Here is a 72089-nt window from a genome sequence, read left to right on the forward strand (position 1 = left end):
CTCTGTTGAAAATGGGTTACTTTTGTGCCCAGTCGGACTTTCCCAGTTAAGAAATGGAAATAAATAAATAAATTCTAAAGGTATGGTCTATTTAGGCTTATGTGACTCATGTACCTGCTTTTATGTTGGTACAACTATAAGGAAGCTGGCACACAGACGTTTTCAACATTCATTAGCAATTAGAAAAGGGGACACTGGTAATACCTTGGCAAGACATTCTCTACAGTGTAGTAACTTTAAGAAATTTTAATTTTTTTTGTTCTGGACTCTATTGAAATGAATGACTTCTGTGGCAACTACAAAGTACTGTTAGAGTGCAGAGAGTCTGTATGGTAGATCAGGCTTAATGCTGATAAATTTCCTGGTCTGAACAAGAGTGTGAATATAAAATTTTTTTGCAAGCACAGAGTTTATAAAACATTAAACAAACAGCTCTTGATGTATATAGTAATATATATAGTTATGTATATGTATCCGCGGTGGTGCAGTGGTAGCGTTGTTGCCTCACAGCAAGAGGTTCTCCCGTTCGATTCTCGGCTGGAGTGCGGGGAGTGCCTTCTGTGTGGAGTCTGCATGTCCTCTTCGCGTTTGAGTGGGCATTCGAAAGACATGCGTAATAGGGCGTGCCTTCATTGAAGGTTGAACGTCGAGCTTGCACCTTGGCATTCGTCAAAATCTACTGCCAATCATTAGCAGACCGGAGTTCCGCTGTGGTGACCCCTAACCGGCAAAAGCCGAAAAACAACAACAACATATAGTTATGTATATATTAACTTAAATTATTATGGTTGCAGTTTTTACTTGTGTTGTTTCTTTAAATTTCTTTGAACATTGACTAACTGAATGTGGCCTGAGACTGCTTGTATTGAACATGTGATTTGTTTAGCAGTGTTTTTAAATGTGGGAACTTGATTCAGTAGTCAAACATGAAGAAGTTCTTGGTGTAAAATAAAAGAATGAAACCTCTCATTTGCAACACCGTTGACTCCTTAGATGCTGCTTTATAGAACATTTTCCTGTTCCTTGGTTTGCTGGTTCTAATCCTTTTTTTTTTGCTTTGGTTTACATTAAATGTACTGTCTCTGATCTCAACACCATTTAGTAATCATTTTCTAAATTAATTTATGAAGCATATCTTATCCTTGTTAATTACTCCAAGTAACATTGTCCCTAAATTGTGACGAACTCCTACCAGCATTGCCTTTGTATTCCATTTACCAGTCAGAGCCCACGATCAACAGTATTATTGTTTATACCACCTTTCTGCTTTAAATCTATATCTAGTGAAGTGTCCTGAGGCCCCCCTCAAGACTAACGTTAAAGAACTTTACTAAAATGGTGCGTATTGTACACCTCCTATTGCTTTCATTTCAGAACATAAACCCGCGTGTATCACATATCTATTACTTTCACAAAATACACAGATGCTGCATTTAAAAATTCCTTTGCAGAAGTAAACTTGTTACAAGCATATGCAGGTTTAGCAACTCTTTGACATGCTTTCTGATAAACAATAATTCATAAAGGTAAATGTAGGTCAAGTGTTCTCTATGACCAGAGGACTTATGGTATTATCTTCCTTCAAATGGGACCTGGATAATTGGATGAGTATTCATAAATTCACCCTTGTCTTGACTGACCTAATCCTCTTTCAGGGGTGAGGTAGAGTCTAGGATGGGAACAAGCAAGGCATAATGACCACAAGGCTCAGTTCCCTTGCACTTACAATGATTCATATGAAAAGAATTTAAATAGTTCACCAAAGTTCAACTTACAAATCACAAATAAGTTACAAATCAGTCTCACTTACATTGATAATGCAGGATTTCCTTGGCCTTGTCACTGACTTTGCTGCAGGTTATATTCCTTCAGATCCCCTGTCTTCACTGGTATTAAACAGGCCCTTGCCTAAATATCAGGCTCCTATCTGTGTAAATCCCTTGAACAGGTCCTTGCCTGGACATCAGATTCCTACCTGGATAATTTTCTAGGACAGGCAGTTCCTGGGTATCACGCTTCTGCATATATAGCTCCTGTGGACCAAGCTCCTGTCTGCCACCCTCTTTAACCCCTTCCTCTGCAATGACAGGTAAACATTTCTGCTGCTTCCAGCTTCAAGTCCTTTTTTACAAGAGCTGTATTATTTTGGCTTCACCGCTAATGCATTTCATAACATGACAAATTTTCTATCTCAGTCTGGTTGAATATATGGATCATATTATTGAATAACAGGTCTTCCAACCTTCAAACTCATCTATATCATAGCAGCAAAAACGAAAAAAAGTGCATCCACTAATGGAGAAAATAGATACAGACTCCTGTCTCAAAAAAAAAAAATTCTCTCTTAATTTCTAATTGGCCATTCCCATCATTTTCAACCCCCTTAAATATAGTCTGAAATAATCCAACAAAACTAAGGCCATTACAAAACTGCAGATATTTTTCACAAAATTGTAGAAATATTTTTCTAAAACTGAGGAAAATTGATTGCTTTATTATTCAATTGTACTATCCTCTAATGGATTGCTAGGTGCTACAGCTTGTATTCATTTTCCATCTTGAAATGTGACTACTTTAGAAATGCCTGGCTAATTACTAGTCACCTCATTCTGATACAAAGCAAATGCAAGTGTCTCACTCTTTCTCTTTATGCCTGTATAGTTGACTGTTTAGTTGATGTTGGTGATTATCTAGTTGTTGGCTACACTATGAACCATACCTCTCAACTGTACAGATCTTCAAAGAATGTCTAGATTTTCACCTAATATTTTTGGTCTGTTTTTCCTAAGATTGTGGTTTTCTTTTCTGGCAAATTAGTGGCAAATCATTAAAGACTGAAGTTTAAAAATAATGACAGATATTTAGGTTTCAGACTTCATACTCTTCAGAAATTTCATGGTAATGCAAAACCTGTTATTCTATCAACTGTCTAACTTTGTAAGAGCAATATTTAAAAATTGTCCCTTTTTGGGCCTTAGTCCCACTTTTATTGATATAGTTTTCCAGATTTCTTGCTCTAAGAGGTTGAGAGGTATACTATGAACTGTTTTACTAGCCATTATACTTTTACTTTATGTTTGAACTTTTGGTGGGTTATATACCTATGTGTACATTTATTTGTTATCGGGAATAGCAAGTCTGTTCCATTTATTTAAAATATACTTACTTAAAGGAGATAAACATGGGATTCATTAAAAGGCATAACACATATGGCAAATGCTAAAAACACCTTGCTCCTGCAACTTGCAAATGTACAATTCAGAGACCTGTTAACAAAGATAAGATAAGACTGACTTGCATGTCTCTGAACCACACTTATTCCCATGACATACAACTGCAAATAACTGCTGATCATCACATAAAGTTAATAACCTAGTGCAAATGTAGCCAGTGACAGTCCCTCCCAGTTGCTCTACCACACACATAAGAACACAAACATGAACAAATAGACCATCACACACACACACACACATACACACACACACACACACACACACACACACACACACACACACACACACACACACACACACACGCACACACGCACACACACACACACACCCACACACACACACCCACACACTAGTCCCCGTACCTGTGCCTGACCTGTCTATCCTCCCATGTCTCCCCCTACCCATGTAATAGTTGAAGTGACATTGTGGCATGAATCTAGTATGCCCTGTTGGCCAGTGTGATTGCTGTAATTCTATAAGGCGATTTTATGACACTGTCTTGGTGGCTAGTAAATCCCCCACCCCCTGATCCCTGTAGTGCTTTTGTGCCATTAAGGCACCTAAGTATATGGTAGCCCTGTTGTCTAGTGTTTTCCCCCACCCCTGACCCCCATACTGATATTGATACCATTAGGGCACTTCAGTAAATGGTATCCCTGGGGTCTAGTGGTTCCCCTCACCTTCCAAGTCTCACAACATAGCTATGGCTGGTTTCTGTTTTCAACACGATGATGTTATGGCAATGGCACAATGCGTGGGAAAGGCCTTGATGATCTACACAGCAAAGCATTTTCTTGAATCACGCAGCAGGTAAATGCCTTCTTGGTGGTTGTCCTAGGGTGGGGGGTTGAGCATATGGCTAATTAGCATATGCCTCTATCCTGGATTGTCTCAATAGCATTCAGTATGGCCACAGGATCAACTATATGCAGTGCTACACATCTACATCTTCATGCCAGAGCACCATACAGTACTGTCTTAGGGTGGTTGCTGACCTGGAAATAGGTACCACAATGTGTTCAGAGAGGTGTACATACCTCTGTACCTTGTTAAATCCTGGCTAAAGTTTAGTTGGGGAAACTTTAAACATAATTTGGACATATTCACTGAACTGGCCTTATGCTTTGATAGGCCAGTATTTGCCCTGTGAATTATTATTTGTTGATTCATTGTGACTGAACACCTATGACTGTACCATGATTGCAACTTTGCTGTTAATGATGTTATTTAACTTATTGGTCTGTGCTATGCTTAATAAGGGTCCTTGGACCAACATGTTATCTCAATAAGCAAAATTAAAAAATAATATACACACACACATGCACACACATATATGTATCTATATATATATATATATATATATATATATATATATATATATATATATATATATACATATACACACATATATGAGCTTAGTACTACCTGTATATACAGCCTACCTTTATTCCTAGCCTTTAGTTTGATATTGGTCTATCTGTTCATTACTATGTTTCATATTTTATGTATAGCTAATGTTTGCTGCAGTATGTATTATTTGCTATTGTATGTATATTCAGTTGTTCTTCGTGTACTCTGCTGCTCATTTATTGTTCTGTGGAGCTTTTCTCTCTGGGCCTCCACTGAAAAAGGTCCTCAGTCCAGCTGGAATTTCCTAGTAAATAAATAAATAAATAATATTCTTTTTAAAAATTTGGAAATTTTGCTGGAATAGCATCTTCTGCAATACCATGCATTTTCTGAAGCATATGATGTTTGAAACTCAAATATCTGTCATTGATTAATGACTTCAGTCATGAATGACTTGCCAGAAAAGCACAGATTTAGGAAGAACAGACTAAAATCTGAGGTAACAATCTAAACATTCTGCAAAATTCTCGACAGTTGAGAGGTATGATCTCTGATCAGTGGGAGCACCATCATCTCATACCTGCAGGAGCTAGTCGGTTTCAGTACCCATTGTCTCTTACTTGCTAAAGCTAACTGGTTTCCAGTTATCACAAGAACAACTCACATGTTGACTAAATGCAATGAAACTACTTTGCGTAGGTTACTGTGTTATATTGTTGGTAAATAATCATAACATTTTTCTTATATTCTCTTCAGTCTCAGACTCAGGAATCATCTTCACTTATACAGTTATCTTTAGTCTAGCTATAATAGAAGGAACATTTTCTAACATCTCCCAGCTGGAGACCACAGCAGCATTGTACATGATTGCCCATTATTTAGGAAGAATGTTACAAAGAACATAAAAGATGAATATGGCTTAAATGCTATAGAGACTATGGTTATTATACCCATAATAACATAGTTCCTCCCCCCATTCAGAAATATGACAACCTCTTAGAAACACATTGTAGAATATACTTTTACCAAAACAGTACAAGGATAAATGTATAACAAATAATTTATCTGCCTTACCATTTCTCTTATATTAATTTGAGATCAATTTTGTTGTGTCTACATTACATGTTTTCCAATCATGTACATTTTGTGTGTCAATAACGCAGTGTTTCATACTGACTTTATTTATAGGTGTTGATGTATAATTATTGTATTATTTATATGTCCATGTTTATATCTAGTGCCATGACTAAAAAGGATCTCTGAATAACCAAGTTAGGCAGATTACAAAGAAGCATAGAAACAAAATAATAAATAAATAAATCCTTCGGTCAGTGCTCCATTCTTTCATGCAGTGCAGCAGACTAACGTGTACATTGTTTATTGCTTTATCTTGCTTTATCTTGTCAGGCTAGGTCACTTACTCATATGATCATAGACAGCAGATGCCTACAGGCCAGAAATGCAGCTCACATGACTGCACTTAATTTAGTGTAGCACACGAGGATTTTGGATATATCAGTGAAATGCAGACTTCTGGATTGTTAATGAATGAGTTGCATATTTCACATATACACTGTTGTGGGGCATAGCCAGTAGTATTTGGCATCATTTCTTATGCCCAGTGTGAAAAACAAATCTTAACATCCAGCATATTCAGCAATGGCATTTGCCTATATGGTCCAAAAGTGGTCATGTTCTTATTACACCAACATTCTGTCCTGTGCCATCTAATTCATCATGCGATTCCCTATGTGGCCTAAAATGATTGTGTCCATAGCCAGTACCAAACTGGCATTTGACACACAGTATGAAGAGAATGCTTTTGTCTATAGTACACATTGACATATTAAACTTCATGGGTACATTTGCCAGTCAATATACTGAGGCTTCATTTGAACTGAGTCTCATCAGAAATTTCAATTTAAGAAAACTGAAATACATACATAATTCTCTAAACAGTACCAGATAGTAACATGTGTCATTCAGTTTGTATATCCATCTGCTACTAATATCTCTCAGTTGCACCATGCTGGTATTTTATAGCAATATGTGAAATTTCTCCACCCTTCCTCTGTGTCACCATCTGCCTGAGGACTTATTCGTGTTGAACACTAGCGTCTGCAAGGTGAGAGTTCTGTTTTCCTCAGACTCACCCTGTTGCTATATCTCTTTATAATAATAGGGCTATTGTGCCTCTAAGTGCAACTGCCTCAGCTTATGGTGGAAATGTCTTTGACAATGTTATGTAACTGTCCAAAATGTTTAATATACAATAGTGAACCTCTGTGGTGACAGCAGTTATCAACTTTGTGACGTATCAGTAATACAGTAAGATAGGCTGTAAATAAAAAAGTACTGTTGAAGGAAGAGAAATGGAAGAACTTAAAAAAACATGAAGGTGCTACATAAAATGTAACTAATGTCATGTAGCTAGCAAAGGAGAAGACAAAGGCATGAAGAAAGTGCAAAACATATTTTTCAATATGTTGTAGAGCAATGGACAGATGGGCAAGAAGTCGCTTAATTTGAAAAGGAGAGAGGAAACAAAAAAGTACAGCAGATCAGACAGACTGTCGAATTCAGAAAACTTTGCTGCATCCCACTAAATGAATCTGCATAATGAGTGGCCATGCGCAGGGTGTTGCAATTCAGAAAACCCATCTACATGACATGGCTCAGCCAAATAATGTGGAAAGCCATGCTGTATGCTAATGACTGTATAATGAGGTGCTGTGCATCATAATGAAACAAAACAACATGACAGAGTGACTCAAAAACATTTAAATGCCCCACAACAGACCTGCTCCTGCTTTATATTTGAACTCAGACCTATGCCCATGTTCAGACACAGTAGAATGCAAAATAATGTTAGGGGTTTTCACAGCCACAGCAAATGTGCATCCACAAGATGCTCTCATTGCAGCTGTAAGGACCACTGATGCACGACATCACCTCTTGACACATAAAATATATGTATAAAATATACATACAAAAATAGCATGTATCTGTCTATCTAGATAGACAGCTAGATGGTATAGATATGCAGAAATAGTGCCTATGTATGGAAAACCAAAACCAGACTGCATATACCCACAAACAAAGAAAATAAAAATGTAGACAGTTATTATCATTTTCACAGGTGAGGAAAGTAATTGGCTGAACCAGGAAGAGCTCTGTCCAGAAGTCTGTGCTCTAAAGCTTCTTCCTTAGCACAATGCAGATCTCTGCCTGTTGTAGTGTAGATTCACCCTTCTGGGCATGATGAGTATTTTAATTAGTGCTCATTCCATTACTGTTGCTGAATCACTCAATTTGCATGATGAGCACACTTAGAAACATTACGAAGATTTCTACATGATGCCGTGCACATGTCCAAGCACCGGTGGGCACCCCAGTGCATGAGCCTTCAGCCTATTATTTTAGGGATGAGGTCATTCTTATACCATATTTAACGATCTGCAGATGGAGTTACTGTAGAGCATGTAATCTCACCAGCATACACAGATATGGAGGGCTGACATGTTTTATGCCATAGAGTACCACTGGAAGCCTAAAATACAGTGCCTTTATTTTCAGAGTTTGCTATCAGTCATGCAAATGAGCTGAGTGCTGTTGCATGGAAGTTGTTAAATATGAAATAGAGCAAAGCTTATACATTTAGCTGAACTGCTTACATGACTCAACTTGCTCATGAAAAGATGTGCTGAGTGTCAGTGCTCAAAGCAGAGTGTTCAAATTTCACCAGGGTTATAAATGTTTACAAATCACCTGTTATCTGTTACCCTGACAGCTGCACTCTGACTACTTCTGTGGTGCACCCTGTTATTTAAATGATATGTAGAGAGCCGAGGATTCAATATCCCTCCAGGTTCAATGCTTTTTTGTGACTTTTCTGCTTCTATTCTGTACATGTACAGCACTCACATGCAGTGTGCTTCTCTGGGTCCTTCAGCGGCTCACCTTGTAAATGCAGTGCTTATTAGAATATTACTGAAGAAGACAATGCATGAAAACACTTGAGGCCTGTTGTTTGTTTTCTGCTTTCCACCTGTAAATGTGTAATATCCCCTGATATGTCTTTCCCTGATAAATTCAGTGTGATCCCTGCTAATCTTTCCACCTGTAAATGTGTAATATCCCCTGGTATGTCTTTCCCTGACACATTCAGTGTGATCCCTGCTAATCTTTCCACCTGTAAATGTGCAATATCCCTGATATGTCTTTCCCTGACACATTCAGTGTGATCCCTGCTAATCTTTCCACCTGTAAATGTGTAATATCCCCTGGTATGTCTTTCCTTGACACATTCAGTGTGACCTCTGCTAATCTTTCCACCTGTAAATGTGTAATTTCCCCTGATATGTCTTTCCCTGACACATTCAGTGTGATCCCTGCTAATCTTTCCACCTGTAAATGTGTAATATCCCCTGATATGTCTTTCCTTGACACATTCAGTGTGATCCCTGCTAATCTTTCCACCTGTAAATGTGTATGATATGTCTTTCCATGACACATTCAGGGTGATCCCTGCTAATCTTTCCACCTGTAAATGTGTAATATCCCCTGATGTGTCTTTCCTTGACACATTCAGTGTGATCCCTGCTAATCTTTCCACCTGTAAATGTGTATGATATGTCTTTCCATGACACATTCAGGGTGATCCCTGCTAATCTTTCCACCTGTAAATGTGTAATATCCCCTGATATGTCTTTCCCTGACACATTCAGTGTGATCCCTGCTAATATTCAATTTGTTGATGGAGTGTTTGGCAGAATATTACTGAAGAGAGTAATATTTTTATCCCCTCAGGTTGAATGTACCTTAATGAAATTTGTATTGTAGTGCAGGTGCATTGATTAAACTTTGATGAGGTCAGGAGTGCTATAGTTCATTATAGGTTCATAGATATTTACTAGGCTAACAACCACAGAGGCCTTATTAAGCCTAGCCATGCATCCCAAATCTCTGACAAGTTCTGGTACCCCGACAAGTGTAAGCAGGGGCTTGGGAGATGAGACATTTACAAGCAGGGGCCTGAGAGATGAAACATTTACAGGCTGCCTGTGCCCATAGAGACATTGGTACAAAACCAGGAATTAATTTCTTGTTCCCCATCTAATTGTCTAAGTTACACTTTAATTAGGTAAGGGAAGAACTCTGCTTCAGATGGATGAGGAGTCTGTTCCAGAGATGGGGTTGACTCTGGGATACATACCTGTCTCTCCAGTAGGTCCTATTTACATCATAGGAAAGGTTTAAGTGTTTAGAATGGGTAATTCTGGTGATGTTTGTTTTGCAGATATGCAGGAGGTCTATCAGAGTGGGGTCTGACGATGCTTTGCATGCCAGGTGTATATCTCCTCTCAGCAGTCTGTAGAAGACAGAATACAGGGATATAACCTTGAGGCGGTCTGCATAGGACATGTTACTTACACCCTGCATTATTTTAGTGAGGACCATCTGTGGACACTCCAGTTGTTGGATATGCCTGGTGAGATACATACCAAAGGAGACACTGTACTCAATTATAGGTCTGATGAATGCTGAATACAGTGGAATAAAGACCTCCTTGGACCTAGTTGTCATACCTTTGTTTATAAGTTGCATAACATAGAACGATTTCCTCACTACTGTGGACACGTGATGATCAAAGGCTAGATTGCTATCTACATGTGTCCCCAAGTCTCTGACTACTGGGTCATCTCTTAGGGGTGTGTTGTCAATATGAGAGTTACCAGGGAGGATGACTTTGTGAAAGGATACCATTATGCATTTTTTGGCATTTAGTTTTAGTCCATGGCTCTGACATGAGTTGTTTGTGTTGGCTTTAGAAGATCATCACAAATGTAAACAGGCAGCCTCACATTTATGTTAATAGGATTGGATAAACTAGCAACCAGTCCCCCTCATCAAGAATTATAATTTTAAAGCTGGCACTATGCCACTTCCTCTTTCTGCCCATTGTTGTCATTTGGTCTCGCCAACAATTGAGTGTGCCTTTTTCCTGTACTTATCTAAAGTTCATTTTTATTAGTTATTAATTGTTCTTTATATGTTAAGTCTGTAATTTAAATATAAACTAGTAAGCCTATAAAATAATTTCTGGTAGACATTCTATCAATGTTTTTGGTCTATAACTCTATATTCATTGTGCATGTCTGCTGTATTCTCTATTATTACTCTAGTTGTCATTTTGCTCTTCAGTAATGGTTATAGTAAAAAATACACTATAAATAAGTAGGTCTTGTAAGTGTATTATGTCTTTGCCAAGTGAGACTCTCCCAGTTAACAAATGAAAATAAATAAATAAAAGAATAAGAAAGACTATAATGATTATAATCAGATAGGAAGGCTATAAAATAACTACACTGCTACACTGCAAACGTAATATGGCATGGTAATTCCTTTTGCATCTTTTGGAATAGCATTTTGCATATTACACATTTCGTACTATTCTTGTTTTCCTATTATTTTTTTTTTTTTACTGAACTAATTTTTCCATACTTTGTTGTAACACCTAGGCTGTGGATGAAATGGGTCCACAGTGGAGCAGTTCACAAGTCTAGTTAACAGGGAAAAAAATTACTATGTGGCACATATACTCTTAAGATCAACAGAAAAACACAGTTGATTATATAAATATGGAATTATGAATAGACATGAACATATATAATCAGTTGTTCAATAATTAGCTAGTGTTGACAGTAAGAAACCCCCCCCCCCATTTTTGACAGAATGTTAGGATTACACAATAAAGGAGTATAGACATTATTTATAGACATTATTATTGACTATATCAGCCATTTTGTCCATAGCATTGACAAGTATATACACAGTAGCTAAATGTTCATATAGTCAGGTTCTAAATGGAATATTTTGACATCTTTGACATGCTAGAAAAGCTGTTTCTATATAGTTGGAGCTAATTTATGAACAGATTTTTTTTCCTCTTATTATCAGGCTTAAACTTGAATATTATCTAACATAAGTATGCTAAGACATTTGTTTCAGCAACAATTTTTCAATATCTTTTCTTAAGAATCATGGAGAAAGCAAAATATTATGAGACCTCAGATCATGGATAATCTTTATAAATTGATCTACTTCACTTTGAAAGTTAATACAAAAACAGGTTTTGTATCACAATGCAATTTCTGAAGAATAACAACTATGAAACTCTAGTGTTTGGCATAACGCACTGAGTGTAATCCTTGGTGATTTACCAGAAAATGAAAAAAAAAATTATAACAAACTCTACACCCGAAGAAAGAAACTGTTGCAAAAAAGAGTAAAATCCCATGACTGGAAGAACTCCCTGGTCAGCCTCAGTAAGAAGCTGAGATCCCTCATAAAATCCTCCAAAGCTAGCTATGTAAACAAAATCGCCACTGATTCTAAAGACAACCACAAAGCATTCTATAGCTATGTCAAGAATCTCAATGGCAACACTCAGATCTGCTCTGAGTTACAGCACAATGGCACTAAATATATAGAACCAACTGATATTGCCAACATCGTGGCAGATAGTTTCAGTGCTAACTTTACCCCCCCTCACCCCCTAAGAAGCCCATCTCTATACCCGAAGAATGCAAAGTTCCTGTAATCACAGCTGCATGGGTAAATACCACACTCTCCAAAGCCAAGAACACAGCATCCATGGGACCTGACAACATCCCAGGCTGTGTTCTACATGAACTACAGAATGAACTGGCACCCCACCTAAGCACCTTGTTCAGTCATAGCCTCACCTCAGGCTTTGTGCCCACTGAATGGTGCACAGTGATGATTATCCTAATCCACAAAGGGGGAGCCACCATGGACCCAGAACTTCCGCCCCATTAGCCTGACGAGCCTGGTCTGCAAGGCCATGGAAAGTATCATCATGGAACTTATAAACAAAGACATTGGTAATCTCCAAACTCTGGACTCCACCCAGTTTGGGTTTGTAAAAGGCAGCTCATGTCTCCTAAACCTGATTGACTTCTTTGAAGCAGTCACCAAAGCAGATAGACGAGAGTAAGGTAGTTCACACAGCCTACCTAGATCTCGCCAAGGGTTTTGACACCGTCCCCCACTCTGGATTTATAGATAAACTCACTAAACTAGGTATAAATCTGTATGTCACAAGATGGGTTGCCAACTGGCTCACTGACAGAACCTACACTGTGAAAGTAGCAGACTCCAAATCCGACTTCAGACCAGTGACAATTGGAGTACTACAGGGTTCATTTCTGGGTCCTCTCCTGTGTGGTATCTACTTTTCTAAAGTACAGGCTAACACAGAAGGTCTTTGGCTAACGAAGTTCGCAGATGACTGCAAACTAGGAGCCATAATTGAAACTCCTAATGATGTGGATATCCTACAAAAGGGCCACACTGAGACAGATGCCTGGTGTCACAGCCATGGCCTCAAGCTCAATGCCAAAAAGTGCATTGTAATCCCCTTTGGTAAAAACTCTGTACCCATGAGCTACCACATCTGTGGTGGTCTACTTAACACCGAAAGTGTGATAAGAGACCTTGGGACACAGGTAAACAGTAGTCTCTCCCTTGATAATCACATCACCACAGTAGTCAGGAAATCCTTCTACGTGGCACACCTTATCACAAAAGGTTTCTCATCCAGGAAAAAAGAGGTCATTGTTCCCCTCTACTCATCATTTATTAGACCCATTATAGAGTACAACGCCCCTTTTGGTATGTACCTCACGAGACATCTACAACAACTGGAAAGGCCACAGAAATACCTCACAAAGAGGATTACTGGCCTCAAACAGATGCCCTACACAGACCGTCTCAAAAAACTACAGCTTTACTCCATCACATATCACTTACTCAGAGGCGATCTCTGCCTAACATACAAAGCTATGTCAAACCCAGAGCTGTTGGACATGTTCCACTTAAAGAAATCCCAATCCCTCCGAGCTACACGCTCTAGGGACCTAAACTGTGTCACCACAATAAACAGAACATGCTGGAGGGATAGATTCCTGTCCCAGAGACTCCCCATACTCTGGAACAAACTACCTATCTATATCAAACAAAGCTACTCATTAGCACTCTTCAAGAAAAATCTTGATGATTGGATGGGAAATAGGAAATTCTCCCCAAGGATCACCTCTGTGGCTCTGCTCGACAGGGGCACAGGAAGATCATTTTCTTGGGTGGCGAAAGCCAGGGAACCTTTTTTGCTAGGCTTGTACAGGCCCTAGGGCTGATAGCCTAGTAACTACCTATGAACCTATGAACCTATAAAGATTGACAAAAATAGGAGGAAAAGTCAGGGGAGTTCTTCAAAAGCTGGGACAGCTAAGATCTATAGCAACAGGTAATCATTTGAAATGCCAGTTACTGCTAGGGAGAGGATTCCAAATCCTGGAGACTGAATGGCTGAAAAATGGAGTTACATATATGAAGAATGAGATGGTCATTTTTCAGAATATTCACTTTTCACTGAGGTATGGCAATCTTGAAATTGGTGTACATCAGTTTGTGGGATATCACATTGGGGTGAAAGGTGGATTTCCCCCTGCAAAAAATAAGTTTAAAGGAGAAATGTCGTCTTCAAGATTTGCTCTTCTGCATTTCCGATCTTTTTTTTTTCAACATGTCAGCACTCTGCATTTCAAGTTCCAACATTTCACTAGGGAGCCAAATGTATTTGTTACTTTAGACGAAATATCCATACTAAACAGAAGTATGAAATCAACTTAAAGTAACTAGCCAGTAAGTATTCAGTATTTTGAGTTAATATAATAGTTTTTGTTAAAGAAATGTATTTCATTGTTCCCTTGTAATAAATTAACAAACAATAAAATTTAAATTATTAAATTGTTGGCTTTAAAGGAGAGAGTGAAACAGAATGCAAACAGGAGGAATTCAAATAATCATTTAAACTGCATTCTTCCTGGGCTAGAGAACTCTTGCTCCTAGTAAGCAGTGTTCAAAACATCTGTGCAAGCCCTTCCATGAAGAGTGCATTAGTTTCTTTCACATGCAAAAATGGAATTCAATACCCAGCCAAGGGCCATCCATGTCAATTTACAAATAAAAAGGATAGGGGACTGTTCCTCTCTCTCTCTCTCTCTCTCTCTCTTATGCATGTCAGAAAACAGTTCATTTTATGGGGCAGACTTGCATCTATTTGCCTTTGAAGAATTCAGTTCTGTTTTCAGGGGAGCAGAAAAAAGGAGATACTTGGTTCTGTATCACTGAACAAGTGTTTCCTGATAGGCATGAAATCTTAAAAAAATTTTCATGTAGTCTGGCTGTAATTTGTAAACAGATGTTTTTGTCACATGTTTCTGATCTTTACCTTGTGCAGAATAAAAAAAAAATATTTTGATATACAAAGGAAGCTTTTTTTTAATTTTATATATTTATCATTTGTTGACTGGGAAGGTCCCACTAGGAGAGAACCTATTTTCAGCAGAGGCCCAGGGAGAAATACCCCAAATGCATGTCTTTAGAATGTGGGAGGAAACCCACACAAATTTAAACTCTGCACAGAAGGCACCCCAGTCAAGAATCAAACCAGAGAACCTCTTGCTGTGAGGCAACAATGTTAACCGCTGCACCACTGCACCACCCACAATTTTCTAAAATATGTTACTAGAAAATGTATTAAAAATCTATGAAAACAATTTTAGTAATTCCCTTTGTCAAATAGTTGCCTCAACAATCTTTAAATCTGTGCACACCTACAAAGACTCAGTCTTATTTTTCTCTTTCATGTCATCATTAGAAATTATTAGTAAGTATGTTAAACTACTGCATGGTGTATGAATTCAGTTTGCCTATAGTGGATGAAGATTGAATCCCTCAGCATCATTTGCTGTAAATTCAACCTGCCGAGGATTGGAGTTTTGCTTTTGGAAATCACTGTCTTTATCATCTTTGCCATATATTCTGCAAATGCGTTGAGTCAGATAAGATAAACAAACAGAAGCCCCTGGAAGGGCATTAATTACACATTAACATACATCCTGGAGAGCATTATTGTGCTTAAGAGAATGGGCTCACTGCAAAATTGTTGTTTTACTTGCCTTTTTTTTAAGTACTATATATATTTTTTTTATGTAAAATAGCTCCTCCACCTAATGTTTTAAACTTGCTGTAATATATGCTAATGGCGCTGGAGGAAGCATTTTACATCAAAAATGCATAAAATTAATAATATGGTGCTTAAAAAATAAATAAATAAATAAGTAAAACACAACAATTTTACATAGAGCCCGTTCTCTCTCTCTCTCTCTCTCATACACACATATACAGCCACTTCTGCTTTCACACACACACACACACACATACATATGCACACACATAGTCTCCTCTGCGTTTATACACACATTCAGTCACACAACATCAGTCTCACTCTTTCTCAATCTCTCACACGTACAGTCTCCTCTGCTTATATACAGGCATTCAGTCACACAACATTGCTCTCACTCTCAATCTCTTACACACACAGTCTCCTCTGCTTTCATACTCGCATTCACACACACACGATTGCTTTTACTCTCTCAGTCTGCCACACACAGTCTCCCCGCATTCATACACTCATTCAGTGACACCAGATTGCTATCACTTTCTCTCTAACTCTCTCAATCTCTAACACACACACACACACACACACACACACACACACACACACGCGCGCACACACACACACACACACACACACACACACACACACACACACACACACGCTCTCTTTTTCTTTTACATTTTACACTCGCTAAACAGCAGAACCACTGCCTAACGATTGTAAAGTAATGGCAGCCATAATTCTTCCCCAGTCCAAGCTCCATGGCAGCTTGATATGCTCTTGTGATGTGGCAGACTCATTTTTAACCAGGCATTACTTGTACATTAATACCCTTCTGGAGAACGTTAATTCTCCAATCAGTGTATTGATGTACAGGTTGCCCATTTTCTAACTTCCATTATTTCTCTATATGCAAGCAGTAATGCCTGACAGGGAGAGAATTACAGGACAATGACAGACTGTTTAGGGGTGTCGTGAATGGCATAGGGCCTCACCAAAACTGTAACACCTACGCTGGATGCATCATTGCATGTTGAAAATGTGCTATCTGTAAAGTTATGCTAGATTTTTATTTATTTATTTATTTAGCTATAATACATATATATTTTTACATTGAAGTGTATTGATGTGCTTATACCTTGTCTAATATACAATTATTTTAAATTAGGTAAGAGAAAAAGTAAGAGTGCGTAAAAAATAACTCATAGTATTTGTTAATGCTCATTCCTTCTCCGCCCCTCATCAGCTGTCTAAATCAACTGTGGGCACTGTCCTTTAAATCCTTGGTTTGTTGTACTACCCCAGCTCCATTTTTTTGTAAAAATTGTCATTTACTGTGGACTATGTGCAGACAATAAAAAAGGAGTTTCTACAGATTTCTGTCCTTTTCTAAATGCTATTCTTTCACACTCTACGTATGTTGCAGCATACTGAACTGTGAAATCTGCCTGCCTAATTCTTTTGTACTGTAATCTACGCTAATTTAAAAGACATGATTAGAAATAAATGGGTACAACGATTTGTAAACCTGCATAAGTAACTTCAGTACATAACTGCACTGCATTTCCCTATTGAAGTGGACTAACTTTTGGTATTAAACCCTAATTTCATTCTTATGTGCTGAGTATAAGTGAGGCAAGTTTAGGACTAGTAAAACCACTAAGAAAACAAAAAATATAAAATAAAAATAACCACTGAAAGGCTGCTGAGCCAAGAAAGACGAATTAGACAACACCTCGGCTTAACACAAGCCTTCCAAGAGTAAAAACACACATTTTTTTCATCCCTTATATACAAAAATTAACAATTAAACAATCAAACTATTACATCATTATTAAATCACGTACTTCAAATTACATTCCTTGTTGAGCCCAAAAGGGTCCAAAGTACCCTACTTTAAAATTAAGAAAGTTTCCTTTCTTAAAAGTTTTTCCTTTAAACTCATACATTCCCCTAAACATACTTCTATTTTTTCCAAAATACAGGCTTGTAAATCTTCAGTGTTAGAACCATTCGTCTTTCTTGGATCAGCAGCATTCTGGTGGTTAGGTTTAGGACTAGTGTTTACATTAAGGCAGTTCCAGGCCAGTCAGCTCAGAACTAAGGGTCTAATAGTTTTTACTTCCCACTCACCCTGTTGTAGTTTGCCCCATGCCCTTTATTCTAATCGGACAACATAATTCCCTCCCTTTTCTTATTTATTGGCTATTGGCAATAAGCACATAGGTATCATTTTGCAAAGTATGTCCCATTAAAATATTCAACAAGCTAAAAGACTTTCAATAACATTATATAATATTGAGTGTACTGGTAGTGCTTGCACTGATTTTAATGTTAAATTAGTGAATTTTACTATAATTGGTTTGCTAGTTACTTCAGGTGGAGAAGAAGGTTTCCAGTCTCTTATTTTCTACTTTATCTACTCAGTAGCAAATCCAGCTAAATTTCATCGTAAACAAAATGATTTCCAAGCAGTAATTGTTAACCCTGCCTCTGGAGTCATTCCTGCCAAAAGCATGAAACAACACTTTCCCACAACTTCTTTAGCCAGCCTGATTTAGCTGGGTAACTTGAGACAGTGTAAGAATTATCTCAAGCTGTCTTGCAATAATCTGTTACTCAAACAGCATAACATAGTGTGTGAGAGATGTACATAAACAATGTCCTTGTAGGTAAAAATCTCACGCACAGACAACTCAAACATCAGGATCATCAGCATACACTACCTCACAAAGGCCATCACAACACACATAATCCATCATATGCAAAGGTTTTAAAATTTAACTTTCCTAAACCTCAAAGACCTCCAAAATGCAACACAGGTACAAAGCACGCTCAGCAAGTTAAACCTACCTCCTCACATAGCACAAGGAGCCCCAAAGCCATGGCTGCTGAGCCTTTAAGGTAGGCATCGAACTGACCAGATAGTCTTGTTATAGATGACTCCATTGTATGACATACAGATGAACCTCTTACCTCTCTAAACAAGGTAACAGCGAAGGTTAGTTGCTTGCCTGATGCCAGGATCCATCACATTACATGTGCACTCAATCCTTTGAGCAACAAGTACCAGTGTGACTCTGTCATAGGTCATGTTAATTTCAATGACTTGAGGTGTACTTCTCTAGATTAAATTAAGCTAGAGAGTGACGCATGCTGGAGCTCTCAGACTATGTAACAGAGGCAGGAATGAGCCTAGCACTGAGCAGCATTCTACCTTCTCTAAGGATGGTGCCACAATATGGGCAAATAATAACTGACTTCAACAATTGGATTAGTTGTTGGTGTCATTCGAAGGGGGTCCAATATTTGTCAGCCTGGGAGGATATGATCAATAGACCATGCTGCATCATCAGAGATGGCCTGTAGTTGTTTTCTCTACGGTTTTGATAATTGGCAAAGACATTCCTCACCCCCATGTTGCCTTTTTTTAGGCAATGCCAACCTGATAAACCTATCAATATAGTGAAACAGGCAAAAGAAAATATGAAGGTGTTACTGATCAATACTAGGATCCTAAACAAGAAACTCAACTCACTACAAGCTTCTCTCCCTGGAGGATGTTAACATCTGTGTAATGAATGGGACATGGTTTAAAACAGCAGAGAACACTCCGACAATGCAGGGCTATAACACCTTGCTTACATTTAGACCAGATACTGTGCAGGAAGTGGAAAAGGTGGAAGTGTTTCAATATTCACCCAGAAGAGACTCACATGAAGGCTAGTAAAGCAGCAGGATGCACTAGAGCTTTCTCATGTCCAGGTAACCAGTGACATATGTCTGTCAAGCAAGATATCCGCCAAACCAATACTCACGGATTTACTGCATGTCAGCAAGTCAAATGGCATCAGAAATATGCAGTCTATGGATCTAAACCTCTTCTGCAATAGCAACAGAAAGGTTTTGAGGGGACAGGTATATCTTGCAGAAGATACTGCTGCTCTGGAATAGACTTCCCATCCAAATAAAAGAAAGATCATCCCTGCCCACATTTAAGTGAAACTTTGATGTATGAATAGGAAACAGACAATTTACCCCATGACTGCCCATGACAAAGGCAGCTCCTAAATGCTTTACCCCATGCATATGTCTTCTCAAATTATCTATGGCATGATCCCAGTTACTCTCACTAGGGGTAATATATAATCATTCATGGAATGGGTAAGGTCAATCTAATACTGTATGGGATAGATTATTTTGAGCACATAAAGGGAAATTAGCTAGACTTAAAATGACCCACAAGGGCATTTAGCCAGCTACTTACTTACAAACCTATGAGTATTTCCTTAGTATCTCCTACTTCATCAGAGATGTTTTAAGCCAGGTGTTTAACTCAAGCTGAATAGGATTTAACAGCAGGTTGCACAACATATGCCAAAGCCCTAACAGGATGGTTTATCAAAAAATCAGTTAAATTTGGTAGAAGTGCTAGTAATACTGATGCACATGTTTCTAAAAGAAACACTTACGAGAGTTCCTTAATCAGGAAGGCTGCATCCCAAAGAATTAGTCACTTCTAAAGTAGTGTCCATGGTTTCAACAAGATTACTTCTACTACCAGAACATTTTTAGTGAAAATGAAACAAATCAGTGTCATGCTGGACATTCTTTGAAAAGAGTAATTACATAGAGGGTCCAATAAATATCACCATATGTCCCTGTAAAGAAGGGTACAAAGGTCAAGGTTTCTCTTAAACGTATCCCTCTGGGTTCAGCAAGCTCTGCACAGAGTGCAGGAATAGTGCAAGAGCTGATGCATGCAATATGGCTGACAAGCGATCCAGGAAGGAGCTTCCGGGACGAGCACGAGCGCTCCTACACTATTCCTGCACAGACACCACTGCTATATGCTAATTACCTCATTTGCTGATGACAAAACATGCAAATGAGGTGAATTAGTGATCCACGAAGCAGGCAGGCATCTCTGCAGGAATAGTGTAACCTGCAGAAATGTATTTGGTTACTAACCGAATACATTTCTGCAAATTACAAAACGGAGACATGACAGCTCCAAAGAAAGCATGTATTTAATGTAGTAGGCATCCCAATGACCAAATATGTGGCCATTGGCATGAGAAATAGTTGCAAAATTATAAAAATATAACTTTTATTTTTTTTGGACCGATTTCGGCCATTTAAGCATAGGGCAGCAATGCGCAAATGGGATCGGCCTGAAAATAAGTAAAAAAGTTGGAAATAAGCTTTTAAACCCAAATCAGCATTTTGCCATAATAGTCAATGGCATCCATGTATTTCTGGGTCTACTTCACCCTGACAAAGGCCAACAATATTGAAGCTGATATTGTCGGCACCAAAATGTCGAAAGCGGAAGTCATCGCCCATGTAAACGGAAATCTCCTTAAGGGGAGATTTCCGTTTACTGCAATGTAGCGCAATCTCAGAGTTGGTATATTTAAGTAACGGGAGGTGTGGGGGGTGCGGGGGCTTTGCCCCCCTGCATAGAGCAATTTGTGTTGTGTTTGGGTGTTTTTTTTTTTTTGTGTGTGTGTTTAATGTTCTGGGATTTCGACATTTTTATGTAGATTATTACGCTGTTGACAGTTTGAGTTTTTGACAGCTTAATATAGACATGTACCTTTGTACTGTTGTCAGCAGAGTATATTGGGGAAAAGATGCTAAGGATGAAGCTGCCAGGTAACAGGAAAAGAGGAAAGCCTAAGATAAGGTTTATGGATATGATGAGGGAGGACATGCAGGTGACTGGTGTGACAGAGCAAGATGCAGAGGACAGGAAGAAATAAAAACAGATGATTCACTGTGGCGACCCCTAACAGGAGCAGCCAAATGAAGAAGAAGAAGTCAATGGCATCCATAAGACAACAATACCAGGGAATAGTGGTTGCTAAGGGGGAAGGCTGTGTGTGAGCGTGGTAACTATAAATTAGCATTCTGTTTTATGCAAATAAGATTATTAATACTGAATCACAGATTTCCTCTCAGTGTTAGCTTGCACCCAATCATGTAGGTGCAGCAACACCATTGTATAAGTGGTATATGACCTCATAAGTGGGAGTGTCATGCATGCTGTAAGCTTATTGGAGCTCTATGGCCTATGTTTGCCCTTAACTAAGCACAGCTAAGGAAGGGGGTATGTCTGAGGCTGCCTAGCAGTGTTTACATTTCCTAAACGGGTGTCCGCACCATGCACCATGTTTTAAACAAAAATAAAAAAAACAGAAAATAGCAGTTCTGTTCACATCTGAGCACAGGGTATACACGTTGCACCTCGGGGCTTAAATGGGAAGGCAATGGGAAGGGAAAGCAGCAGTAGGAAGGCAATCAAGGAGAACTAGAATAGCTGCCAGGTGAAATCTATCAGAATCAACCAATTACACATGGAACAGCCTAGCACACTACTATAAACTATGCAAGCACCTTTCAGTCCCACAAACGCTACACCACCGGTGTACACAGACTGTGAAATTTTACCTGACAAAACTAACAAAATGTTAGGGGCTGCTGTTGCTCAAATAAATCAATATGTGCAAGACGGTGAGGATGAGAATGCTGGTGACCAACCCACAGTGAGGAGAAGGAGAAGAGTGTACAGACCCAGGGTAACCTACCTGGGGCTACATGAACTGGAGATAGTGGAGCACTATAGGGTGGACAAGGACATTCTACAGCAAATTGTTGAGCTGTGCCAGCCACACCTCACACACAGAACCAATCGAGGGGAACCCATCCCAGTGGATACCAAGGTATGTGTAGGCTTAAGAATACAAGTCACAGATACCTTTCAAATGCCAACTGAGGATATCATGGGGATCTCACAGGCATCAGCATCCAGGGAACTCCACCAGTTCCTGGATGCCATGTCAGCACATGCCGATGAGCACATATATTTCCTCAACACCCATGTGGCGTTGACCAGCAATATTTGTCTCTTCCACCAAATAGCAGAATACCCTGAGGTAGTGGGTGTTATAGACTGCATGCACATATACATCAAAGCACCACCCAGTGAGCAGGGCAGGGTCTACATAAACCATAAGGGCTTCCCCTCCAACAACTGCCAGGTCATGTGCGATGCCCAGGGCATTATGTTGAATGTGTGTGCTGGCAGCCCTGGAAGTTATCATGACTCTCACATCTGGCATATGACACAGCTATACCAGTCATTTGCCAGTGGGGCCATCTCATATGGCCACCTAGTGGGGGAATGATGGCTACGCACTGGAGCAGTGACTGATGACACCCATCAGAAATGCACACACACCTGAACAAGAACTCCATAATGAGCCACACGCACAAACCAGAATCACAATAGTGTATGCGTTTAGCATGCTCAATTCACGGTTCCACTTCTTGGACATATCCGGTGGAGCCTTGCAGTACTCTCCAGCTACATGTACACAAATGTTCATAGTATGTGCCATGCATAGACAATATGATCCTGCAGAAACAGCTGCAGCAGGAACAGCACGGGGCAAGGCCACATAGTCCCCCACCATTGCCTAGGCCATCACAGGCACAGAGGGACTCGGAGGAGGAACAACCTGAGCCTGCCCCTGTAGGCAGAAGGAGGTGTGCCCAGTATACCCAGGCTTTGGCAAGGAGGCAATGCATAGCACATACACTGGCATGATAGGGACCCAGGGAATGACAACGCTCTCTGACTCACACATACAATAAAAGGGATGCCAAACATGACACTACCTGTGCTTTTCCATGTATAGGGAGCATACTATGTGCATCTGACATAGTCAACCCTCCAGCACTGTCCTCAATACTGGCACAGCCACAAGGTAAGTCACTCTTCCTATCAATTGCTGAATGGCGTAGTATGTTCTGATAGCTGTATCTATGGTATGGATGTGAGCATGCAAGGGAATTGATAGTGAACATGTATATGGGCAGCATGAAATCCCTAACAAATACTGGTGTCAACAAAGTAGGCAGCACTAGACAAGGTTGTTCCTCAAAGAGATGCCCTATGCAGTCCGTCTCAAAAAACTGCAGCTTTACTCCATTGCATATCACCTACTCAGAGGCGATCTCTGCCTAACACACAAAGCTATGTCAAACCCAGAGCTTTTAGACATGCTCCACTTAAAGAAATCCCAATCCCTACGAGCTACACGCCCTAGGGACCTAAACCTCATCACCACAATAAACAGAATATGATGGAGGGATAGATTCCAGTCCCAGAGACTTCCCATACTCTGGAACAAACTACCTATCTATATCAAACAAAGCTCCTCATTAGCACTCTTCAAGAAAAATCTTGATGATTGGATGGGAGATAGGAAATTCACCCCGGGGATCACTTCTGTGGCTCTGCTTGACAGTGGCACAGGAAAATAATTTTCTTGGGTGGCGAAAGCCAGGGTACCTTTGGCTAGGCTTATATAGGCCCTAGGGCCAATAGGCTAGTACCTACCTACCTAAGGTGACAAATCACACTGCAGTATATGTGGTGGCCCAAATATGTGTCCATAGGACACACACATGTATGTCAGTGAGGCACACATATCCACCACTAACCTCAGCCAGCAGGACAGGTGTAGGTGACCATAAAGAAAGGCTGAGCTAAGGCTTCCAATTGATGGCAGTGGTTAACAGCCCCCGAGACCTACACAGACAGACTACAAATGGTCTGGCAGTTGTACGTTAGTTCTGAAGGGTACGAAGTCTAAAACTGAAATGTACGCCAATAAAACCTAAGATCAGTGCTCTACTGATATGCCTCCAGTCTGCATGATAGGTCAGAATTCAAAATGAAATAGAAGCCAACAGAGTACCTGAAATACCAGTACAGTCAGAGCGAATGTTTAAAGTCATCAGGTGTGACCCCACCCCACAATCCTATCTAGAAATGCATCAACATGTACATGTGGGTTTAATAACAGTGGAGCACAGATTACCTGAGCTGGCCCAATCTACAGGATAGATTATTGCATGTGATAGGGTGTGGTGTGTTCAATATTGTCTGGAAGTGGTCATCATGTAGGCATGGAGGGTTGTGTCTCGGTGGCTTATGGCCTATGGCCAGTACTGTTGATGACAGGGCCATGTTACGACAACTGCAGTGCCAACCACAATGCTTCTCAGTAATACCCATGTCAGCAGTCATCCATACTCACTGTCTAGATGTCGATATCTGTCCCAGGAAATAACTGTGAGCAAATAAGCATATCTGGCAGTAGTTGACATAATACATCACAGTGTAAAACAGTACATATGTGTGAATATCTCTGCTAACACCAACCATGTAACACAAGCAGCACAGACACAATAGTTACAGTATCCCACTATCTGTCGCTCATTGTGACTCTATACTGTCAACCTATCTACAGATATCCTGCAGAAACAGGTTGCTAGCTGTAGGTGTAGAACACCAAGCACTGGACTGGAGCACAACCTACCTGGAATGGATTCACATACGCAATGCAGAAGGTCATACTGGGCATGCTCCTACTCTTAGAGAAATGAAGCCCATATCTGACAACACAGTGGACTATACATATCAATCAGTTGCAGATGTCATGTGCACACACACACACACACACACACACACACACACCACATTGTACACCATTCAAGCTTTGCACACACACACACACACACACACACACACACACACACACACACACACACACACACACACACACACACACACACACACACACACACACACACACACTGGATAGGAATACTCACACATATCCAAGGCTAACTCACTATAATATGTCAAACATACACACACAGAGATGTGGGGAAGAGAGAGAGATAAATAATGACAGAGAGATGTCCATTATGAGGCCTGTCCCATCCACCACACATCCAATTGGCCGATATCACATGATGTGCTGATGTCAATAAATATAGACATTCATTTTGGTAGCCCCCAACCCTATAGTGTCTGTGGTGCTTGTGATAACTGTGTAACATGATAGTACAAATCAGTATTCATCTAGCATTTGTATACCCAGTCCTGTCAAATGTAAAGCTGTGTGTGACTCAGTGTGTGTGTGTGTGTGTGTGTGTGTGTGTGTGTGTGTGTGTGTGTGTGTGTGTGTGTGTGTGTGTGCAAAGATTAATGATTTTGAGGCCATTCACACTCACTACACCTCCCATTGCCCTACTTTAGCATGCATGCTGATGTCAGTCACCTTGAAATAACCCTTTGGATAAGTGCTAGCCCTATAAGATCCATGGTGCTTGCAGTAACTATGTAATGCTATAGTGTAATAAACTATTTAGGTAGGAGTTCTAATCCCAGACATGGCAACTGTGAAACCATGTTTGTTTGTGTGAGAGAGTGTGTGTGTCTTTGATGATACCTAATTTTATGGACATTGACACTTACTACTCTCCCCTTACCCCTCCTTTAGCACTGCTGCTGATGTTAGTCACCTTCAAAGATACCATTGGACAGTTCTGCATATAAGCCCCATGGTTCTCACAATAACTGCACAATACTACAGTGTAGCATACTAGTTAGGTAGGAGTTCTAGTCCCCAACATGGCAACTGTGGAACTGTGGGTGATTGTGTGAGAGAGTGTGTGTGTCTTTGATGACATCTGATTTTTTAGACATTGACACTTACTACTTTCCCCTTACCCCTCCTTTAGCACTGCTGCTGATGTTACTCATCTTCAAAGATACTTTTGGACAACATTCTAACATATAACCTCTGTGGTGCTTGCAATAGTGTCATACTATAGTATAGCATACTAGTTAGGTAGGAGTTCTAATCCCAGGCATGGAAATGATGTGTGTGTCTTTGATGATACCTGATTTTATGGAGATTGACACTTACTACTCTTCCCTTACCCCTCCTTTAGCACTGCTGTTGATGTTAGTCACCTTCAAAGATACCATTGGACAGTTCTCCTGCGTATATTCTCCATGGTGCTCACAATAACTGCATAATGCTATAGTGTAGCATACTAGTTAGGTAGGAGTTCTAGTCCCCAACATGGCAACTGTGGAACTGTGAATGTTTGTGTGAGAGAGTGTGTGTGTGTCTTTGATGACAACTGATTTTTTAGACATTGACACTTACTACTTTCCCCTTACTCCTCCTTTAGCACTGCTGCTGATGTTACTCATCTTCAAAGATACTTTTGGACAGCATTCTAACATATAACCCCTGTGGCGCTTGCAATAGTGTCATACTATAGTACAGCATACTAGTTAGGTAGGTGTTCTAATCCCAGGCATGGAAATGATGTGTGTGTCTTTGATGATACCTGATTTTATGGACATTGGCACTTACTACTCTTCCATTACCCCTCCTTTAGCACTGCTGCTGATATTAGTCACCTTCAAAGATACCATTGGACAGTTCTCCTGCATATATGCTCCATGGTGCTCACAATAACTGCATAATACTATAGTGTAGCATACTAGTTAGGTAGGAGTTCTAGTCCGCAACATGGCAACTGTGGAACTGTGAATGTTTGTGTGAGAGAGCGTGCGTGTCTTTGATGACATCTGATTTTATAGATATTGACAATTACTACTTTCCCCTTACCTCTCCTTTAGCACTGCTGCCAATGTTACTCATCTTTAAACATACTTTTGGACAGCATTCTAACATATGACCTCTGTGGAACTTGCGATAACAGTGTAATACTATAGTATAGCATACAAGTTAGGTAGGAGTTCTTATCCCAGGCATGGAAACTGCGTGTGTGTCTTTGATGATACCTGATTTTATGGACATTGACACTTACTACTCTCCCCTTACCCCTCCGTTAGCACTGCTGCTGATGTTACTTACCTTCGAAGATACCTTGGCACAGCTCTACAACATGTAAGCTCCAAGGCACGTGCCAATGTAGTAGCAGTAACTACATAGGTATGGGTTGAATTTCATCCGTGGCAGGTGTTTGTGTGTATACATATGTCTACATATGTATGTAGGTACCTCAAAGATTTTGGCTCCATTTACACCCAGTACACATTTCAGTGCCACACTTTAGCAGTCCTCCAGATATCATCCACCTTAGAAGTACCTGTTGCCAGCCCTAAACTATGTAAGGTCAGTGGTGCATGTGCTAAATGTGTAAACATAATGGTCCATAAAAATTGTTAGCTAGAGGTTTGAACCTCAGTCCTGGTAAATGTGTGGGAAGGTTAAAATTATTTTTGGGATCTCAAACCCACTACATCATCCAGTGCCAGTATTTACAAGGGCTGGTGATGTTCCTCACCTTAGAAGTACCTTGGGACAGCATCCATTCTATAAGCTCTGTGACGCATATGATAAATGTGGTGCACTATAGTAGTAATACATAGCTAGGAAGGGGTTTGGATCTCAGTACTGGCAAATGTGTGTATGTGTTTGTCATCAGTGTCCTGTGTGGGGGTTGCTGTGATTGTGTAATAGCAGGATCCATTGTGAGTAAGTTTTGCTAAATTATTATGTTGAGGACCTACTATATGTCACAATGTCCACCTTACAAGACCAACAGATGTCAAACACCGGAGAGGTTGGTGTAGACAATCCATAGCCCTAAATGTGTCAGTATGGCTTGGTGAACAATATAGGCAACCCTTCTATTACTCAGAGAACACTCTCCACCCACATCACCCACATCTTATACACAAACACACTTGGCTAGGCAACAACCACTATATTGGTAGTTTCCTGCATATTGCCTCACAGATAGTAACCACAGTGTGATTGCAGTGGAGTATATGCCTGTTGAACACAACTGTGCCACTGACATCAGAAAGTACTTTGATGTGTTACATCTCCTGACTGAGTGTGTGTTATCCAGCAAGTAAAATGACATGGTACCCTGTTCCATACCCTCAGTAGCCAAATAAATGTGTATAGTGGCCCTTTTGCAATGTTCCCCACTGGACGCCTGCAACAACTGTAGAATATGAAAATGCACACCACAAATGGAATACCATGCCTTATACACATGCCCTGTATGGACAGATGCCACTAACTCCACTGAAAACCCGTATCATACTGTCAATGTAGGTGCAAGCACAACCTCAGTTACATAGACAGGTGTCACCAAATGAGGTCAGGAATGCTACATCAAAATATAGCAATCTGTCCACACAACATGCCCCAGAGACCTCAAGTACACTTCCACAAATCAAAGAACATGCATGTGGGACATGTGCACAACCCACACACTGTCCATGTTAGGGAATATAGATCACATAAATGGGAAGCAGGGCACATCACTGGCTACCCACAATAGTAACCCAGATGAGTGGATGGTGAATACAATACCTACCCCTGGGACCACTCCAGGGACTACATCTCTGAGCCACACTGGGGACTATTGTCATGTGGCCTGATGCCAAGGTATTCCCTTAGCCTAGCCTTGTAGAGCCTTCAGGCCCATTCATCTACTACACACCTGTGAAGCAATGAACATATGGATCTCAGTACTGGCAAGTGTGTGTGTGTGTGTGTGTGTGTGTGTGTGTGTGTGTGTGTGTGTGTGTGTGTGGCTGTCTGTCTTTGTGTGGATATGAATGATTTTGAGGCCATCCACACTCACTACACCTCCCATTGCCCTACTTTAGCATGCCTGCTGTCAGTCACCTTGAAATAACCTTTTGGCCACATTTCAGCCCTATAAGGTCTGTTACGCTTGTGATAAGTGTGTAATTTTGTAGTGTAACACACTAGCTAGGTAGGAGTTCTAATCCTGACCTTGACAACTGTGATAATGTGTGTGTGTGTGTGTGTGTGTGTGTGTGTGTGTGTGTGTGTGTGTCTTTGTTGACACCTGATTTTGTGGACATTTACACTTACTACACTCCCCTTACCCTCCTTTATCACTGCTGCTGATGTCATTCACCTTCAAAGATACCTTTGGACAGCTCTCCAGCATGTAAACTCAGTGGCACGTGCAATAACTGTGTAATATTGTAATGACAGTACATAGCCAGATAGGGGTTTGAAACTCAGTACTGGTAAGTGTGTGAGTTATTAGTATTTTGTGTGGGTGTTGAGGTGATTGTGTAATGACAGGATCCATTACATGGTGGGTTTTGCTACATTATTGTATTGAGGACCTATATGTCCGAATGTCCACATTACAAGGCCAACCATTTTCAAACACTGTAGAGGTTGTTGTAGACAATCCACAGCCATAAATGTGTACTACCATGTGCAATTACTATGTGACAGTATGGATTAGTAAACAATATAGGCAACTGTTATAATACCCAGATACCACTCTCCACCCACAGATCATACACAAACACGCTTGGCTCTTTCTCCCTTCCTTTCTTACCTTCTCTCTGTCTCTCTCACTCTCTCCCCCTCTCTGGTATATATGGAAAAAATACATCTGTTTTGCATAGGCAGCAGCTTGACTTTTGTAGGTAATGCTCATAAACAGATGATAGCCTGTGCATGAATTGGGGTACCCCACTTGTTAATTGCATGTGGAGCAGCTGTGGTATCATTCCTACAGCCAATTGCATGGAAACACACTCCTATAACTAAGCACGTCATGTAGGTGTTGGCCCTTTTCCTTCACTGTGAGCAGGACTTCATGTGGGTGTCTGACAAACAGCATCACAGAGGGTAGTTGGAAATACTTCTTACAACATACACTGTGGAGACAGGCCAACAAACAGGAGGGGGGATGTTCCAGACATGGGGACAGAATGTAAGTATTGCTATTCTACATTTGAAGTAATGTTGGTTTAACAGGGTTTGTGTGGATATGGCTGTTCTGCATGAATTAAAGTCTGGCATGACAGTGTTATGTGGTTGAGGAAACTCTCACCTGTAGGGCTATCTGCAGATTGGCCAGAGTTTGGAGTCTTAGATGTGGTGTGTTACTCACACATTTCCTGTCTTTAGAAATGCAGTGGCATACTCTGATGATTGCAGTCAGTAAATGGTGACATCCATGTGTGTTACTGACTTCATATCCCTCAGAAGAGATATGTCACAACAAACCCTGTTACACCAGCAGTTTTCTCAGTTTATCACAGCAATATGTCAATATTGGCCCTGTGTTTGTGCCTCTGTCCCCTAAGAAGTCTGTCACCCTTTATCCATATGTCATGCAGTAAGAGGTGCATATGTACAGTATATCATTATTTACTGACATCATTCCTGATAACAAGCCAGTGATATATCAGACTGCCAGACATGTTATGTATAGTAGGCCTTATATTTAAGGACAAAACCTGGACATTTTGTTATAGTCTGTACAGTGGTGAGGTCTGTGTACTTATGGTGATTGTTGACAGATTGTCAATATTGTGTAGAGGTGTATTGTGAATATGTTTCTTGGCCTGTGTACAGACTGTGGTAGATGTCAGTGTTCTTGGTCCTGTTCTGTCTGATGTTGCATGCTGCTCCAGTTTCTGGTACCCTATCAGCGTATATGTTTTTAGAGCCAGACTGAGACATGTCTCATACCACAGTCAGGCATCAGACTACACTGTGAATTTGGCCAGTATATGCAGAGTTAGTGTGTGAATGGCAAATATGAGTATGGTTTTGTTCACACAGTCCATATACTGTACTATTAATTAGGCTTACCATAATGTGACTGTGACTGTATTGAGATTTGTTGTGCTATGCACTTTCACACTGGTGTCTGATATTCCATGCTGTTACATGCCTTTACTGCCTGCTATATTTGCAATTACATGTGTATTCCCCCATAGAAAACTTGGGTCAGTGCTGTGGCAGTCTGCCTGTAGTTTACACAGTGCTTGGTGACATGCCTAGCAGCTCAGTGTATTTACCTAGGTTGATGCTATGTCCAGATATTTGCCAGATGTACTGTTGCCTGGCCACCATATGTGTTGTGTATTTCTGAAAAAGCAGTGAGATGCTGTGAAGATTTATGTCACTAACTAGTGGGAAGTATGTGGGCTTGGGACCTCTGCTCCTCCAGTAAATATCTGTTAGGACAGACAGGAGGGTGTGAATGCATCAACTGTGTGAGCTTATCTACTCAAGCATTTGTGTTATATCCCCATTTTCATGGCTGTAAACATCCCCTTTGTCAGGCTTGGTCCACATGTCTTGCACTAAGGAGTTCTGTGTATACCTCTGGACTGACCATATTGTTTCAGACTGCCAACATTTATTGGTCATATTTTTGCTGTATTCCACAGGATCATTACTGTGATTTGTGTGGTACTTCTCAATGATGATTTTTTGATGACTGTCAGTAACTGATGGCATACATGTCAGTATCAAAAGAGCCTTCCTATACAACAGGTCTGTTGACACAACCCCTGTTACTGTAGCAACATTCTACATTTATAACTACAATACTTATATTATGTTCCCTTGCACTTAGAGGTTGTGAGTTATGGTGCTGAGGTATAACTCCGCTACATGTTGTGGGCATATGTTATATATACATACACACACACACACACACACACACACACACACACACACACACACACACACACACACACACACATACACACATATATATATATATATATATATATATATATATATATATATATATATATATATATATATATATATATATATATCCATCTCCTTATGTGTAAACAGACATATCCCACCATATATATCTGATATGTGTATATTTAGATATAAAACATGACTGATTCAACACTATTTTCACTAACAAGTACTAAACAATTGTAGTAGTCAAAGCAGTTGTTCACTACTATTCAGTACATGTACTGAATGATATATTTGAACAAGCAACAGAGCTTAGTACAGCTCAGATGGCTTAGTAGGTAAGTGCTATAATTATAGTCTACAGGGTCCTGGGTTCAAGTCCAGCAAGGCCTGTTTATTTTGTTTCTAGGCAGAACAAGGACTGTTGGATACAGAGTGGTTAAGGCAGTTTTAAGCAGATTTGAGCAGGTTTGCGCAGGTTTGTGTGAAGCTAAGTGGTGCTAATATACGGTTTAATGAAAAGGTGCTGACACCGTGTAGGCTTCGCTTACCACTGTGCAAATCTGCTTAGCATTTACATTTAAACAATGTTTATACCTGCTAAGCATACCTCAGCCCTGGTAACCAGTGATCACATTCCAGTCTGATAAAATAGCATGGTAATGACATCTTTAATAAGTGTATTTAATTCCATGTACATAACATGCTTCTATGTGCTGTTATTACAGTAGCAAGGGGGTGTGAGTATACTGTATGGGACACCTGAGTATACATGGCTAGTACCACAATCTTTTCACTTTGTATGTGTTTCATACATGGGTAGTATCCCAGGTTATATGCAGTCACACTTGCATATATTGTATCATTATGTTACTACTTTTAACAGTGCTTTTCCAAGTAAGAGTAGATTGCAGATGGTAGTACTGGAACCATACACCTCTGCATGCAAAGCTGGACACTGAGTACTGACTATCATGTTCTTGGTGTGTGAGCTGTATGTTATTAAGTATCTTCTAGTGGATACTGATCTGATATGTGGATATTAACTGTAGACTACTATGTGTTCTGGACATGTCATTGAGGGCTGCTGTCATGTAGTAATGGCATACCTATCAGTGTCAGATGTCTATCTGTCAAAACATTCATCTTAATGCATAACCTATTGTATAGCTAATTTCTGTCTGTCCTCTGTACAGATGTGCAGATATCAGGTATCGATCTTGGCTGCTTACAGGCAATCTCTAATTGACTGACACTGACATGTCTGCTCAGCTGTGTTATGAATGCCACAGCTAGGAAACCCCATACTGTATGCACCACATGCCATGGATACCTCAACCAGACTACCACAGCCAACAGAACATGCTTGGGTACAGGTCTCTAACCCAGGCACTGATCATGTTATTTAATATATGTTACATACATGTCAATTGGAGCACCTCACTGGCCCTCTGCAAGAGAAAACCAGATGATTGGATGTTGAATGTAACTGTCACCCTGGGGATCACTCAGATGGAATCAGTTGATAGAAGGCCTGCTGACAGATGTCAGGTGGCATGATACCAGGGTTACCACATGTCCTACTCTTCTCATCTCTACATGGACATTAGCCTGGTACACACCTAGGAGCACCTGCACCTATGGACCTCAGTGCTGACAAATGCATCAGTGTGCATTACTGAGAATAGCAGTGTTTATAAACCTGTAGCTGAAAATACTCTGAGGGCCTTCTCACCCACTACACCCCCATTGCTATACTTAGAAATGGCTGCTGCTATAATTGACATCAAATGCACCTTGTTACACTCTTCACCCTGTGGGCTACCTGGAGCTTGCAGTACCAGCATAACACTGTTCTACAAATGGGTAGATAGGTGTGGGTTAGCCTCTAAGACCTGGCAAGTGTGTGCATGTGTGTGCAATTGTGTGTGAGTGTGCATATTCATAGGAGACAGCATTCTGAGGCCACATTTTCCAAATACAATAAACCTTGTCATACATTATAAGGGATATTGATGTTGCTGACATTAGGATAGCCATGACAAACCATCACCCTACTATCCCTGTGACATGTGCAATAAATGCATATCCCTGTAGTAGCACTGATTAGACAAGGGCTTGTATTGCAGTCCTGGTCAATGTGTAATTGTGGGTATGTCAGAGCATTACCATGGGTTTCAGTGAGTACAATAGCCAATGTAGGGTGTGGGTGCTGGGTATACTGTCTTTACACCATGGTACCCCCCATACATGTCCCAAGGTCCACTGTATGAGGACCGCTGTCACCATCAACCATGCAGGTAACTGATTACACTATTCAGCCAAAGGATGCATGTACTGTGTGCAAAAACTCTGTAACTGAATGGACTCACTGGCAAGGTAGTTAACACTGCTATACTCAGGTCTGTCAGATGTGTCTATGACTGTATGTGTTTGTCAGTGTGTATATGACAGTATCTCATAATATGTATTGTTCATTAACACCCAGTACATCCCCCATTACTATACTGTACAAGGCCTGGAAATGTTCTTCATTTAACAGAAAGCTCAAGACACACCTCACCCTAAAAGCTCTGTGGTGTGTGCAATAAAGGCCAAACACATTAGTAGCAATAAGTATCTAGGTAGGGGTTCTACTCTCAGTGTTGACAAGTAAGTGTTGTGTATGTGAAAGGATCTATTTCAGCTTGCAGAAAATAGATGTCCCAGGAGATCATTTGTCCGAGAACTAACTGGCAAAACATAACATTTCAAAGCAATCATCTTGTGGAAATACATTCAATCAAAACTAGTAGTGGATGTGTAAATGCCCTCTTCCCCAATGTACAGCTGTACAGTGATACTGGAGTTGGTATATATACATGGGTGTGTTTGTTGTGGGCTCAGCCACCTACATTGGGGTTATTGTTGTGTGTTTCCCCCTGCTTAGTGTGCCGTTATACTGTACAGTTTATGTTAACAGGTTAAGTAGATGCTAATCACTCTATGTGTGTTTCTATTCCACCCCACACCCTCCAAAGTGGGGGGCTGTGCACCCACACCAGCACACCTATGTTTACCAACTCCAGGATTGCACTACATTTGGGAAGAGGACATATACCCTGGCAGTACCATTGTCAATGACATTAAACTGGCGAACTGATTATTTACTGATGTGATGTTTTGGCAACTTTGTCTTGGTGGAATTGTATAAGCCAAGATGAGTTCACTGCAAAATGAAGTGCATCCATGTGAACAGTATTCTCTCTGTATTGCATCAACACAAGAGCCTCGGTGTGTGTGTGTTATTCTCAAATATTTGGTGTGTGCCTGCCAGTACACTTACCATTGTCCACTGTAGAAGAGCTGCTTATATCAGCCACCATGCACTCACCTGTATACACCCCTCAGACCTATTAGCCATGTGGCATATGCAGGAACTGTTATACAGACCTGATACCTGTGTTCAGCTGTACCCGAGATATGACACAGTCAGTGTGTCACCACAGTGTCACACCCCTTGTAGGAAAGGACAGCAGACCAACATCCTGCTGACACATAGACACCTAAAACACAAACAGAATACATTATGGAGACCACAATCCATCAGTGTTAATAACAACTAAAATGCATCATGGCTGGACAGCTACACACCCTGACATGTAACCATTAATCATTCCGACTGAAAACACATTAAACAGCATTACATTGCTAAACCTTAGTATATTCACCCTGTGCATCACAACCATATTAGCATGTCCCTGCATCGATGATATGGATGACAGGGATGTGGCACAAGTATCATCATATGCACAGGGTGTGTTGTGGGTTTGCCAGAGGCCTGGGCTGAGCTGTTTGGTTGGCATCATGTGTGTGGGTTTGGGGGTTCTTTATTATATGGGCTGTGCAGACGTGGTGTATGTAGGTATGGAGGTGCCCTAGCTGTGTTGGTGATGTGTGTGTGTGTATGTATGCATACATTTCTGCCATGTGGCTGCCCTATACAGGAGTTTGTCGGACAGCTGCAGACCATACATGGCAGGGTGTACAGTTCACCTTGTCTGGCCATGGACATGGGAACTGTGCCTGACAGGGGTTGCACGGGCACCACCAGGCAAAAGCTCAGATATGGTACTCTCCCCTAATGATGACACTTGCTCACTGGATCTGTGTCCCTCTTGGGACCAACCAGCACCACATGCATGTGGTCTGCTGTGTTGTGTTGTGGACAGCACTTCCCGCTGCAGTGCTGGTGCTGGTACTGCTACTACGGGAGTGGCTGTGAGTTGTTGCATGTCCATGGAGACCTCCACATGTTGGTGTTGCTGATCTACGTCCACATGGCTGATGCCCTACTCCCATCACATGCTCTACCACAGACACCACACAGTCGAGGATTCCCACTATCTCACCCAACCATCTATCCATGACCTCTGCAAAATAACGGTGGCCACCTGCAAGATCATGGATGATGTCACATACAGCAGGAAGGTTAGCCCTCTGGAGCTTCAGACTATCTCTGGTATAATGTTCCATATGTGCCTGTGCCTCCATGATGGCCCAAAACATGCGTCTGGTGACACCTGCTGTGGCACTTCTGCCAGGGGCATGATGGCCAGCAGCACTCCTATGAGCACCCCTGTACATCTGCCTGTGTGGAACCTCTCTGGTCTTCCAGCTATGGCTGCTGTTTACAGACACACTTGCCATAGTCACCACACTTTCCTGTTCCATGCCTCCACCTGCCAACTGTCCCTCATCTATGGCCACTGGTGATGGGTTACCTATGAGCGTTGTGACTGTGTGCGGGGATGGGGTGGATAAAAGTGGGATGTCAACATATGGCACAGATTCAGCCCCTGACAACCCTGCCTGTGCCTCACTATGCTTATCTTCATTGTCAGAATCAGTATGGACACTGACATCAGTTTACCTGCAGGAGGGACCATGACCCACCTCGCCACCTGTGAGGGGCAGACAAGAAATTTAAATTAAGACCTGTACATTATGGTTTACATCTACACACACACACACACACACACACACACACACACACACACACACACACACACACACACACACACACACACACACACACTCTCTTACAGGTGAGGTGGCACAAAGATATTACACAGACCTCTCATTACCCAACAGGCAGCATGCATGACATATGGCACTCAACAGCATGCACTGCAGCCATACTCAATCCTTGTTACCAACATTATGCATCTCTGTGATGCATGAGTTGTGTTAGTAGGTGATGCCCCTTCTCCTGGAGCACACTGCACCCATGTACACAGTATTGCTGTGCACCTGTACAGCTCACTGGCATGTACTGTGCACCATACCTCACAAGTGTACACACCATTGCTGAATGTGTATATGTGTGGCAGTTATGTTTGCTCTGCTGCTCACAGCCCCTATGTGTTTGTCTGACACATACCTGGGATGATATGAAGACTGATGTCAGTAATTAATGCCTGTCCTTTGATTTGCAGATCTCATCATCAGCAGTGCATGTATGTGCAATAAAATCCAGTTACACTGACAACCTTCAAAGCTTAATGTGGATATGAGGAGTGTATACATCCTTGTTGACATGCCAGCCTCTTCTATGATATGCAATGGGGCCACAATACTGAATTTGTTAACATTACACACACCTGATATGTGACATATGATCTGTGCAGTCCAATGTAGTATCAAACAGATGTGTTAGTTGTGCAGATGCTGAATGAGATGCATACAATACGTGGTTTGCATAACTGTGTACACCCTTAACACATTGGTTTGTTGAAGCACCTGTTAAGTGAACTACAGCAGTCATTATTCCTGGAAGGGGTAAACTAGCATGACCCATCTTCACTTGCCATTATTTGGTCACTCTGACCTACAAATGTCCCCCACCTCTGCCAGATTACAAGGTCAGCTCATGTGTACAGCCCTTGGAGATCATACAGTGGCTTCACTATTGCTGCAGAGTCAGGGTTATGTCTGGCACAATTCATAACCTTCACTGTTTAGATACAGCCATTCTTATCAAGCTTTGGATGTATGCTTCAGTTCACTGTTGTGTTTCAAGCTGACACCCCTCCCCATCCTCATCCTTATTGTAGATGCTTGAGAACTATGGGCCACACATGAGTTTTATTTTGCAGTGTTCCAAATTCCAAACACCATGTGTACTGGTCTAGTTCCAACTAATGAACAGCAAATCTAAAAGTGTACACTAGCACAAGTAAGCTAAATATTGGAGATGGTGGCCCTGAGGTGGAGTGATGTGTTGCGTTTGCATCACACGTATCTTTATGAATGCTGTCTGCAGGTTTGAGCCTTGGTCTCATGACACCATTACACATTGCAACACATATTTTTGGGAGACTTGAAGTTATGTTTACGCTACCTGTAGAGAACCCTGGATGATGTATCATGTGGGACAACTTTTCTGTCTAATTACCCTAACTCATAGGCCACACTTATGCGGAATCCAGGCAGTTGTCAACACAGGTACTGCATAGGCAGTAATTGATAGATATTCCTGCAAGTCCCTCAGTGTTGCTGCATGTTTCTGGGCAGCCTCCATGACCAGTTTGCAACATATTTTGTCATCTGTTTTGGATGGGCATCTGTTTATTTTCTATATCAGTGTTATCCTATACTTCATACACACATACATGACTGTCTGCACTGTTTGCCATGATATATGCAATGGTGGAGTAAAGCTAATTTTCCCACTCCTGAGTGCTGCCTTTTAGATATGGGGCCCATTTCATGGTTTGTAAGATGTGTGCAAGCCACGGCTGCTCTGTTGCAAGTGAGTGGGCAAATGTCATGGACATATTTCTTGGACAGCAGACCATGACTTGGTGTGACATTGAGTCCCTGTACTTGATGGAAAGTGTGTACTCAAGAAGAGTGAATGCTGTCAGTACATCACAAGCTGCTTCCACAATATCTTATTTGGAGTGTGTGCACACATATGCTTCCAGTGTTTGTTAATGTATGTATTGCCCATATTTGTTGTCCTAGCATAGGATTCCATATTACACATTCATTGCTCGTGTTTGGATCACATTACAGGTTGTAAAAGGTGTGGGATGTGGTATTGTGATTTGTCATTGTTTATATCAGGAACAGTTGCCATTGTAATAGTGGTGTATACACCGTTGTAGCCACTGTACATGGCTGAAGAAATGTAAAAACCACCACGAAGATAAAAAATGTAAAATGAATTTATTGTAGATCAAAAAACAAGCGCTTTCACGCAATATAAATTGCGCTTCCTCAGGTTACAAATTACAAAGCCAAATGAGTGCTTTTATACCAAATGCATTGCCTTTCAATTAGATCATTAAAACAATCATTAGATAAGCAATCAAAGTGCTTGTTTATATAAAATAAGAATTCAATATTGATGTCACAAGCAGTCTAACACAATTAAACACAAACAACCTTATCATCATTCAATGGCACTCAGATACAAAATTTTAGAATATAAATAATGTTGATAATCATTAAATAAATATCTTATAGAAACAAAATAACATAAAAATATTCATGCCGTAACCATCTAGATATTAGTAAAACTTTTAATAAGCGCTTGCAGGAAGCTATGCCCATATTTAGAAAGCCTAGTGCTAAAGTTGCCAATACTACTTGATTCTGCAATGAACACAATCAAATAATTAAGGGCTAACAAACCATTAACTCAAAGATTCATGAATCAGGAAATGTTGCCCATATACGGCTAGAAGTATAGCCAAAATACTTAATATAGAGTCACCGTAGAATAAAGGTGATGACAACAAAACAAAAGTATAAAGCAACTTTCATTTAGCTCAATAATGGTTATATTGCATGGCGCAAATATGAAAAAAGTAAAAATGTAAGAAATACAAAGATATATAAAAATATATAAATAAAGATGCACATCAATCATAAGATTTCATTCATTCAAAAGTTAAGTAGTAACAACATAAAAATAATGCTTTAAATTTAATCAACGCTGACTAAAAGCTAAAAAATCGTATTAATTATTAATGAATATAGTACATTATTATAATAATAATAATGATTACATTAAAACGAAAATGTTAAATAACTCCGTTATTATTTTGTATTATTCTAATTCATTTTTGTTTTTTATCTTTATTTTTAAATTTTGACAAATACGCTTCTATCATATTGTCATGTACCAAGTTCCGCTATAATAAGCACACAAGCTAGTGGCTAACATGCATAAAGTTAGTATGTCAAGAAGATGCTATTTTTATTTTTATTTCTAAATATTAGCAAACATGCTTCCGGCATATTATTATATAACAAATTGCGCTATGGTAAACGCACAAACCGATAGCTAACAGGCATAAATTTAGTATACAACGAAGATGGATATGAAGCGTCTTTCAAAATTAGCTTACATAGAACAAATCATAATTCATTTTAACATTTCTAAGCAAAGAAACATGTCCAAGAATACTCCCTATAGGTATTCTCACTTAGAACAGAATATATACAAACCTATGCAGGATTTAAATATCTGAATCAATAGGGCTGTGATACTGTTCATAAAACTAATTAGCAAAATGGCAGAAAAACTCTGCGACAATGACATAGATATTATTAAAAATTATAAGAATTCGCATTAAACAAGATCGCAAAAGGATACAAGATACATGAAAGACTCTGCATCAATAGTGTAGAAGACGATAATCGCATTGTACATGGTTGCAAAAAACAATACCATAATGATATTACTAATAATGACTGAATGAACCAAATATTCATAGAATAGGACATTGAAAATATGAAAATGTAAGAATATAGTATAAAGCTATCTAATTAGATGTTAAATGCAGTGGAGCTGATGGAGTCAAGATGACCGGTGTCAAATGTAATTATGACTTAAGGTTCATATTTCAAATTCATGAGTACAATCATGCCCAACAAACGTTTATTTCAACATATTAACTAATGTTGTACTAGCTTTAGTTAATCAATGAAATACATACATTGATAATGGCAAAATAGAATCAAGTAGGACCTGATAAAACAGGTCGAATGTTAACAACTGTATTAAGGCCTGGTGGTATATGGGCCTTTAGTTGTAGAATCCACCTGAGCTCGAAGGTTTCTAAGGTATTATTAAAATCACCTTCCCTTCTGTTTGCATTCACTACTTGAAGCACCTGAAAGGCAAAATTATGCTTGGGATGAGTATTACAGTGTATAGCCAATGCATTAGTATTACTATTCCTTCTTATCTCGTAGATATGGTTATAGATTCTATCTCTTAATCTGCGTGAAGTTAAACCCACATAATAACAATTGCAGGAGTTACAAGTAGCTAAGTATACAACATTTCTGGTAGTACAAGTTGCATAAAACATACATTTTGCATTCAGCTCAACACCTAAGGTATTGGTGCTAGTGTTCTTAATAATAAACCTGCAGAGCGAACATTTCCCGCAAGGGAAAGTTCCTGTTTTCCACTGAGACCTGATGTCAATAGGTGTAACATTAAGCTTTTCATTACATAGTAATCTTTTCAAATTCAGACAATTCATATACCTAAAAGAGGGTTTATCATCAATCAGTTCTGCCACCGTCATGTCTGATAGTAAGATTTTCCAATTATTTTTTACTATATTAATTAAAGGTAGAATATCACTTGTATATTTAATATCATATTGTATTCTGTGTGAGAAACTTCTCTTCGCTTTATAGCTAAGGGATGTTTGCTGAGATGTTGTGTTATGTATAATAGAGTTCAGCACATCGTCTATTAGTTTCAAAGGATAACCCCTAGCTAGAAAGTAGTCCTTCTGGGTGTCAAGCAACTTCAATGCATCAGAGTAATCACTGCATATTTTCAGGATTCTATTGAATTGATTCCTCACCACATTAATAAAAATATGGCGTGGGTGTAAGCTGTTAAAGTGAAGTATACCATTCTTCCAACAAGTTTTTCTGTGAAGTGTGGTTGTTAAATCACATTCGATGTTTTTCTTAATAGTAAGGTCCAAAAAATCAATAGTAAGCTTGGACGATTCACAGGTGAAGTGAAAGAAAGAAGTGGTACTATTCATATAGCTAATAAATGCAGTCAAGGTGGCTTCACCACCATTCCATAAAATTAATATGTCGTCGATAAAGCGTCTATATAGAACGACATGCTTAAATCTAGGATCGCTGAATATAAATTCTTTTTCCCACTCTAAAACAACAAGATTGGCATATGCATTAGCACAGGGGGTGCCCATAGCCACCCCCCATGTTTGTGCATATACCTGTTCTTCATAAAGAAAAATATTGTTGTTAAGAACCAGATCTAGCATGCAACATATATTCATCACATCAATGTTATCCACCTTAAGCTCTGTCATATGTGTTCTTATTGCATTTATGCCATATTCATTAGGAATATTTGTGAAAAGACTTTCAATGTCCAAGGTTACTAATATGGTATCTGGTTGAATATTCTCTTTCACTAAATCTGATTTCAAGTCATCCAATAAACTAAAGGAATCTAATAATATGGTTGGTATTTTCTTGACATAAAGTCCTAATTTCGTTTGAATGTATAGCGATATATTTTGTGTTACCCAGTGATCACCTGATACAATAGGACGTAATGGGGGTGGATCCTTACCCTTATGTAGCTTAGGTAAGCCTTTGATAATTGGTATCAACGGAAAGTCTATTGTCAGGTAGTCATAAAGGGATTTGTCAATGGACCGAGTCATAAGCATGTCATATAAGGTATCAGAAACATAGTGCACAATGGATGCTATTTGTGATTTCTCTATCAGTTTATAGGCTTTATCATTTTTTAACATAGCTAACATAAGTTGTCGATAGAACAAAGCGTCCATCGCAACTATACCCCCACCTTTATCTGCTGGCTTAAAAACAAGACCAGGATCATTACACAGATTTCTCAGTTCAGACATCTCTAATACATTCAAATTAAAAAAGTTATCCTTTTTGTTATAGCTATCATAGTACGAATAAAAGTCACGTTCGCAAGTTTTCAAAAAGATGTCAACAGTGTGTACAAGTGGAGGTATGAACACACTCTTCTTTCTGCAAACGGCGTCTTCACCAAAATTAGTTAACGAGTTAGGAATATTATCCTTGAATAGTACTTTAAGGGAGAGCTTTCTGCAGAATTTACGCAGGCCTATTAAAGTGTCAGAAATGGCACTGCGCCTCGAAGGAATAAAGGACAAACCTCTATTCAAGATGCCTTCTTCAGTCACAGTAAAGGTTTTAGTTGACAAATTGAAAAAAAGATGATTTATGTTTTTTATTTTTTCGCCCTTCTTCGTTGTTCTAGCATCTCTCCGGACAATTTCCTTTTCCCTCTTCCCCGGCTGGTGGAGCGGATACGCACCGCTTCCTTGTAGGGTAGGGGAAAATTTAAGGGTAGTGGCGCCATGAACTTATTACTCAGCCCTACTGCTTTAGATTTAGCTCCCAGCGTGTTGTGCTGTATAAGACCCTGCTGATTACAGGGTAATGAAGCTACCGGCGTGTCCGATGGAATTAGAATTTCATCAGTAGCCTCATTTAAATGCAGTCTATTGCTAGTCATGTCATGTTGCACAGTCGTGGTATCATTAGTCACAATGCTGGAAGATGAAGCTAATGTTTCAGATTGTGGTTTATTAACTTTGTTACTAGAACCAAATCTCGGCCATACAAAAATACGGCCGAGGGAAAAGTCTTCACAATCACGTTTCAACTTTTTGATTTTAATCTGTTCTAGTTTATCACTATAGAGAGATAATTGTCTATTCATTGCCTTAATTTTAGAGTTACAAAAATCTGTTTGATAAGCAGTGGTAATAGAGTTATAATGTTCCTCTACCTTGGTAAGTAGCTCCGCTTCGATCGGTGCAAAGTAGTCCAGCAAAAGCTGGATATATTTGTTGCCAAAGTCAATGTTTAGCTTTTGCCACTGCCGCAACAGCTCAGGTTGGCTATCCCCGTAAGTCGGCATGCACAAAACACGCATGCCGCGGGGGATAACCTTATAATGCTGGCATGCTTGCAAATGCCTTCGTTGCCAAACCAGTCTGTATAGACGATACAAATCATTCTCAAGAGTTCTCAGACTTCCAAAGAACTCATATAGATTATCATTTGTCGTAGATGGACTAACATTAACCTCGCTGTTAATGTCCATGTGTAGTAGAGGGTTATCTTTCTGATAAAAGATGGAGTTCCAGTCTCCATTCGCCATCATCTGTACTGGGTTGTAATCCAGCTCAATATTTTGAGTTTCCATCGTGTGAAGTCCGGTCAGTAGCAAAACGATGAGTACCAACAGCAAGAAGCAGAGACCGATCATCCAAAGGTTCCAAACATCAAGGATCAAGGAACAATGACTGAAGAAATGTAAAAACCACCACGAAGATAAAAAATGTAAAATGAATTTATTGTAGATCAAAAAACAAGCGCTTTCACGCAATATAAATTGCGCTTCCTCAGGTTACAAATTACAAAGCCAAATGAGTGCTTTTATACCAAATGCATTGCCTTTCAATTAGATCATTAAAACAATCATTAGATAAGCAATCAAAGTGCTTGTTTATATAAAATAAGAATTCAATATTGATGTCACAAGCAGTCTAACACAATTAAACACAAACAACCTTATCATCATTCAATGGCACTCAGATACAAAATTTTAGAATATAAATAATGTTGATAATCATTAAATAAATATCTTATAGAAACAAAATAACATAAAAATATTCATGCCGTAACCATCTAGATATTAGTAAAACTTTTAATAAGCGCTTGCAGGAAGCTATGCCCATATTTAGAAAGCCTAATGCTAAAGTTGCCAATACTACTTGATTCTGCAATGAACACAATCAAATAATTAAGGGCTAACAAACCATTAACTCAAAGATTCATGAATCAGGAAATGTTGCCCATATACGGCTAGAAGTATAGCCAAAATACTTAATATAGAGTCACCGTAGAATAAAGGTGATGACAACAAAACAAAAGTATAAAGCAACTTTCATTTAGCTCAATAATGGTTATATTGCATGGCGCAAATATGAAAAAAGTAAAAATGTAAGAAATACAAAGATATATAAAAATATATAAATAAAGATACACATCAATCATAAGATTTCATTCATTCAAAAGTTAAGTAGTAACAACATAAAAATAATGCTTTAAATTTAATCAACGCTGACTAAAAGCTAAAAAATCGTATTAATTATTAATGAATATAGTACATTATTATAATAATAATAATGATTACATTAAAACGAAAATGTTAAATAACTCCGTTATTATTTTGTATTATTCTAATTCATTTTTGTTTTTTATCTTTATTTTTAAATTTTGACAAATACGCTTCTATCATATTGTCATGTACCAAGTTCCGCTATAATAAGCACACAAGCTAGTGGCTAACATGCATAAAGTTAGTATGTCAAGAAGATGCTATTTTTATTTTTATTTCTAAATATTAGCAAACATGCTTCCGGCATATTATTATATAACAAATTGCGCTATGGTAAACGCACAAACCGATAGCTAACAGGCATAAATTTAGTATACAACGAAGATGGATATGAAGCGTCTTTCAAAATTAGCTTACATAGAACAAATCATAATTCATTTTAACATTTCTAAGCAAAGAAACATGTCCAAGAATACTCCCTATAGGTATTCTCACTTAGAACAGAATATATACAAACCTATGCAGGATTTAAATATCTGAATCAATAGGGCTGTGATACTGTTCATAAAACTAATTAGCAAAATGGCAGAAAAACTCTGCGACAATGACATAGATATTATTAAAAATTATAAGAATTCGCATTAAACAAGATCGCAAAAGGATACAAGATACATGAAAGACTCTGCATCAATAGTGTAGAAGACGATAATCGCATTGTACATGGTTGCAAAAAACAATACCATAATGATATTACTAATAATGACTGAATGAACCAAATATTCATAGAATAGGACATTGAAAATATGAAAATGTAAGAATATAGTATAAAGCTATCTAATTAGATGTTAAATGCAGTGGAGCTGATGGAGTCAAGATGACCGGTGTCAAATGTAATTATGACTTAAGGTTCATATTTCAAATTCATGAGTATAATCATGCCCAACAAACGTTTATTTCAACATATTAACTAATGTTGTACTAGCTTTAGTTAATCAATGAAATACATACATTGATAATGGCAAAATAGAATCAAGTAGGACCTGATAAAACAGGTCGAATGTTAACAACTGTATTAAGGCCTGGTGGTATATGGGTAATATAGCCACTGTACATGGGTAATATTTCAGACATGTCCCTACTGTAGGCCATTTGTCCCACCAGTATGTTCATCTTTGTCCAGACATCTTGCATTAACAAGTTGTTAGGTATACTGCAGGACTCTTACATACCCTTCAGATATGCCACCATGGTGACCACTGTGATGCAGTGCAGTTAACACCAACAATAAGTGAACATGTACAGGATGCATTATGGGTAGGTGTGTTAAATGTGTGCATGGCATATAGCATGGCCATAACATGGCTGGTGTATTAGCAAACCTGAACAGCTCCATATTCACCAGCTACAGGCTGCTACCCCAGTTGTATACTAGAGGGAGCTAAATAGCTGTGAGACAGAAGTAATGTCAGTAGCCACACCTGTGGCATTGGTACAGGGTGGGAGCAGCATTTCAGCACATCAACATTACAAACCCGCAATACTAGAGATTATGCACATCTGTTCATTACTACACTGCAGCAACAGACTATGCTATCTGACATATTCATGAAGACACTTTACAGATGAAGATGGAGAAGCAACACTAGTCTAGTAATGTTCCCTGGGGCCTTACCTGCATGCTCCTCGTTCATTGTGTGGGTGGTACCCACCGCCACAATGCTGTCTTCAGCCTGCTGGCTTGGCTGGTGGGTGGGTGATCCAAGGCTGGTAAGGAGCTCCTCAGCATGTGATGGGGGGGCTGGATGGCGTGACCCCCAACTGTGGCTAGCTGGTCCCTCCTAACTGCAGCAGTACACTGATGGGTGTGGTGTATCAGATCGGTGCATTGATGTCACACCTGGTCATAATTATTGTTGCGCAGGCCAACATCGTTTACCCTGTCAACGAGCTCATTCCACAGGGTGGTCCTCTCCTGTAGATCCTGGGCCCTGTGTCTGTAGAGGATGGCATGATGCATGATGACATGCTAGATGATTGCATCATTTTCCATGTTTGTTCCTGGGATATTGTACCTGGAAGACATAAACAGGAAAAAAGATCACGGGACCTCATACGGTTGTCCATGTGCACATCAACAGTAGATATTACATGCAAATAATCCTGACTTACCATGACACTGTAAGCTATCAAGGCTTTGACATCTTGCATTACACTCCTGGCCCTGACCCATTCAGTTCCCCCAGTGTTGGACACTTAATGGCATAATCCCCTATTCACCATTCATTTCTGTGTAGAGAGATGACAGTGGCCATCTTCCATGTGGATGGTGTGTGTGTGTGTGTGTGTGTGTGTGTGTGTGTGTGTGTGTGCGCGCGCGTGTGTGTGTGTGTGTGTGTGTGTGTGTGTGTGTGTGTGTGTGTGTGTGTGTGTGTGATGGAACTGTGAGCACATGCTTGTGTTCATGTAGGAGGCAAACTGTGAAGTTCTCATGGCCCATGGAGACTTGCTGTTGGTGCCATCAGTTGGCATTATGTCCATGCTCACCACTGATGCAGGCAGGAGTATGGGTGATGTGCATAAACCCCCTGTACTAATGTTGTGGACAGGATGTCATTGTTCACACCTATTCTGTCTGATGCAGGTTGCCTGTATCCATGGCATGCATGTATGAGGTGTGCTTTACCCCAAGTACAGGCTGACATGTGTTACTGGTTCTGAGACTACATACATATGTGTAGACATGGTTGTAATTGGACTTGGTGGTTTGGATATGTCTGAATTCTAATCATAGTCAGCCTTACAGGAAGTCACCTGTGAACCTACATGCTTGCTCAGATAGAGGTGCACTTGCTTCCAAGTTGTGGTCTGCACCTATGTGTCCCTGTACAGCCACTATAGCAACCTATTATGTGCTTTGCGTCTTGGTGCTGTCCATCAAAGGGGATTGCCCTATCGTTGGTGAAGGGTGGTTGTAAAGGTAAGGTACTGCTGATTCCATATAGCTACAGTGGATATGAAGTGTACACACCCCTGTTACATTGCATGATACTTGTGCAATTGGGACATGACCACACAAAAGCACATGTCAACACAATCCCCACCTGTAATGTGTCCTATAGCCTGCTCAGTTCAATAGGGAGCATAACAACCTGTCCAGTGGAAACATATGGGAATTAATACTCAGTACAGTAAGCCAGTTGAATGTGCGTGCACACCCTTACACAAATATGTTGTGTAAACACCTGCTGAAATGATTACAGCATCCATTTGTCTTGGTCTGTACCCTAAAGTTATATCACATCTTCACTTGGCAATGGTTGCTTACCTTCCATGTAATGTAAAGTTTTGTTTCTTTTTCAATAGAATTGTACAGGTTATGGGTCACATTTGAGGCAAGAAACGTTTTGACATGACTTTTCTGTGGTCTCATTGGCATACAACACACAGACCTGGCATTCCAACAGGGGTGTATACACTTTGATATCCAGTGTATATGGGTGTTGATATAGCTGTTAGTGGTAGGCATGGACAGTGGGTCATATATATACATATATATATATATATATATATATATATATATATATATATATATATATATGTGTGTGTGTGTGTGTGTGTGTGTGTGTGTGTGTGTGTGTGTGTGTGTGTGTGTGTGTATGTGTGTGTGTGTGTGTGTGTGTGTGTGTGTGTGTGTGAAGAAAAATGGTAAATTCCCCAATCCCCACTGTACTGCGATTTCCATTCAAAAGCTTTGACTTTTCAGAAAGTCGATCATATGGTCTCAACCATGTGAAGTTTGATGTTTTGTTTAGTTGATCTTCTGAATGGGATCTATACATATATATATATATATATATATATATATATATATATATATATATATATATATATATATATATATATATATATATATATATATATATATATATATATATATATATATATATATATATATATATATATATATATATATATATATATATATATATATATATATATATATATATATATATATTATATATATCATATATTTGTATTTATATGATGCTGAGAAACTAGTTATTTTTTCTCACAAAATGGGCTTATGAGATATTAACCATATATTGGTCACTTAAAGTTTCAATTGTTTGGGTCACTTTGTGTTGCCATTTTGCCTATGTATCTCCTGACATACAGGCAGGAGATCACCATTACATCTTTGAGAAAAGTCATCAAAACATTACATGCTGTCAATGTTGTGTATGTTTCAGTGTCTGTCTTTATTATCATGATTTTTTACCCTTGCAGTTCAATATTATGTTTAATACAGATGCATATATCTATCTATATATTTATATGCATATATATATATATATATATATATATATATATATATATATATATATATATATATATATTTATAGGCCTACTTCAAATAAATGAAAGACATCGTACCCAAAGATGACATTGCCGAGACGAGATCACCTTTGTTTACCGGGATAGTCCGACTGGACATAGGTCCATTTTCAGCGGAGGCCTGGAGAGAAAAGCTCCAAGTATCATTTACAAAACAGGTAAAGCAAAAAAGCTCGAAGTATAATTTCCAAAATAGTTCAAGGAAGAAGTACAATGCAGGGTCTTTGCTGCACATAACAGTTTCATTTATACAACAATTTTATGAAAATATCAAGTAAGTATAAAGTCATGACACAAAGGAATAGGTAAAGGCAATATTTTTTGTTCAGACAGTAATTACAGTTGTCCATGTAAGTAAGATACAGCTAGCATAGGAATTGTTGCTGCCTTACAGGGGTTGAAAATGTTAACTAATACAGTGAAGTGTATAGAGATTTGAAGGTTTATTCCTTTAGAAGATGGTAGTTGCTAGTTTTGACAGAGAAGTTAGCAGATTATTAGTGTGGCTTACCCAGGGGAGTAGCATGAGCAGAGCCAACTGTTAGTATAGTGGCTTTTAAGGTTGTGTTTGAATATTTTAGTTGAGATAGAAGTTATGTGGCCTGGTAGAGCATTCCAAGTTCGGGCAATTGTACAGGCAAACAGAGATTTACCTGCTTCATTTTTGTGTCTAATAACCTTTATTAGGTATTGCTTACTGGATCTTAGCTCTCTGGAGGTGGTATATGGCTGAATTAGATGTTGGAGTGTCAGGGTTAAATCTGGTTGGTAAAAGAGTTTCTGTGCTGTTGAGATTTGATTGAATAGTAGTGCATGTGGCAGTTCAAGCCATTTGAGTTGCTTTAGGGATAAACAGTGATGGGACCTATGTGTGGATTCTGTGGCAAACTTGGCAAACTTGTTATAACATGATAGGTTCATAGGTTCATAGGTTGATACTAGACTATCTGCCCTAGGGCATTTATAAGCCTAGCCAGAGTGTGTTTGGCTTTCACTACCCTTTTAGATTAGTTGACTGTGCCTCTGTATAGTAGGTCACAGAAGGTAGCCCTTTTAAGGTTAGTTTACTGTACCTCTGTCAAACAGGGACACGGAAGAGATCCCAGGGATAAACTTACAAACTCCCATCCACTCATCAAGATTTCTCTTGAAGAGGGTCAGTGAGGGGCTCTGCCTAACATGGATTGGGATTTTGTTCCAGAGTGAGGGGAGCCTCTGGGATATGAATCTGTCCCTCTAGCATGTCCTATTTATTTCTGTGCTGAGGTTCAAGTCCCTGGAGCATGTAGCTCTAAGGCATTTGGATTTCCTGAGGTGAAGCATGTCCATTAATTCCGGGTTGGACATGGCTTTATACGTCAGACACAGATCGACTCTGAGTAGGTGGTACGCAACAGAGTAGAGCTGGAGTTTCTTTAGTCGAACTGCATAGGGCATCTGTTTGAGCCCCTTGATCCTCTTGGTGAGATACTTTTGGGGTCTTTCCAGTTGCTGAAGGTGTCGGGTAAGGTACATCCCAAATGGGGCATTGTACTCAATTATGGGCCTGATAAGTGATGAGTAGAGGGGCACAATGACCTCTTTTGATCTAGATGTGAACCCTTTCATGATAAGGTGGGTTATATAGAAGGTCTTTCTAACCATTTTGGCAACGTGATTGTCAAAGGAGAGATTGCTATCTACTTGGGTCCCCAAGTCCTTAATTACTTCTTCCGTACTTAATGGATTACCACCTATGTGGTAATTTGTGGGCACTTTGTTTTTCCCAAAGGGGATGACTATGCACTTTTTGGCATTTAGCTTTAGACTATGGCTCTGGCACCAGTTATCCGTCTCTGTGAGACCCTTTTGGAGGATGCTTGTGTCAGCCAGAGAGTCGATTACAGCACCCAGTTTGCAGTCATCTGCGAACTTGGTCAGCCATAGTCCACCCGTGTTAGCCTGTACATCGGAGAAATATATACCGAACAAGAGAGGTCCCAGGACTGAGCCTTGTGGGACACCACTTGTAACTGGTTTAGAGTCTGACATGGCACCTGATATTCTGACCATGTGGGTTCTATCCCTGAGCCAGTTTGCAACCCATCTTGTGACATAGGGGTTGATATTTAAGCTGGTGAGCTTATTTATGATGCCCAAGTGGGGTATTGTGTCGAAGGCTTTTGTGAGGTCCAGGTAGGCTGTGTGGACTACCTTCCTTTCATCTATGGCTTTGGTAACTGTTTCAAACAAGTTGACCAGGTTCAAAAGGCAATATCTGCCTTTAACAAAGCCGAATTGGGTAGGATCCAGTGTGTGGAGGTTCCCAATGTCTTTGTTTATGATTTCCATGATGATATGCTCCATAGCTTTGCAGACCAGGCTAGTCAGGCTTATAGGGTGATAGTTTCCGGGGTCTTTTGTGGCACCACCTTTATGGTGTGGGACCACTGTTGCTGTACGCCATTCCTTGGGTACATATCCTGTAGTAAGGCTGAGATTGAACAGTGACTTTATATGAGGGTTTAGTTCTTCTTGGAGCTCATGTAAGACGCAGCCCGGGACACCGTCTGGTCCCATTGATGCTGTGTTTTTTGCTTTGGAGAGGGCAGCTCTCACCTGTGCATCTGTGATCTCAGGAAGGCTACACTCTGTTGGGATAGACATTTGCTCTTTTGGGGAGGAAGGGGGAGAGAAGTTTGCACTGAACCTTTCTGCCAGGATGTTGGCAATGTCTGTGGGTTCAGTGTATTTTTTGTCATTTTGCACTAACTCAGAGCATATCTGGGAGTTGCCTCCCAGGTTTCTGACATAACTAAAGAAGGCTTTGTGATTATCTTTAGTGTCTTGTGCAATTTTTCTTTCAAAGCTGGCGTTAGATGATTTTATGAGGGATTGTAGTTTCTTGCTAGTACTGATCAGTGACGCCTTCCCTTTTTGAGATTTTGCTCTGTCATGTAGTAGCTTTCTCCTTCTGTTGTATAGCTTATTTATGGCCGGGGTCCACCAGACAGGTCTCCTGCCTTTGGAGGAGTGAGTCTTGGTTTTATTTGGGATAGCATGCTCCATGCATTCGTGTAGGTGTCCATAGAATGCTTTTGTAAAGGATTCTACATTTTGGGCCGTATTTTCCACTGGTCCGGGGGCTTTGAAGGATTCCACCTCAGTTTTGAGAAGTGTGAAGTTTGCTTTTGAGAAGTTCTTCACCGTGGTTTCCTTGGCTACTGATGGGGATTTAGTATAGATGTCCAGTGAGATTTGTTTATGGTCTGATCTTACCAATGAGGGGTATACCTCTGGTGCGGAACATAGAGACCCCAGATACAATATTTTTCCCCTCTTGTGGGAGTGGTGACCAGTTGTTCCATAGCATTTGAATTTATAAATTCTAGGAACCATTGGGCGAGGGTGTTTGGGCTTGAGTAGTATTCCCAATCGATGTTTTTCCCCTCTTGTGGGAGTGGTGACCAGTTATTCCATAGCATTTGAGTTTATAAATTCTAGGAACCGTTGGGCGAGGGTGTTTGGGCTTGAGTAGTATTCCCAATCAATTTTTGGGTAGTTGAAGTCACCCAATATAATAGTGTTTGGAGAGACCTTCATATTCTCCAGTGTTCTCAGGAAAGCCAAGTGAGGTTCCTGTGTTTGGGAGGGTGGTCTGTAGCAGGCTACAAACTGAAAGGCAGTTTTTCCCACTGTTAGTTGCACACGGATGGTCTCCGATGCTTCGTGCAGTGCCACTAACCTGGAGGTGTGGGTATCTTTGATAAATGTGGATACTCCCCCTCCTTTTGTGGTTTGGTCCGAGTTTTGGGGCAGGAAAGCATGGTATGAAGTATAACCTGTTAGTGCTGGGGTGCTCTTGGGAGCCTTGAACCAGGTTTCTGTTACTGCACATATATCGATATTCTCCATACTGAGGAGAGTCTCGAGTGCATGCATCTTGAGGTTTAGACATCTGGCGTTGAGCAGCATTACCCCTAGTTTTTTTTCTTTGTGTTGTCTATGGGGGTGGGTTTGTCTTTTGAGCCTTGCCTAAAAAAGGCACTATGTGGGAGGCAAGAGCCTTTGCCAGTATTCAAAAACCCAGGGGTGACAGGTGCAAGTCATCCCTAGCGAAGCAACATGGCTTGTTGAACATGTCATCCCAGGCTGACAGACACTGGATCCCCTTTGAATGACACCAATACTTTAGCCAATTGTGAAAATTGATCATTTTGTCTTTATACTGTGGCATCATTCTTGGTGAGGGTAAGATGCTACTCAAGGTCAGGGTCATACCGGCCTGGGCTACATGATCAAAGAGCTCCTGTACGACTTTCTTCATGTAGTCCAGGGAGGTACGTCTCAGGTCATTCACACCAGCATGGACAATGACAGAGTCATATTTGTACTTGCTTTGGAGTGACCTGAGTGCTTGTGTTATGTGGCAGATTCTGGCACCCGACAGGCATCTTACAGTAACCTTCTCCTTGTTCAGCCTGGTGAGTGGGACGTCAGTGTGTCTGACAATAGAGTCACCTATTACAAGTGTATTAGGTGTGTTGTTTAGCCTTAAGGGCTGTGACTGTGTGGCACACTGACTTTGTGAGCTATGTGCTACGTGGATATTGTTTCGTGGTAGGTGTTGCTTGGATGTCTGCTTTGGAGGACTCTGCTGCTTAGGCAGATTTTTATTTAGAGCCTCTGAGTATGTTTTTGTGTGTTTATGTGTTGGTTTGCTGATGCGATAGGTCTATGTGAGACTGGATTTGTGGTGTGTGTGGTTACCTTCTCCTCCTGACAGGCTGTGCCAATACTGGGTTGAGAGAGCTTAGCCTCCAGTTTGGCTATATAGTTGCATCTCTCACATATATTTGAGCTTGTTGGGAGGAGGAGAGGGTGGTCTGTATACATAAGGCAGTTGTAACACTGCCTCAAGATTCCCAGATTCACCAGCTGGACTGGAGAGTAAACTCAAAACTGACCTTTGGACATGCCTGAATAATATAGGGAACTACTTATTGACTGATCAGAAAGAACCAATAGGGAGCAAGTGCTTAGAAGGAGTATAAGAGGATGTAGTGCTTTAGTTTGTGTTTACCTATGAGATTACTTATACGAGCAAGTGCAGTGATTCCATTGTATTTAATTCTTTTTGGTTCAGGTTGGTTAGTATGGGGGAGGAATAGAGCAGTATAGACAGAAGGTGGGTTCTAGTGATAGTAGCGTTGGTTTGTTTAGTCATGTATTGTTTGTTTCTATAGAGAAGTCCTAGTTTTTTGTTGACTTTCTTGATAGTCTGGGCTATATGAATGTTGAATTTTAGCTGGTTGTTGATTTCAACACCTAGTAGCTTTGTGTGTGATGCAGGTTTTATTTGGATATCACCTTTGGCTATTAAGTTAAAATTCTCATTTAAAGGTGGAGTCTGCCAGGTTTAAACAGGATCAGTTTTGTTTTGTTCGGATTGAGTATAAGTTTGATGTTGGCAAACCAGGTTTCAGCTTGGGAGAAGTTAGTTTGGGTAAGGGAGTGTAGTTCGTTTATTGTGGGGGCGGCACATATAATTGTGGTATAGTCAGCATACTGCACTACTGAGGCTTTGGGTAGGGTTGAGAAGATGTCGTTGGTGAAGAGGGACAACAATAGTGGGCCTAAGATGGATCCCTGGGGAATTCCTATAGAGACTGGCAGTAAGGAGGATAGTTTATCTTGCCATAGAACTGCTTATTGCCTATCTGATAAGTAGTTGGTGAACCATTGTATAGTAGATGGGCATATGTTTAGGTTTGACATGGTTTAAAGAAGACTTCAGTTTAACAAATGAGCACATTGCTGAAATGTTTCCCGTACTAAGTAACCAGTTGGCCAACATTGGGAAATTTGTCCTTTTCCCCACTGTAGTGTGAACCTGGCATTGGTATATTTAGTTAGGGGGGTGTGGGGGAAGCAGCCCCCCACATTGGGGGTTGTGGGGGTGTATCCCCCCACCAGGGTGGGTTGGAGATAGTGTGATGTGTTTTTCATTACATGTTGGTTAAATGATTACTTACCATGGGAACATTTTCGGAAATGTGCTCGTTCGTTAAACGGAAGTTTTGGTGATCTCGTCTTGGTGATGTCATCTTTGGGTAATTGATCTTTCATTTATTTTAAGTAGACCCATATAAATACATATCTATTTATCTATCTATCTATCTATCTATCTATCTATCTATCTATACAAATCTATATGGGTCTACTTCAAATGTTCAAAAACCCATATGTCCAAATCCGAAATTACCGAGACAAATTAAACAAAACTGCATAAGAACAAACAATGAAAATAATAAGACTCACATAACAGAAAATAAGGTACTTACTTTTTGTATGTAGCACCACTTTAAAAAAGAACAGTAATGCAGTACGTGCGTACCCAACTGGGCAGTTCTCACACAGATGTGGGTGTGCCATGGGTGTTTGCCCTTATCTTCAATGTAATGTGATCTCGGAGTTGGTATATTTCATTTACAGGGGGTGTGGGGGATGCAGAGAGCAAAAATGTAAGACAGCATACTTTATGTTCCCTGACTGTTGGGCAGTGGGTGTGATCTAGGCAAATTGTGTATAATGGTCGTACACAGTTGGTGGCCATTTTCGGTTATGTGAGTTTCGTTATTTTAACTTTTCATTCCTATGCAGTTTCATTTAATTAATCTGAGTAATTTCGGATCGAACATTTGAAGTAGATGTATATATATATATATATATATATATATATATATATATATATATACACCACACTCTACAATGTCCAGCACCAACCAGCATACGAACACTCAAAATGAGTGTAAAAACCATGTTCAGCAAAAAGAACGCCATTCAGGAACAAGGCTGTTAGCTGCCAAATGTTTAATGTCTGACTCACAATGACACAATACAACGTACACAATACACAAACTTAGGTTTCACCCCCTGTCGTCATCAGTCAACACTGATGATGCCAAGGGGGAAAACCTAGGTTTGTGTATTGTGTACATTGTATTGTTTCATTGTGAGTCGAACATTAAACATTTGGCAGCTAACAGCCTTGTTATTGAATGGCTTTCTTTTTGCTGAACATGGTTTTTACACTCAATTTGAGTGTTTTTATGCTAGTGTGGAGTGTGGCGTTTATTCAGTCTGAGCACCTGTTTCTAGGTTGTGAATATATATATATATATATATATATATATATATATATATATATATATATATATATATATATGTCCCCTACACATGATCAAAAATCCAAAAAGCTGATTCCCATATGGCTGAAACCATATGATCGACTTTTGGAATTTCGATCATGCAGATTAGGCATCTCCATATAGCATGGAATGGGAAGATTTCCATCCTCTGCACTGTAGTGTGATCTCAGATTTGGTTTATTTAAATTGCAGGGGGTCTGGGAAGAGCTTGCCTCCTGCTAGCAATGTGTAGGTACGTTTTTTTTTTTTTTTTTTAAACGGTGTTCAAAATTCCAAAAGTCGATCATATGGTCTCGGCCATAGGGAATATATATATATATATATATATATATGGTTCTACCTGACTTCGTCGACAGCGCAGAAGACCCACAGCCAGAAGATCAGAAGACCGGTGGCAGAAGATCGACAATGCAGAAGACCGACACGACGGATGACAACACCAACGCCGAGGATGCCGACATGGGGAAAGGCTGTGTGAGTATGTGCAGTGACGGACGTTAGGGTAGTGTGGAGATTGACGGTCTGTGGGGATAGGGGTGGTTAAGTGAGTTAGGGTTAGGGAGGTTAAGTGAGTTAGGTTAGGGGCGATAGGGGTGGGTTAAGTGAGTTAGGTTAGGTTAAGTGAGTTAGGGTTAGGAGCGGGTAGGTAAGTGTGGACCTTAGGGTTAGGGTAAGGTTTAGTGTGGGCTTGTAAGGATTTTGGTGTGCTTGTGTTGTGTGTGTGGTTTGTGGAATGGGGATGTGTTTTGTTTTTAATAATTGTTATTGTGATGTGTGCAGTGTATGGGGTTTCGTGTTTGTGTACCGTCGGTTATTTCGTTGTCGGTTATGTGTGGTTTCGTGTTTATGGACTGTCGAATATGTGGTGTCGGTGATGTGGTTGTCGGTGTTGTGTGGTTTCGGCTATGTCAGGTAGAACCATATATATATATATATATATATAGTAATATATATATAAAATATGTATTTTTATATTCATTACCTCTCTAGTTTATATATTATAGAATGTAATTTATATGTCTGTGTACATATTGCAAGGATATCAGATATTGCTATCTGTGCTAGCATGACTGGCTGGAGTTTTGTAAATAATTGTAAATTACCCTGTGTTACATATGCCAGCATGACTAGCTAAAATTTTGTAAGTTTATGTCTTTTGATTATCACTCTGATTTATGTAATCTGTCTAAATGTCAAATAGTGTTCTTCTAACGCACCAAATGTACATGCTCTTTTAAAGTGAATTCCGAATATATGCTATGCCAGAGTCAGCTGACCTAAATGTGATGTCACTGTGTACCAGGTCTGATAGAATAGAATCTTCACTGCAGCTGTTTGTTTAATTTTTAAAGTCTGATATGAGAGTAGAATTCTCATGGCAGCTTCCTGTTACTTTTGAAAATTTGAGTTAGTTGTTCAGTTATTGTTCACTACTTGTGTTCCAGAGCTGTTCAGCAGTAGTAGTCCAGTTATTTTCCATGAGAGTAGTTGTTCCAGTCGGTGAGGATAGACAACAGCCTGGACTGGGAGCATAATTCCTCAACCTGCCTTGCAGAATTAATCTTGGCTTGCTGAGGTATTTAGATTAGATAGGGACATATACTCTTCAGATAGTCAAGAAACTACAGCTAGTTAGTTAGAGGTTTTTTAAATCATTGCAAAATCTATCCTACAATATTATTTTCATATTTCCTGCATGAGAAACTCCAATGTTTATTGGAATCAGTTATTCAGTATTTACATATTTTAAATCTATTTTTATTATCAAATGTTTTACTAACTCTCACTGTGGCTGTTTATTTAGTTAATATTCTACCTTGCTTTATTATCTATGTCTCTTATCCTCTATCTTGTCTCTCTTGCCTCCTAAAGTTACTCTACTCATCCTGGGCTTCTAGTGCTAGTCAGCAGGAAGCTAAGAACCCTCTCCAAATATCAGTGGGTCACCTCATTGCATAACAATCCTACAATCCCCTATCAAGGAAAACAGTAAAGTATGTCTGCTGAATAATTCCAACAAGAAAGACTTTCTATTGACTGTACCAAAAATATAAATGTTATACCCAAGCCTGAGCTAGGACAGCCAGCAGCCCTTGCTTCCCCTTCTACATTACCTTCACTATCTCAAACCTCCTATCTGTATAGATACCTCCTTGTTTTCATTTTTTTCTCAATTTCCAACTGTAGTCTACCAATGTTGCTCCCTCTCAATCTAGCCTGCAATACTTGAATTGCCCACTAGATGGTATCCCAATTCCAGACATTTTTTACTCTTACCCTTTTTCTCATTATCAACTCCTTACCCCAGTTCTTAACTTCAGTAGTCCCCGAAGTGCTATTTAGCTGTCTCTTTGTTTTATCCTTCAGTTCTACTGTCCACAGACACCTCTCTAATTCTCTCTCCCTTTTTTTTCTTTCCCCTTTATATCCACAGACTAGAGACACGTTCTAGCCCCTGTTCTATTCCATTCTACCACTACACTTAGCCTAGCTGATTGTTTTTCATTAACTGCTTCAGTATCTGTTTCTACCCGCTCCGTTCACCCTGCTTGCTCACTCTACTCCCCTCCCTACCCCCAAATCTCACCCACCCCCAGGGGTCCTACCTTTGTACTTTCTAATCACACCTCTTCCTCTTCCCAGTACTCTCTAATCATACCTCATGATCTTACCATTTCCTCTTCAAAGACACTCTTCCCACTATATTTTCTCCCTACACACTCTCCTGTTACCAAACTCCACCAATATTAACCTCTCACTACTCTCCTTCTATCACACCACACTCTTCTCACTCTCTCATCTCCTCCCAATAAATTTCTATCTTCTACCTACAAAGAACTAATATCTATTCATATAATGAATAAACAATCCATCCCATCCTTTATCACACTCTTATTCACACTCTCACTACTACCTCCTTTAATCCTCACCCATCTATTCACCTCTTTTGAAAACCCACTAGACCCAAACCAAAACTATCCCAAAAAAGAAACCAACTCTCCAAACTCACCTTTATATTTTATTCATGCTAATATAACATCCTCATCTAACTATATACTTCCTAAATATCATAGAACACTACACACAAAATACAACAATCTAAACCCCAAAAAATGTCTATCTCTATATAGCAGATTCCCCAACCCATACTATCTAAGCCTGCCTGCTTCTCTCTTTAAAGGATGGTGACATCCACCCTAACCCAGGCCCCCCAACAACTCCTATCTCTCTTCTCAACCTCAAAGAATCACCTACCCAAGCCCTTTCTAAACTAACTCCCTTTTAATTGCCCATCTTAATATACGCAGTATAAACAATAAAGTAACTCAACTCCAAGCTCTAACTGAAATCCATTCCTTTGATATTCTCTGCTTAACAGAAACCTGGTTAAAACCTGCAACCAAAGACAATGAAATCATCCCACCCAGATATAATATCCTGAGACTAGACTGAACATCCAAGAAAGGTGGAGGGGTTGCTATCCTATATAAACCTAGCTTACAATTAACCACTCATAACTGCAAACCACATTTAGACTCCAGTGCAGAAATTCTTATCTGCAAACTTCTTCTTAACAATTCCAAATCCATCTATATTATCTGTATATATCTACCTCCTGGTAATAACACAGCAACCATGGAAAATATACTTTGCTGGCTTTCCCAAAACCTGCCTCAAGAAACCATTATCCTAGGTGACACAAATATTGATTGGACCTGCTTCTGCAGCAGCCTACCCACAAACCATATTAACCTATATGAGTATTCCCAAATCATTACCTCCCCTACCAGAATAAATAAATCTAACAAGAAATCAAGCTTATTAGACTGGATTCTCATTAACCATCATCCGCACATTTATGACTCAGGAACCCTCCCTGATGATTTAAGTGACCACTCTCTTACCTATATCATCAGACATAAAATTAACTTTCCCTCCCCAACATCCGTTAAAAACATCAGGTCTAAAAAGTACTTTAACCCTGAACTTTTCCAGATGTAACTAAGAGCATGCAACTGGTCACCCTTACAAAACCTTCCTTTAGATGAAGCCGTTAGTTACTTTAACTCCAACTTCCTTGCCATCCTCAACCACCATGCCCCATCCAGACTAATTAGAATTAAAACCAAACATGCTCCATGACTCTTGAAAGAAACCAAACATAAAATCAATGTTAGAAATAAACACTGGGCAAAATGGAGGAAAACAAAAAACCCTATAGACCAACAAACATTTAGACAACTAAGAAATGAAACTAAGAAAGCTATAATATCTGACAAAAAAAACTACTACCTGCAATCCCAACAAGCTAGTCAAAACAAGCCACATAAATTTTGGTCTAGTATCAACCAACTACTCCATCCAGGGCAATCCACTACTCCAAACCCTCAAAACACTGAACACAAAACACCAATGAATATAGCTAATGCTTTTAATATCTTTTTTACTGATGCTATGCAAACACTAGCTAGTCAACTATAACCTAATAACTTCACTTTACCTTCCAATGACTCAACCTCACCCCCTACTTTTCATTTTCAATACTCCCAACATCTTATATTCTAACCCTTCTACAGAAACTGAAACCATGCTCCCCCTCAGCAGACCAACTGCTGAATTCCTACAACAATCCACAAAAGCTATTGCATATCCCATTTCTATCCTGATCAATAGAACTATTACTGAAAGTTATATCCCCAGTTTATGGAAAATTTCCCATATTATCCCCCTCCACAAAGGAGGGCAATCCACTGAACTCTCCAATTACCGCCCCATTGCCCTCGTCTCACCTCTGGCAAAAATCATGGAAAAATGCATTCACAGACAATTACTTGACCATCTAACACAAAATAACTTACTAGCCAACTCTCAACATGGTTTTAGACCTTCACATAGCACTACTACTGCCCTTCTTTCCTTCACAGATTGTATCAACAAAAACCATAATCTAACCAAACTCTCTTCAGCCCTATTTATTGACCTGTCTAAAGCTTTTGACATTGTAAATCACCAAATTCTCATCATAATACTGAAATCCCTGTCACTTGATACATCCTCCATAAAATGGTTCCAGTCCTACTTTGATAAAAGACAACAGGCCATACTTTGGCACAAGTCTCTCTCTACTCACCTGCCCATCAATCTGGGTGTCCCTCAAGGGTCCATCCTTGGACCTCTATTTTTTTCCATATTCATCAATGACCTTCAATTTGCCATCCCCCAAGCTACATGCATACAATATGCGGTTAACTGTACACTGAAATGCTCATCCCCCTCCTCTTCTGAACTTCTCTATCTTACCCAACAAGTGTTTAACACAGATGAGTAATGGTTCACACATACATGCCTTCTCCTAACCCCCAAAAAGACTAAACTCCTCCTTTTCTGTCCTACTAAGAAGTCCCCCCCAATGGATTTCTCAGTTAACTCTACCAATAAAACTATTATATCCCCTGAACCAACCACCAAGCTATTAGGTGTCACCATTGACAATAATCTGAACTTTGATATCCATATTAACAACACTATAAAAACTGTCAACAAAAAGCTAGGCTCTCTCTATAGGATAAAATCCTTTCTCCTACCTTCAGCTCGAACCACAATAGCACACACTCATCTAATCTCTTATCTTCTTTATACCTCACCTATTTTTACTAACCTATCTAAAAATAATCTTAGCACATTGGAAATGTCCTACAATAACATTGCCAGATTTGCAACAGGCAACCCATTTAGAACCCATCACTGCCTTAATTTAAAGTAGCTATGATGGCTTGAACTACAAAATCTAATTAAATTCCATCAACTAACTATAGCCCACAACACTCTTTACAAACCTTCCAAAACGCCTATTCTTTCCACACTAATCAATCCCTATAAAAACCTGGAATCCTTAAGGTCTTCTCAGAAACTTCTAGTACATACTACTAAAACAAACAACAAGGCTGGTGACTCCCTTTTTTCTAATATAGTTGGAAAAGCCTGGAATCTCCTCCCAAATGAACTCTCCACACTTCCCTCACTATACTGTTTCAAAAACAAATTGAAAGTGTTCCTCAAAACTCACTGGTTATGCCCATGCTCTAAACCTGACTAGTCTATGTGTCTCTAAATACTTTGCTCTTCCTACCCCGTCTACTCATTAACAGCAACTCCTTCCTTATTAAACTATTTTACTAACTATCTCTAGAATACCTTGATTGTATTAGCATCCTTTGTTATGCCTGTATTCTGCACTGTAAGTTTTACTGTGATAACCTGTAATAGGTACTGTTAATAGGATTTATTTGTCTCATGTTTCCTTAGTTGTTATTGTGTTAATTTCATTGTCCTAGCTAGGAGCTTATCTCCCTGGGCCTCTACTGAAAATGGACATGTATCCAGTTAGACTAGCCCGGTCAACAAATGTAAAATAAAATAAAATAAAAAATAAAATAAATAACTTGAGTGTTTATGCTTATTGTGATAACACCAGGGCCACTCTGAAAAGCCTTACTGCTTCAGATACATGCTACCATTTGTTTCAATATCTATTTTACCCAATATAATTGAGCACCCTTTTTGAAGGGTATTGTGATATTTGACTAGTGGCAGCCAATATCATGCAATTTGAACAAAGAAATACAGCAGGTAAATCAGTGTCAGTATTTTTAATAATAAGAATTGTACAACAGGTATGTTTAGAGTGCATATAGGTAGTTTTATATAGCATTATATGGTAATACATATTATATAGTACTGTATTGTTTTAGTATTTCTTGGTGTTGTATGTTCTCACAATAGTTTATAGTTTTTACTAACTAATTATTGTAGTTTAATTAGATTAATTAGAGTTTTAATTAATAGGCTGCTTTGAATTGAATTGAATGACACTCAATTAATAAGAGTATAAAAATCAGCTGTTTTTTCAATTGTTTTAACTCTGAAGAAACCCGCGGTTGGACGGGTGAAAGCGCTAAGTTCTTTTATGTCCATTAAACCATTTTTGGTGTACTTGTGACGAGTTGTTACTTTTTAATTTTACAAGTATCTTAGTGGACCCTGAAAAATAGTAATTTGGTTTGGTGTCAATTATATGACATATTATGAGGTGTATTTGCCACTGTGTTTTCCACTAAGCAGGCATTAATGGATTTAGGTGCAGTGATTATTTCATAGGTAAATACTAAGCTGTCAGTCTCTAGACTATAACAAGCCTACCAAAGGTTAGAATCAAAATCCATACCTTGTATCTATGAGGTAACGACCTTAGTCTTTGTGCCAGCTCCACCCAAGATTTGGATAACTAAAAGTGTTGTGCACAGGTAGCTATACAGTCTGCATGGTTTTATCATGCATTGTGGTATCACTAGGACTATACCATTGGTATTTTGCCTAATGTTATGCCTACAATCTTTTTGCTGAAAGGTGTATGATTTAATAAGACTATTTGACATGACTACCACCGTGCATTATGTTTTATGTGATTTCAAACCACAGCTGTGAAAAATATTACGAGAAATGTTGATGGAGGTAAAAACAAAGGTTATCCTTTTTTTCATTTTGTCCAAAATATTTGATGTAAAGTTCAAAGTCAAGAATTAGCACATTTATGTAGATACTCTTCTTCATTTCAGGTTTCAGTAAAGAAACTTACTGCTGTAGTATTCTTGAAACAGTCTGAAGTATTGGATGCCATTTAGATATGTCAATTACTTCCAGAAGATCGAGTAGATTTGCTACAGTACTTCCAGGAGAGGTACATTTTATACAAGTCAAGAAAGTTTTCAACCCAGTAAGGTCCTTTACACAGATTTCCACCACTGTGTCCAGTGTCATTCTGAAGACTTTGTGAATTAACTGAATTATTTTTGCAGATTTTGCATGACTCCATTGGAGCTTGTAGCTGATGTCTATGATGACATCTACTGTGTTTCTTAGGTCATGTGGTGTCTGACCTTCATTGTACTTTGGCTGCATTAGTTAGTGAGCAAAACCAGATTTATGAATTACGGCTCTGGTTGGCTAAAAGCCATCCTTCATCTCTGTATAAAGAAAGAGTTCATTGTTGAGATGAACACTTAAAGAGAATTTTGCTGCATCAATACTCCTACTCTTTCAATGGTTTTCTCCTTGTGGTCACCTTAACACTGAAGATTTAGGTATGAATGAAATATCCTGATGTACCTTGCCCCATTTGTGCATGTTTCTGGCACCGATTCACTTGCAACACAGGTTACAGGTACTACAGGAGATCAGTCTGCTTCTGAATTGTTTCATTTAATTACTAGGCAGCATATCTGAGCAATATTTAAGAAAGATTCTAAGTAATATCCAAAATAGATTTAATTCTTTAAATATATAGGAGCTAGAATATGACATCTCAGCATACTTCTATACTTCTTACAAAAGAGATGTATTTATTTATTTAACATTTGTTTACTGGAAAAGTCTGACTTGGAATGAAGCCAATTTTCAGAGGAGGCCCAGGGAGAAGCACTCCAGAACCATGTCTTTGTGACATGGGAGGAAACCACTGCACCTGGAGGAAACCCACATGAACACAGGGAGGACATGCAGACTCCGCACAGAAGGAACCCCATCCGAGAATCGAACCAGAGTACATTATTTATGTTATTCTTTTCCTGTGATGGTATTACTAAGAGGTCATGTTTAGGCTTACTTTCTCAGAGATTCAAAAACGTTGCTTCTGCAGTTATAGTCAAACTAGCACTATTTACACTGTGTGATATACACTTGCATGTCTCCATATTATTATGTGCAGCAAGCGTCTCCTCATTGTGGCTGCAATACAGAGCTGTGGCTAGATCATGTTAGAATACCTCTCAACAAGAGTAAAGTACAAGCAGCTGAGGTATACATTGCATGCGCATCAGCCCCTTTGGTAGTCACTGTGAATACATGTGCACTAATGAGAAAACTACATTGACAATATTGATGTGCTGCATAGAAATATATATCCAGAGAATAAAAGGGAAAATGTCAGGGATGGCTAAGGGTGGGGTAAAGGTTTCACTATAGCAATAGAACCTACAGCGATGGACATAAGAGTGCAAAGGCAGCTGCCCACCAAAGTAGGGCTGCAAAACATCATGGAGAAGGTGGTATGACCTGATTTGAATGTAGAATATGTGAAACATAAATGGGAGAGGTAGGCTACAGTAAAGTAAGATGATAATGCATTGACCTGCACCAATTCTGACAAAATCAGAGTGTGATCAGTAGACCTGTACAATAATGCCAATAACATTAACAATGGAAAATGTGATACCATGATGGGAGTGGATCCATCATTCAGTTCATTTGGCAGTATATGCCCAATTGCTTAACATGGTGAGTCACAGAAACACTCAGACTAAAAAGGTATTACAAAATCCACATTTCAGAGAAATTTAGCACATTTGCAGACTGATTGCAAGAAAAGAAATACAGGGCTCAATGAATCTGAACCCATGACTGTCTCACTGAAATTGTCTGCACCTGTGGATTAGCAAGGGGAATCACACCAAAATGCATTATAAAACTCACATATTCTCATATTTACAGACTGATAGCAAGAAAATCCTCAAGTGATTTGAGCCCATGACTGTTGCACTGATGTTCTCTATAATGGTGCATTAGCAAGGGGAGACACAAAAGGATTCAGAATGAAAGGTGGCATAAAATGCAAATAGCAGGAGATTGTAGCACATTTGCACATTTCAAACTAAACAGTGTAAAACAACATACAACCCTCAGGTGATTACTACCCATGCACATTGCACTGATACATTACAAATTCCTTCAAGAGCACAGTAAGCTATCAAAACAGTTAAATTAAAGTTGTTACCATCACCCTATTTAAGATCTGCATGGTGACACATAGCCACACACAGTTTTCTTGCATTAGTGGTGGCAATTTCCATAGCATGCAAGAAGGATTAGACTTCATTTTTGCAATACAATGAAGAGTGGCAGATCTCATTAGTTACACATGTACACGGACGTTGCTTTCTGTGGCCTGTCACCCAGTGTATGACAACATAAATATTATTTTTTTAACAAGCCCTTTGTGGGCATGTATGTGTGTTGCATCAATTGTTTGACCAGATTAAAGGCTGTAAATGAAAGTAGGACAGAGATGATTAGGGGAAGCAAGGAATGAGCAGGATGAAGGTGGGACAGGAGCATACTCTCAACTTTTAATCTCAGTAATCCTGTAGAATTGCAACAATACTTTTAAGTATTTAATTACTTCATTTCTCAATGATTTGTCAGAGCTACACTTTTTATGATGAACACTTGGAGCCAAACATGTGTGCTTTAGTCAATTATCTGGAAAGGTGAGATGTATGGGTGGTTAACATTTTTTTTGTTTGTTTTTGTTTGACAGGTGCCCTTCTACTTTTTTTTCTTAGAGAAAGGAAGGTTGGGGAAGGAAGTCAGGAAAGTCAGAGGTTAGTAAGAGCAGGAGTTAAATAGCAGGGAAAGACAGACATAACTGACAGCATGTGGGGTAAAACGATAGTGAAAGAGACATTGGACAAACATATGGAAGGCAATGATGAGGTGAGGACTGTACGACATACAGGGGTAGGTATGAACACAAAAGGGAGGGTAACATCTGATTGGGAGATAGGACTAGATTTTCAGAAGTACTGTCTTTGCCAGCTTAGATCCAGTGAGAGATTACTATCATCATCATGGGAAGTGTCATCTGTAGGACCTGGCTCAGAGGTTGGAGACAGAGCAGGGCAAAGGGATTATTCAAAGAGACACCAGAACATGGTCTTGGTGCAGACAATGCTGGCATCCAACCTCCTGCCTATTATCTCCTACACAAGCTCCACCAGTTCTTCACAGGTGCAAAAGTGTCACCTCCACCTGCACTTCTACCGCTGGGTACCACTCTACCACCCTATGGTGCAAGGTTAACTGATACAGATGGTGGACATACGGCAAGATGTGACGAATTAACTGTGGCAGGCTGTGGCCTAGATGTTTATGTGCCACTGATGGTGGATCTACAGCTGCTACGTGTATGGGGATAACAGGCCTTGGCACTGGGTTAGATGCAAATTGCTGTGCTGCTGCATGCAATACTAACAGAAATGGAGAGAAACAAACAAAAAAATAATAAACCAAATAAATGCATGAAAAAGTAAGGTAAATGGAAAGGAGGGTGGGGGATGTGAAATACAAACACAATGAAAATTACATTCTTAACTATGCTGATAATGCAACAGTTCTCCAGGAAGGGCTGACATAGACAAAAAAACTGGTATCAGAGCCATGGATTAAAACTAAATGCCAAGAAATGCATAATAGTATCCTTCAGGAAGTCATCCACCCTGGTAACTATCATACTGACCGCACACCCCTTAGAGTTGTCCCAGTACTCAGGGACTTAGGGACACACATAGACAGTAATTTAGCATTTGACCATCACATGTCTACAGTAGTGAGGAAGTCATTCTATGCTGCACAACATATAAACAAAAGTATGGCATCTAGGCCCAAGGAAGTCATTGTTCCACTGTATTCAGCATTCATCAGACCTATCACTGAGTAAAATGTCCCCCTGCCCTTTGTCATAAACGTAACCAGGCATATTCAACAATAGGAATGCCCACAGAAGTTCCTCACTAAAAGAATACATGGCATAAGAAAGATGTCCTATGCAGACCACCTCAAGGCCCTATCCCTGTATTCTGACTCTAGAGGCTTTTGAGGGGAATTCTATGAGTGGCATAAAGGGCATTGTCAGAATCCACTCTGATGGACCTCATGCATATTGGCAAAAAAAAAAAAAAACACCAGAATTACCCACTCTAAAGACTTAAACCTTGCGTGTGATATAAATAGGACCTGCTGGAGAGACAGGTATGTATCCCAGAGACTACCCAGTCTCCAGAACTGACTCCTCATCCATGTGAAGCAGAGTTCCTCCCTAACCCAATTCAAGTGTAACTTGGACAACTGGATGGGGAACAGGAAATTAATCCCTGGTTTGGCACCTATGACTCTAATGGATACAAGCAGCCTGTAAATAGTTAATCTCCCAGGCCTATGTTGTAAATGTTTCATCTCCCAAGTCCTTGCATACACTTATCAAGGTTACCAAAAATTGTCAGAGATTTGATAGGCATAGCTAGGCTTAAAAAGGCCCTTGTGGTCTTTAGCCTAGTAAACATCTATGGACCTGTAAACCTATACAACATAATAATCTTTTAATAGTAGGACTTGTACGGATATTTCATCTACCTGTTTTTCTGATGATAACATATGGAGGGGTGGCTAAGCCAAATAACATCCTCACATGCAGTCTGACATGATATAATACTAATTGCAGGATATAGTTCTCAATACAGTACATCTGTGCCTGTGGCCAGTAATGTTATTTGAGTTTTGACAGTAGTTAAATTGTACATATGCAAAATAAACATGCTGATCCCGCAATACATATTTCCCACATAGGTGACAAACAAGAGACACATTATTGTACATTGTGAGGAGCCCAGCTAAAACTGCTACTAGCTATGGATATTACATATATATATATATATATATATATATATATATATATATATATATATATATATATATACCCTTGTAGTGCTGTAGTGTTATTAGTGGGATGAAAATATACTTTGCCATGACAGCATTTTTTGTGGGGGGGTTGAACCTACAGCCATCCTAGCAATGTCAGTGCACAGAGACTTAACATGATAATCCACTTGTCCACCTACAATGGAGGAGTCATGCAGAAAGTCATGTCTAATAATGCATTCATACTACTACCTTTGAGCTATGCTAATATTGACAGATGTAGTACTTCTGTCCAAAAGTTATACAGAATATTGTGAAAGGCTTAAAGTATTGCAATGCCAACAGAGACGATCTTCAAAACAGCATATATACTAACCTAAGCACTGTCTTAAGTGCTCTAGTTTACACATGCACATCTCTCTAATCCTTTTGATCTATGCAGGGGCAAGAGGCATAAAAAAGACATAATGAGAAATTGGATGGTGACATGATGTGTCAGGTTATTCTTTAGCTAAAGATGGTAAATCAACAGTACTGAGGTGGTGATTGCACCCACATACTCAGCCTTCCATTGACTAAGAAGGTCAGGCTTGCATCAACTCAAGTCATTGTAGTGGTGATGGCACTACTCCCCTGTACATGTGATGCCAAATGTATCATTGTAGTGGTGATGGCACTACTCCCCTGTACATGTGATGCCAAATGTGCAGGTAATAGCCTTGGCCAAACTATTCCAGGCATCAACCTTATGCTGTCACCCAATACAGCCTTCGTGCAGGTGCCTATTGCTGTAATGTTTATGGAAGATGTGCAGAAAAATGTTAGACTACTCCTCATACCACTTCTCTGCTCTAAAAGGAGCATTACCCTCACCTTCTCTACCCATAGTTGTTTCACCTTTAAAGATATTAGGGAAAATGACAGAGAACCAGTGGAGTTCTGACACATTTCGGCCCTTATACACTGATAGGCACCAATGGGCTATGCATTTGGACAATGCATGGCAGACTAATAAAATATAGGCAATGCATTATTATGCTTCCAGTGGCACCTGAACATGCAAAACATGGCAGCTCTCCATCCTTCTGTCTGCTGCTGAAAATATATGCACAAAAGTAATTCCATCTTCAGATGTTAACTGTGGGGTGAAAATTCTCTCCATCTTAAAATATGTGGCTTCCCAAGCATGAAATATGCCATCCAGAGTTGCTCAGGAGTGTACACAGCAGTGTGTAGTAATCAGAAACAATAACGAGATGAGTCCTAATTAGCATAATCATCATGCCAAGAGGGGCGAATCTACACAATGTGAGCACAACAAGATGCTTAGAGCATTATCACACCATGGAAGAAATAACTGTGACAGGTGTTTGAATCCTGTCAGCTGCCTTGCTTTACAGCTTTTTTCTGAGTCATATATCTGCTTATATAACATAAGCTCTGCTTATCACAACCTTCCATTTAGTCATAGAACAATAGGTTTTACTTTTCTTCAACCCTAATGTCTGTGAAGGCTGCCATTTTTTTTCTTTTTTTGCAGTAATTTTAATATTTGTGGTCCACAACTGTCCTAAGGGGTACAATGCAACTGCACTGTTCATATTCTGAGTATGTGCATAGGTATTTTGCTGTTGTTTGCCTTGTACATATGTAATTAGCTAAAATCCTAGTGCAGTTAGTATTAAAAAGGTCAAATGTTATTTAGTTGTATGTCTGTAATTGCGTGTAGGGAATGCGTGCTCATTACACATGCAATGCACAACATATGCGTAATGACTGTGGGTAGACATATGTCACTGTAAGACAGGAATTGTGCATAATGTTTGGCCTGGTACAATATTATTATACTACAGTTTGTTTAGGATCATGCAAGAACAAGACTATTAATTCCCCTGATTTACATGCCCACAGAACAATGCCTAAAAAGCAGGTCCCTAAGAAAAATGTGGGATCTTCTGGCCCAGCCACATCCACCTGCAAGTTCAAATTTACAGATTGAAAAAATGAGATGGTATGGCAGGCTTAGCTGTCAATGCCAATGACTAACCCTTCTGTGACAATGTTTGGGGTAAAATGGTCACTGATGTAAATGTACTGGTGATCAGGACCTCAGCTCCAACATTGTCCATCACAGGGCTATGGATATGATCCACACTTACACCCACCGAGTAAAAGAGGGCAACTGGTGGTGGCCCACCAACCAAGCCACTTCTTATAGAGATGGAGGATTTTCTGGCCTGGTTAATGTTTGGTTTTATTTCTCAGTTTTTGACCTCACTAAAAGACAGTACCACCTCCACAGAGTTTCATAGTATAATGCTGGATGTTGTGGAAGAGCTGGACAGGCCCCAGAAAGCTTCATCTACAAATGCTCCTGGTATGTAGTCCAATATCATAGCATCCATAATTGCAAATCCTTCTTAACACATAGTGTAATGTCCACTAAATCAGTCTGACTTGTAGAATACTGGTACATTACTGATATAAGTTCCAAGTACATCTGTACAAGATATAGCTAAGGCTATTAAGTGTTGCATAGATATCAGTTGTATGTGTAGTCATGCTGCTGAATAATATATATTTTGTGCTTGAATACTCATGAGTGATTATTTATTCAGCACCAGCACTGTGGAACTTCTCTGTGTGATACTGAAGGGTGTGTAGCCTTTGATAATGATGGCATTGGTAAGAGTCACAGTCAGGAGTACAATGTATGTGTTTGGCGCAGGGAGTATGACCTCCACATAGTTCATAGATTATAGATTAGTATTAGGCTAACTGCCCTTG

This window comes from Protopterus annectens, chromosome 3.part0 (genome assembly GCF_019279795.1).
Source record: "Protopterus annectens isolate FY-2018-M chromosome 3.part0, PAN1.0, whole genome shotgun sequence".
Classification (NCBI taxonomy): domain Eukaryota; kingdom Metazoa; phylum Chordata; order Ceratodontiformes; family Protopteridae; genus Protopterus; species Protopterus annectens.